This window comes from Bidens hawaiensis, unplaced genomic scaffold, assembly GCF_021521415.1.
Source record: "Bidens hawaiensis isolate Kalapana, Puna unplaced genomic scaffold, B.hawaiensis_p1.1 tig00004412_1, whole genome shotgun sequence".
Lineage (NCBI taxonomy): Eukaryota > Viridiplantae > Streptophyta > Magnoliopsida > Asterales > Asteraceae > Bidens > Bidens hawaiensis.
In genome coordinates, this window is record NW_027491265.1 from 1123315 (window position 1) to 1195144 (window position 71830).

The 71830-nt window shown below is 39.4% G+C and overlaps 5 protein-coding genes across 5 annotated transcripts; 4 read left to right on the forward strand and 1 right to left on the reverse strand.

Moving 5' to 3' along the window:
- Positions 1-22364: 22364 nt before the first annotated feature.
- Positions 22365-25936, forward strand: LOC143626535 (uncharacterized). Its single transcript, XM_077096599.1, has 3 exons — positions 22365-22589; positions 24434-24564; positions 25150-25936. Exons 1-3 carry the CDS (start codon positions 22365-22367, stop codon positions 25934-25936), a joined length of 1143 nt encoding a protein of 380 aa, XP_076952714.1.
- Positions 25937-27577: 1641 nt separating this feature from the next.
- LOC143626484 (ATP-dependent Clp protease proteolytic subunit 2, mitochondrial-like) lies at positions 27578-30623 on the forward strand. The gene is made up of 2 exons (XM_077096565.1): positions 27578-27896; positions 30220-30623. Exons 1-2 carry the CDS (start codon positions 27578-27580, stop codon positions 30621-30623), a joined length of 723 nt encoding a protein of 240 aa, XP_076952680.1.
- A 795-nt stretch (positions 30624-31418) lies between these two features.
- LOC143626503 (protein VACUOLELESS1-like) lies at positions 31419-38032 on the reverse strand. Its single transcript, XM_077096578.1, has 15 exons — positions 37241-38032; positions 36200-36490; positions 35973-36112; positions 35111-35216; positions 34944-35036; positions 34785-34874; positions 34580-34693; positions 33242-33349; positions 33084-33157; positions 32944-32998; positions 32681-32862; positions 32470-32599; positions 32282-32384; positions 31795-31892; positions 31419-31729 (listed from the first exon to the last, which is right to left on the reverse strand). The coding sequence occupies exons 1-15, from the start codon at positions 38015-38017 to the stop codon at positions 31565-31567; spliced, it is 2526 nt and encodes an 841-aa protein (XP_076952693.1). The 5' UTR covers positions 38018-38032; the 3' UTR covers positions 31419-31564.
- Positions 38033-41369: 3337 nt separating this feature from the next.
- LOC143626486 (4,5-DOPA dioxygenase extradiol-like) lies at positions 41370-42642 on the forward strand. Its single transcript, XM_077096566.1, has 2 exons — positions 41370-41633; positions 42046-42642. The coding sequence occupies exons 1-2, from the start codon at positions 41382-41384 to the stop codon at positions 42601-42603; spliced, it is 810 nt and encodes a 269-aa protein (XP_076952681.1). The 5' UTR covers positions 41370-41381; the 3' UTR covers positions 42604-42642.
- A 2145-nt stretch (positions 42643-44787) lies between these two features.
- LOC143626487 (uracil-DNA glycosylase, mitochondrial-like) lies at positions 44788-47638 on the forward strand. Its single transcript, XM_077096567.1, has 7 exons — positions 44788-45037; positions 45942-46162; positions 46240-46398; positions 46484-46514; positions 46644-46779; positions 46937-47020; positions 47503-47638. Exons 1-7 carry the CDS (start codon positions 44797-44799, stop codon positions 47567-47569), a joined length of 939 nt encoding a protein of 312 aa, XP_076952682.1. The 5' UTR covers positions 44788-44796; the 3' UTR covers positions 47570-47638.
- Positions 47639-71830: the final 24192 nt, after the last annotated feature.

The window sequence follows — 71830 nt, forward strand, 5'->3', positions numbered from 1 at the left end:
ACTTGTTGGCCCATTAGGTTTATAACTAACTAAGTTGGATAAATCTAATGACAGGTTATAAAAACACATGATGTTTTATTAACCCTAAGCCAATTAACAAGTCCTTATTCCTTCCTCCTCCCAAGCCGTCGCCGGCCACCTGACCACCACCGCTGCCCAGCCATGACCGGCTGCTGCTCACCGCCGCTGCTCACCGCCGCATCCAGCCGCTGCTCACTGCCGCTGCTGCCGCCGCCGCCCCTGCTGTCCGCACACCACCATCGCTGCCGGGTTGTCGTCGTGCACCACACCGTTAGTCGTTGGATCTCGTTGTGTCACCTAGCTCGGTTCGTTAGCCTTCGGTGTCTCAACTGGTTAATTATTAACCGAGGTAAACTTAAATATGTCATTAGTTTAATTATATATTTAATGTTTTGACTCGTACTCATATAGTCTGTAACCAGATCCTGTCGGGTTTAGTTTTCGGTGCTGATTAATGATATATTCCGCTGCGTATAATTATTAATTAATGTGATTAATTATTATTTGACACGTTTATTGAACCGGATTTAATAAATAAAATTTTAATTGATCACCACTGAATCCCAACAGTGGTATCAGAGCCTTGGTTACAACATACGAGTCGAATCTGGTATTTTCACCGGTTCTACATCATAAACTTCAAGGTAGTTGACGTTTATGATCTAGATAAAATATTAGGGCAATTTTAGTTTGGTCAAAATTTTATTTATTTTATTTAACCAAAATATTGTCCGACTTATTTTTCATTGAATATGTAAATCTGGCCCGACCTTGTTTGTTTGGTTGAATGATTTTATTTTGGCCATATGGATGGTTCAAAAGTTGTATTTAGTTTTCGGTTTTATTTTATGGTTTTTGGCCACTTTGATGGTTCAAAATTGTAATAGATAGGGTTTAGTTTTTCATTACTTGTATTAGTGTAATTTGTAATGAGGAAGACCTTAAGAAAACCGAGGACGAGGACGAGCTCATGGAGTTCTTGAAGTCAGTGGGAATTACCAAAGATAACGTGATGCACCAAGAGTCCATCCTTGTGGTTGTTTTTTGTTGTGACCCCGTGACCAGATTGATCTTGCTAATAGGCTCTAGCAAGATCAATCATTAATCTTGGCCATTTAATATTTACATATTCTGTTTGCTATTTTGGTTGCTTGCTTGATTATAATAGGATTATAATACCACCAACCTAATACCAAATATATTAAATTAAATTAACCAATCAAGTTTTGCAAAATTAAACTAAATTTAATTTTCCATAACTAATAACTTAATAGGTAAAACTATTAACTTAAAATTGGTTGGTATTATCGCGACAAACTTAGTTTTAATAGGTTATATAAAACTAAGTGTCCTGAGAGATGAAAGGGTTCATCAAGTTGTCTCGATCAATATAGTAAAACTGGACTTTTACTCTGTTCGGTAATATTTAAAATTAATCATAATTTAAATCAATAGTCTATGTCATCCTACTACAAGTCACACTTGAGGCATACTGCGAAACTTCAAGTGTTTGGAGCTACAGCACCGCACTTGATTTCTAGCCTATCCCTTCAAGGTGAAAGAGTTTCGTTGACACATCCGGCTCTTTCACAAGTGACTATACTAGGGCGACTATTACTTTACTCTCTTGTTACGTGCTACAGCTGTCTGGAGACTAAGGTGGGCATAGATGAGGCTAAACGTATCTACTTAGGCAAACGTTGTCTTAATGGGCCTCATAAACGAGAGTTGTGCTCTATCCACAATTGGCAATCGTTGTCTATCTGCCTAACCACTTACTAATGTTGTGTGCTATAGCTGCCATTAGTAACTGGAAGCCAGATTCTCAAATTCCTATTTACTAATGTCATTGGGTCATTAATAATAGGATTAAAAACATCGAAAATACTAATAAAATTTACTTTTGCTTAATTGAACAGATGTCTACTGATAATAACTCCTCATTCACCCTCAAGGCTATCTTTGAGAAAGAAAAGTTGAATGGCACCAACTGTCTTGAGTGGCACTGCAACTTGGGACTTGTTCTCAAGATGGCAAAGAAGCACTATGTTCTCGATGGACCTGTTCTAACCGCGCCTGAAAACAATACTGCTGATGCCAGGAGGGTTCTTGACAAACATATGTGTTGGGCCTAGTTATTTGGTTTGTACTTGGTATGTTTGTTTTGTTTGGGCTGTGTATGTAAACCGAGATCCATTTGGTTCTCGGTGGGCTTTTGGTTAGTATTGGGCTTGAGTGGTTAGTTCCCTATATATATAGAATGCATTGTATAGGGTTAGGGGTTCGTTCACGTGTTTTTGGCCGTCTAAGGGTTATCATAGACGAGTATTGTATTAATAGCGCTTAAGCACCCAACGTTAACGTGTGTTTTGAAGCCATTCTTGTGTTCGACGTGTTTGTGTTTTATTTGTGTTCTTGAATCATCTAATGTTGGAATTCCGCACCAACACCTAGATTGTTGATATATAATTGTAGTGATCCAGATTCGGGACTTACAATTGGTATCAGAGCCTTAGACCTTTTCAGGCTCGTCATTGTGATATCAAGAATTCAAGATTTTGATCTTTGGTGGTTGTGGTTTGATTTTCCGGTGTGGTTTGCTTGTATTTTTGGTGAACAAGTGTTTGGAGAAGAAGGAGAATCACTTTTGGGAAAAGATTGGTTTTGGTTTGGAAACAAATCAAAATCCCAACTTTCTCGGAAGTTTGTTATGCTTCAGATTCACTTTTGGCGAGAATCTGTGTTCTCGGCTACAACTAGTACTCGGCCACAACAGTTCTCGGCTAACAACTAGTTTTCGGCCACAATCAGTTCTCGGTTACACTTAGTTATCGGCTACTACCAGTTTTCGGCTAGGGCAGTTCTCTGTTGACTTGAGTTTTCAGTCAATAATTATTGTTCTCGGTCAATATAGGTGTTCTCTGTTGACTGAAGGTGTTCGGTCAACCTTTAGTTCTCGGCTTAGTAAACTGCAGGCTCTATTTGGACCTGATTAGTTGATTTGGACCCGATACTTGGACTAGGAATATAAAAATCTTCTGGACCAAAATCAATTTTTAAATTAATTTAAAAAATGGAACAGTTAACCAACAGCAATGTATCATCAAGTGCTCTACTTCATCAAGAACTAGATTCAATAATGGGGACAACAACTCGTGTACCTCGCCTATTGTCTCATGAGGGGTTTAGTGAGTGGAAATTTCGATTTGAAAAGTATGTTAAAATGAAAGATGCTAAGATCTGGAGAAGCATTGTTAGAGGACCCCAAATCATCACGTATCAACGTGAAGATTCAAATGAGGTTGTTGTGAAGCCGGTTGCACAGTATGATGACGATGATTTTGCCAAAGTTGAAGAGGATGAAAGGGCCCTATCAACTATAACCATGGCTCTTTCACCTGAGATTGCCCTTGGTTTTAGAGAACTTCAATCTGCCAAGGAACTATGGAAGGCACTAATCGAGGTGTATGAGGGAAATGAAGATATGAAAAGGAGTCGCCAAGACTTGCTGCGACAAAAGTTCAACATGTTTAACCATGTTCTGGGGGAGTCGTTGGAAACTCAACTCCAAAGGTTTATATCTCTAGTGACTGAAATGAGCTAGTATTTATCTAGCAACTTCAGAGATAAACAACAAACTGGTGAACTCATTGCCAAAGAGTTGGGATATGAATGTTGCTGTTATCAAGAAGACTAAAGATCTCAACAGAATGTCTATCTCTGAGATGATGGCTACTATCAAGGCATGTGATATGGACGACAAGCAACGTGAAATAAATCATGCGAATACTTACAGTGCAGCTGGTTACAACGTTGCCTCCAACAATGCTCTTATTTCTCAAGATAGTTTCTCTATGTTCAAGGCCACTCAGCAACCTTCAACCCAAAGAAACTTTTAGATGTTTAAATCCACTCAAGGCCATTCATCTTCTATTCCACCTCAACCAGCTCCAGTTATCTTCACTAAGTCTGCTCAATCTTCATCAGCTCAACTTTCATCTGCTGGTGCTGCTCAAGGTCAGAACTCAAGCCAGCTTCCCTTCATTCCGAAAGAGACTCAGGAGAACATAGCTCTAATGGCAGGGTTCATGAACTTCTATAATGCATTTCTAGCTGGAGACTTGGTTCAACCAGTTGTGGCTGCTGAACTCGATCAGATTCACCCTGATGATGTTGAGAAAATGGATATCGCTTGGCAAATCGCCATGGCAGTGTTTCGTGCCAAGAAATTCACTAAGAGGACTGGTAGAAACAATTGGAACATGCCTAACAATCAGAAAGTGGGTTTTAACATGAACACTCTGAGATGTTATAACTGTCACGAGCCAGGTCATTTTTCTCATGAATGTACTAACCCAGCGAAGGAATGTAACACAGAAAGGGCGCTGGTTCCAATGGGTAATGCTAGGGGAGATGTTGGTGAGAGTTCGAGAAATGGTGAAAGGGGATTGATTGCTCAACAGTTCTCTTGGGAGGATCAGATGACTGCTCTCAACATTGGAAGTCAGACCGTAAATTTTGCAAATGTTGAAGACATTGAAGAGGAAAACGCTGCTGAGGAGCAAGTCAAGGAACTTCAATTCGCATTCATGGCGTTCACTCCCTCCAGCTCATCTGAGGTAAGCTTTCAACCATGCTCTCTAGATTGTGTTGATAAAACCAGCTTATATAAACTTCATAATTATAACTTAATCAGAGACATGGAAAGAGTAAAATCAGAAAATTTTAAACTTAAGAAAAATGAAAAATCTTTCGTAGATAAAATAGAAGCATATAAAAAGGATCTCTCTAAGCTTAAGTCTGAATTCCGTATAAAGTGTTGTCACCACCTAGATGCCAAGTAGGAAATTTTTGAATTAACTGCTAAACTGGAAGCCTCCAAATTGGAAATTTTGAACTTAAATGCTAATTTGAAAGAGCTGAACTTGATTTTAAAAATTCGAGGGTTCCAGTAAGGTAGTTAATTCAATGATTGACAATCAATTATGGTGGAAGAAGAAGGAAGGTGAGGGATTAGGATACAGCAAGGTACCTCCACCTTATAATGACAACTATGTTCAACTTCCTGTCACCAATGAACAGGAAGAAAAGGTACAGGACATGAAGTACGGTAAACATGATAAGAATGACGTATCTGATCATGTGAGTGCATCCACCTCAGGAGTGAACGATACTAACGTGTTTACTTCATGTGCAGAGAAAGTAATTGTTGAGGATTGGACTGATGAGGATGATGAAGCTTGTTTTTCGTTTAATAAAGACTTTAATTCTGATGTTACTTTGAAACTACCTGACTTGAATTATGTTATTCCGACTGTTTGTGTGGGCTCTGTTTAAAAGAGCAACGATTCTTGTGTGGTTGATTCAGTTGAAACTTTAAATTCTGAAAATGTGGTTTCAAATAAAACTGAAAAATCTAAAAAAATCAACAAGTATCTGCCACCTAAATTTGATAAAGAGGGATGCTCTAATGACAAACAAGGTGATAAGTTTGGCAGTGTGAAACATGGTTCTCGCAAGTTTAAACAAACTGGTCCACACAACCAGTCCAGACAAGGAGTTGCCCAAAATGATTTTTACATAAAGCGACAAACGTGTTTTAACTGTGGCACTCCCGGTCATATTGCCAGAAATTGTCCACATCGTCCATCTGTTCCATATTATGGATTTTATCATAGGAATATGCCCTATATGCCTCACAATTCATACAGGCAAAGATTTAGGCATCATACGGCTAATCCCTCTGCCGGTGATTGGAACCGACATTCAAACTTTTAATGGTGGGTATGTGTCCTTTGTGGGTGAAGAAAAGGGAAAGATCACACATAAGGGTACTGTAAGTAACGCTGTTCTAAAATTTGAAAATGTAAATTTTGTTCCAGAACTGAAGCACAGTTTGCTGAGCGTGTCACAAATCTGTGACAAAGGGTTTTCAACTCATTTTACTAAAAAGGAGTGTTTGATTTTGAAACCTGGTATCATTATACCAGAAGACTGGATTCTTGTTCGATCACAATGAAAAGATAATGTTTACGTGATCGACATGAACAAAAATGTTACTGATGAAATAACATGCTTGTTTTCAAAAGTGTCGGAACACAATGCTATGCTTTGGCATCGTCGTCTTGGTCATGCAAATATGAAAAATCTAAACCTACTTGCTAAAAATGATTTGGTTCGTGAATTACCCGTTAAGGATTTTGTTATCATTGAAAAGTGTGTGGCTTGTGTTTCGTTTCGAGGATTGAGTCTTTTTGAGTGTAAACTAGTACATATCTTCTTAATTTGTACAATTTTAGGGGGAGAAAAATCAAAAAGCCAAAAATAGTGTGTGCGTGAATATTTAAATATATATATATATATATATATATATATATTGTGTGTGTAAGGTTTCATTTTCGCTTAAAATTATGTCGGTTGCTTAAGTTTGAAGAACATATACGTGTATATGTTTGATCCGGTGATCTACTTGTAGAGTCACAGAGGATAGCCATTTGTCTAAAGACTGAAAGCATCTGGGGCGATTGTGATATGTTTTGTGTTTTGAATTCTTTCACTTAAAATTATGTCGGTAACTCTAAGTTGGAAGGACATGTAATTTCATATGTGTTTGGTCATGTTCACCACTTGTGGACATACGGGATAGCCATTTACCTGAAACCTAAGAGTGGCCGGGTTGATCGAGTCTCAAAACTCTTATTTGGGAAATGATATTACTATTCAGTTAACAGCTTTTGGGAAGCTTCAAATATTTTCAAACAAAAATTGATCCAACCTTTGAAAAATGATAGATATATTGTTTCTGTGTGCCTAACGGGTGAAGTTATTAAGCTCAAAAGGCTCTAGAAAGGTCATTGATTTGTATGGTAGCTTTCCATGATGCGTAAATTTGAAGTGATATAAACTAAATCTGCTAAACTTATTGTGGAGAGTCATTTTGAAAATTTTTGCATGTCCCTAGACACATCTTTCCGAATGATAGGCAGAAAAACAATTACACAGTCATACACGAGCCCGTTAGTATCTTGATTGCCAAAAAGGTTATATTTCATATTAAAAAAAATTATTATATTTATCATTAAATTGTTTTCTAAAAGCTTAAAGGGGTCTCAGGGAACTACAGGGGTGGGGCACTCAAATAAGTCCTAAACACCCTGAATGTAAGGCTTGTAAGTCCGAATGGCATATAAGTCCAACGTTCAACCTTAAAACTTAATAATCATTTTGTATAGAGAAAAATATTTTGATCAAGTACTAAGGGGTTGAAGTCAAATTGGGGTGATCTGGGGAAAGCCAAATACGCCTTGAGAATAGATAAGGGGCATCAGAGGTCCATAAGTGATGTCCATGTAAGATTTATACCGAACTAAACCTAATTCATATCACTGATGCGATGAAAGTCATGCTAAGTTTTGTTTTACCTGCTATCAACCTGTCTCTTTATGTCATAATAACGCTGAACATAAATCCTTGTGACAGCATCTTAAACAATATGATTTCATGTTCGGATCTTTTCGTAAAAGACGGCGATTTTACAAAACTGAAATTTGATCCCATCATTCAAACAAATATGAGTATTTTTGAGGTTTAAATTGTGTATATAAATTTTTTTTTTTTGTGTCATAATTTCTGTATAAATTTAGGGGGAGAAAAAGAAAAATACAAAAAGAGTGTGCGTGTGTGTGTGTGCGCTTATCGTGTGCTTATTTTAAAAAAAATGTATTCTTGTTTTCTTTATGTTTTATGTTTTTTTATGTGCTTTATATCGAAATCACTCTCCTCGAAACATGTGATTTAATTGGGTCGTTTTCAATGTGTTTGTATTAGTTTGGGCTTTAGACTGGATTGCCAGGTATGAGATTACATGTCTTTGGGCTGAAACAAAGGGTTGGGCTTGTTTGTGGGTTCTCGGCCCATCTCTTTTTGGTATAAATAATATTTATTCCAGATTTTGTTCTCATTCACTCAATAACACTTTCAAATTCTCTCAGCTGAAAATCCCACAAACATAAGCTAATCACACTCTATTGTATGTGGTGCTCTTTTGATCGTATTACAGGTAATGAGTGATCTCTAAATTGCTTACTCTTGTGAGATGCAAGGATTTAAGTCGTCATCGACTTGGAGAATTGTTTTAGGGTTAATTGTAGGAAGTTAAAGGGGTTGCGTTGCAGGATTAATGGAGATTTCGGTGATTTGGAGAAGACGACACACGTTCCAAGAAGAAACCCAAAGGGTTCTCTGTCCCCAGCTGTCAAGGAGTTTTCGGTTGACTTTCGTTGACCGAGATCTCCCAGCCTTGACCGAGAACTTATGTTCTCGGTTGACTTTTGTTGACTGAAAATGCTGGGATTAACCGAGAACTCATGTTCTCGGTCAATCTGGACAGAAAACGCTTGTTTTTGATTGAAAACCTTATTAGACCGAAATCTCTTGTTGACAGAAAGCTGATTGTGGACCGAGATCAATTGTGACACTATTATTATATTTTTCTATTGGCCCACCAAATGTGATCTTGTCATCATTGGCCCCTCATGTTTTTAAAAAAAATTGACTAATTTGCTTTCAAATATAACTATAGTCAAGTTTGTATTTACTAACTTGATTTGTTTGGTGCATAAATGGCTAATCAAGCTCCGTTAAAGTTTGTAGACACACATAACATAGTTGGACATTTGTTTGATCCACCACTGGCCCACAAGGAATTCAAGTCTATGATTGTCGGCCTCAACACTTGCAGGATCTCTCACGCATTACAAGAAAACCCTGTCATTTGCAGAAAGATGATCACCGATTTTTGGAATAATGCCTCAATCAATCCACGAGGAGCAGATGGAGTTGTGTCGATAGACTCCAAAGTGCAGAATAAGTCGGTCGTCATCACAGAGACTATTATAAGGGATGTGCTTTTGTTTGGTGATCAACCTGATCACCCGACAAAATACTCTGCTACTGCCATCTCTGAGATTCTTACCATGATGGGTTATGAGGGTGCTTTATCCTCCAGCAATCAAGAAACTATTTCACCCATACTAGAGGTTTTTGATACACACGTTCTTCACATGCGTGTTAGGAAGAAAGGGGGGATCTGACGAGATCAGTCATACTAAGATGTCTGCTATTGTTGCTCTGATCATGAATTGGAATTACAACTATTCCAAGTTCGTTTTTAATGAAATGATGAGCAATCTGAAAGGGAAGAAGAAAGAGATGTTCCTCATGTATCCTAGATTTCTACAAATGATTTTTGACTCTCACTACACCGACCTCGTCAAATCTGTTGACACATTAGATATGAACTCAATGGGACCCAACACCTTTGGGTTAATGAAGCAGTCCAGGAAAGGCTCCAAGATTGTCTATCAGGGCCTCAATGCTCTTGAAAAGTTTGGTAAATTTGCTGAGACTGAAGCTGTACCAGTTACAGCTCAAATTGTAGATGAACATGTGACACCGGTTCAAAGGCAGTCTGCTGCATTCGAGATCAGTTTAGATGAAGAAGAAGAGACAGAACACCGTGAAAAGAATACTGCTCTGACTGATGAGCAATTAAGAGATTTTGAAGCTTTCAAAGAATTATTACAGTCAACCGCTCTGAATCCTCCTCAGGCAGTTGTTGTAAATGAAGAAGTTGATATCCCTGAGGAACCAGTCGCTGATCTCATTCCACGACAGCGCAGAAAGAAAGATCCGAGATCGGGCGTGTTGGTTCGTGAAACTGAAACAACAACCACAACACCAGCAACAATCACAACCACTAGCCTACAGCAACAATCACAACCTGAGTCACAAGCTCCAGAGACTCAAGTTGAACCATGTTCATCCACTGCAGAGCCACTGACTCAAGATCAGATGCTTGATGACATTGCTCATGATTTTGATTTTGAGTCAGATATTCCATACACTGATGAGGCTACTATGCCATACACTGATGTTGCTTCTGGATCTTCTGGCCCGTCCAATCTGGGTCAGTCAAGCTCAAATGTTTCCGAAAAGGTTGCTCAGATTCTGGCTATGCAAGAAAGATATTTGCAAGATAAAGGCAAGGGGGTGGTGCTTGAAGATGCTCCCGTTGATGTGCAAGCTCTTCAACGTAGAGTCTTTGAACTTGAACAAGATTCTGTCGTGAAAGATGTGCGTATTCAAGAGCTGGAAGCCAGCAATTCTGATAAAGACTCCAAGATCAAAGAGCTTCAGTCCAACATGGGAGAGTTAACTACCGTTTATCTAGAACTCCAACAAAAGCTTGTTCAAAAGTTTGGAGATGAATTCAAGAGTAGTAATGATAAAACCTCAAAGATGTCAGACGTTGATCAAGGTGGTAGCTCTACTGTTCGTCTTTCTGAAAGTATAGATGAATCTGAGACGCTGAAACAGTATCTATCTGAACCTCCACTCACCAAAGAAAAGTCGGATAGACTTCAGAAGAAGCTGCTGGTGATGAAAAACTCCAATCAGAATGTTGAATCATCCGATCATCCAGACAGATTCGTTGTTACTCTTCAAAAGGGTTTTTCGGATAAGTATGGAGATCGTTCTGGAGTTGTGTCATGGGGTTTTGATGCTGAAAAGAACATGTGGTGGGTTAAACGAAAGTCTGGGACCACTGAGTACTATAATAAGATGAAAGACTTTGGCTCTTGGACTAAAGTGGATCTCAGTGATTTGATAAACTCCCCATTCCACAATCCGACAAATGACAAACATGGTAGGGATTTCTGGAACTTTCTAAGAAATCAAGTTGATCAAGGCTTTCCAAAAATGCCAACTGCAGACTCGTTCTTGAAGAAAGCGAAGGGGGTCGTGGATCCAAAGACACGAAAGACAATGGTCAATGTCATGTGGCCTGCTACAAAGAAAGTCACTCGTATTCCTATGCCTAAAGTTATTCCAGATGGTACTCTGGATAATATGAGATTCTTGATGTATGACAGTGAAACTGCTACCGTGGTTGTTCATCTGCAGAAAGGCAAAGGGCAGTATAGATTTGTTGACCCACGAGATCTGCTGAAGCTTGGAGAGAAAGACATCAAGACACTCAGTGCATTTCAGATAATTGCCGACCCGATTTTTGAACCAGCTGCAAAAGAATATACAAGCATGGTGGCTTCTATTATCAGATGCAAGTTTTAGGCAGGTGGTTTGAAAGACGCTGACGTCGATTATATGGAGCATGATTGAGAACCAAGCTACAAACCAAGGGGGAGATTGTTGGGCCTAGTTATTTGGTTTGTACTTGGTATGTTTGTTTTGTTTGGGCCGTGTATGTAAACCGAGATCCATTTGGTTCTCGGTGGACTTTTGGTTAGTATTGGGCTTGAGTGGTTAGTTCCCTATATATATAGAATGCATTGTATAGGGTTAGGGGTTCGTTCACATGTTTTTGGCCGTCTAAGGGTTATCATAGACGAGTATTGTATTAATAGTGCTTAAGCACCCGACGTTAACATTAACGTGTGTTTTGAAGCCATTCTTGTGTTTGACGTGTTTGTGTTTTATTTGTGTTCTTGAATCATCTAGTGTTGGAATTCCGCACCAACACCTAGATTGTTGATATCATAATTGTAGTGATCCAGATTCAGGACTTACAATATGGACGACTCTGCTGAAGTCGCCTGTATCATGCTAGCCACCATGTCTTACGAGCTTGCTAAAGGCTTAGAAGATTTTGGTGCCTATGAGATGCTTGAGCAACTCAAGGGAATGTTCCAGAAACAAGCCCGTCAAGAACGCATGACACCATGAAGCAGCTCATAAGTTGCAGAATGGAACAGGGATCACCTGTTAATGCACGTGTCTTCAAGATGAAAGGGTACATCGAACAACTAAGGAACCTTGATTATCCCCTGTCAGATGAAATGGCAGCGGATTTCATCCTGAACTCTCTTCCCAACTCTTACGACCAGTTCGTAATGAATTTCAACATGAATGGCTGGGTGAAGACAGTGTCGGAGCTTCATGGAATGCTCAAGACGGCTGAGATGAACATTCCCGCTAAAAACAATCAAGTTCTTATGGTTCGATCTGTTGGTGTCGTCAAGCCTACACCCAAAAACAGGGGTCATAACGGTAAAGGCAAGAAGAAGGTTACTGTTGCTGTCAGGAATGCCACCAACACTAACAAAGGTGTTGCAAAGGTACCACTGCCGCCTCCTGAGGAGCGCTAGTGCTACAAGTGCAACAAAATGGGACACTAGAAACGTAACTGTCCTTACTACCTTGCTGAGCTGAAAAGGCAGAGGACCAATGGTGAAAGCTCCTCTAAAGGTATTTCTATATATGTTATTGAACTTTTAACTGTCTCTAGCAACACATGGGTATTTGATACCGGATGTGGTTACCACATCGTTAATGTCTTGCAGGAGTCTGAAAACTGGAAGAAGCTGAAACAAGGCAGCATGGAACTCATCGCTGGTGATGGGAAGAGAGTCCCAGTTCTTGCAACTGGCACATATCGTTTTGCTTGTCCGTCTGGCTCTGTAGTTACTTTGGATAATTGTTTGTTTGCACCTAGTTTGACCAGAAATATTATTTCAGTTTCTTTACCATTTGAACAAGGATTTAAGTACGTTTTTAATAGTAATGTTATTTCTGCCTACTTGAATGATATCTTTTATTTTGAGGCTAAACCTCGAAATGGTATTTATGAGGTTGATGTTCAAATAAACAAGAATGTATATAATCTTTCTAAACGTATCAGATCTGGCATCAATGATACATTTCTATGGCATTGCCGACTTGGCCACATAAGCAAAGCACGAGTTAAGAGACTCCAATTCGAAGGGATTCTTGAATCCATAGGACCGGACTCTTTTGATTACTGTGAATCCTACTTAGCTGGCAAACTCACCAAAGGCTCCTTCACTCATAAGAATGAACGAGCAAAGGATCTGCTTGGCATCATACATACTGATGTATGCGGTCCCTTCAGAACCATGTCTAGGAATCATGAAAGATACTTCGTTTCTTTTATTGACGATTGCAGTCGATATGCCTATGTGTATCTCATGAAACACAAGCATGAAACCTTTGAAAAGTTTAAAGAGTTTCAAAATGAAGTGGAAACCAACTTGGGAAAACCATAAAAATGCTTCGATTAGATCGAGGCGGAGAGTATCTCAGCTCAGAATTCATACATCATTTGAAAGAGCGTGGAATTGTTTCACCGCTCACTCCACCCGGCACACCCAACACAATGGCGTGAGCGAGAGGAGAACTTGAACCTTGCTAAACATGGTCCGATCAATGATGTGTAGAACTAACTTGCCTCACTCCTTTTAGAGCTTTGCCCTTTTGACCGCCGCCCGCATTGTCAATCTGGCTCCAACTAAAAAGGTAAGCAAAACCCCATATGAGATATGGCATGGGCGAAAACCCAATTGGTCTTTCCTTAGAGTATGGGGATGTGATGCTTATGTCACTAGTGATTCTGACGATAAGCTCGATCCTCTCGGCGTAAAAGTTGTTTTCGTCGGATACTATAAACAAAGCGGATATTATTTCTTCCATCCTGATACAAATGTGATTTCTATCAAAAGGAAGGGCCACTTTCTCGAGAAGGAAATTCTCGATCGAGGAACTGGAGGTAATATTGTCGATCTTGAAAAAATTCAAGAAATACAAACTACCGCTGAGGAAGTTGGAACGTCTGATCAACAAGTTGTTGTTGCTGATACATCGGACATGAACACAAGCATTCGCAGAAGTAATAGGACTCGCGTACCAAACTCTAAATACCTATGGCATCTAGATGGTCCCGAGGTCCTCTTAGTAGCCGAGTCAAGCGACGAACCTACTAATTACAAATCTGCTATCTTAGATCCGGAATCTGAGAAATGGCAAGATGCCATGAACGCCGAGATGCAATCTATGCATGACAATCAAGTCTGGAACTTGGTTGAGCTACCCCCCGAGTGTCGGGCAGTAGGGAGCAAGTGGATTTTCAAGAAGAAAACCAACATGCATGGAAATGTGCAGACTTATAAAGCACGGCTAGTCGCGAAAGGTTTTACTCAAACTCAGGGTATTGACTATGATGAAACCTTCTCGCCCGTTGCTATGACTAAGTCGATAAGGATATTACTTGCCATAACCGCGTACTATGACTACGAGATATGGCAAATGGATGTCAAAATTGCTTTTCTTAATGGACATCTTTCTGAAGATGTCTATATGGTTCAGCCTGAAGGTTTTGTCGATCCTAAATATCCTAACACGGTGTGCAAACTGAATAAGTCTATTTATGGACTTAAACAGGCATCTCGCAGCTGGAATCTTCATTTTGATGAGAAAATCAAAGAGTTTGGTTTTATCAAAAATGAAGATGAGCCTTGTGTTTATAGAAAGGCAAGTGGGAGCACTATATCATTTCTCATCCTGTATGTGGATGATATACTGATCATTGGAAACAACATCCCTATGCTTAAGAAAATTAAGAATTGGTTGGGCTCTTGTTTCGCAATGAAAGATCTTGGTGAAGCTGCTTATATTCTAGGAATTAAGATCTACCGAGATAGGTCTAAGAGGCTTCTAGGGCTGAGTCAAAGTACATACATAGATAAAGTAATGGCACGCTTCTCTATGGACAACTCCAAGAAATGAGCTCTCCCCATGGCTAAAGGAACCGTGTTGAACAAATCGCAGTCTCCGGCAACGGACATTGAAACTAAGCACATGCAAGCAATTCCATATGCTTCAGCGATTGGTTCTATCATGTATGCTATGTTATGTACTAGACCTGACGTCTCGTATGCACTGAGCATGACTAGTCGTTTTCAGCAGAACCCTGGCATTGCTCACTGGACTGCTGTGAATAACATTCTGAGGTACCTGAAAAGGACGAAAGACATGTTCTTGGTGTTTGGAGGAGTGGAAGAAGAACTCACTGTAAGGTGTTACACTGATGCTAGCTTCCAGACTGACCGAGATGATTCTCGCTCGCAATCAGTATATGTATTCACTCTCAATGGAGGAGTTGTTTACTGGAAAAGCTCCAAGCAGAGTGTGGTGGCGGATTCTACCACCGAATCAGAATACATAGCTGCATCAGATGCTGCTAAAGAGGCTGCTTGGATGAAGAAGTTCATCGCTGATCTCGATGTGGTTCCGAGTATTCATAAAACAATCGAGGTGTTCTGTGATAACACAGGTGCTATTGCTTAGGCTAAAGAGCCCAGGTCTCATCACAGAGCCAAGCACATTCTAAGGAAGTTCCATCTCATTTGGGAAATAATGGAACGAGGAGACATCATAATAAGCAAAGTAGACACAGATCAAAACCTAGCTGACCCGTTCACTAAACCGATGACTCAGGACAAGCATGATCATCATAGAGATGCTATCGGTCTTAGATTAGCTAGTAGTTTGTTTTGATTTAGTATTTGGATGTGTGAACATTTAAACAGTTATACTTTTGAGTTCTCTTTTGATTTAATGGTTAAATGCAAATGTTGAATAATATAACTATGTTCGATTTTAATACGTTTAATCCATGAATATTGTATTCTAAATTATCCGTAGTCGGTCAGACTCATGGGAACGACTTTGAATTAAGACTATTCTGACTTTGGACTCAAGGAGTTGACTTCCAAACTCACAGACCTCATTATGAATGACGTTGGATGTAACTCGCATCAAATCATCTTTATGGATCTTAGTCATAAGATGTTTTGATACTGGTATACTCATTTAGTATCCTTAGACCTGAGATACATATTAGAACTTTCGTTTACTAAAGACTATTCTTTGATCAATGTCAACCGTTGTCGCGTAACTGCCAGCTATAAAGGCATTGGTTGGGAATAATTTGAAGTTCAGTGGGAGTTGTATGTAATCAAGATGGGATTCTGTACTCTTACATGATATGTAACAGTTAGACATCTTGGCGCCCTCGTTGATTCAAACTGGTAAAGTGTGAGCCTCACCCAAACTAACTGTGTGTTTGATTGGACCACTTTGACTCTTGATCGAGAAATATAATGATTGAACGCCATATGAGATTGAACCTGATCCATGTCTCATTGTTCAATTGATGTCTTATACAGAAAGGATAGATGACAACGATTACCATAAATTCGTTATCTTACAATAGTGTATTCCAAGATTATTTAGGTTAATGAATTTAAAATGTTATAACCTGTTGGGGGCAGCTATGTGTAGCTAGAGCACCGCTGGCTGTCAGTATTGAGTTACTTAACCAGAAACCGTCCAATTGGGAGACCGTTGGAATTATGGACCGGTTCGGGTTAATCAATACGGCCAACCGAGTTATGACCCGTGAGAGTTACACCGTGAGGTAACGAGCCATTGACCCGCTTAAGTTAGTTAACCGGGTTAGATACTTTAACGAGATGAAATTACATGGAGCGGGCTTTGAAACAAGAAGTGGACTTGTTGGCCCATTAGGTTTATAACTAACTAAGTTGGTTAAACCTAATGACAGGTTATAAAAACACATGATGTTTTATTAACCCTAAGCCAATTAACAAGTCCTTATTCCTTCCTCCTCCCAAGCCGTCGCCGGCCACTTGACCACCACCGCTGCCCAGCCGTGACCGGCTGCTACTCACCGCCGCATCCAGCCGCTGCTCACTGCCGCTGCCGGGTTTCCGTCGTGCACCACACCGTTGGTCGTTGAATCTTGTTGTGTCACCTAGCTCGGTTCGTTAGCCTTCGATGTCTCAACCGGTTAATTATTAACCGAGGTAAACTTAAATATGTCATTAGTTTAATTATATATTTAATATTTTGACTCGTACTCGTATTGTCTGTAATCGGATCCTGTCAGGTTTAGTTTTCGGTGCTGATTAATGATATATTCCGCTGCGTATAATTATTAATTAATGTGATTAATTATTATTTGACACGTTTATTGAACCGGATTTAATAAACAAAATTTAACTGATCACCACTAAATCCCAACAACTAGTAAGGAAATCAATTAGTGGATCGTGGAATAATATTTTAAGAATGCTATTGAAGTCAATAAGTTAAACATCTATTCTTTTTGTTTCTTGAAAGTAAAATTGGAAACGTTGAATACACAATGTTTTTGGCTTGGCAGGTGGCCGGGAGAGGATCTGTTAATGAAACTTTTATCAAACTTATTCTAATTAGAAATGTACAAAATAGTAAAGTTGTTGCGGGGATTCAAGAACATGAAATTGGCTTTATCAGATATTGGAATTAGAAGAGGAATCCGACTAAGGAAGATGAAATCAGAGAGTTACATGAGTGTATGATCTTTTAAGTTCTGGCAAGTTATCAGATGCATTAGATGAATCTGTTTGGTCCGGAGACAATCCATATCAGTTCTTGGTTCACTCAACTTTGTCGACCGAATCTATACGCGGCAAAAGAAAATCCACGATATTGGTGTCCTTGATGAGGTTTATTAATTTGCAAGGGGAGAAATGATCGAATTTTCAAAGAAAACAACCCATTTATACAAGGTAGTAGAGGAACTAAAAGCAAGCTTGTTTCTTCGGATTAAGAATAGAGCTAAGTTGCATTTATTGGAGTGAATGACCGATGTAATTTCAATATTTGCTTTTAATTATCTCTTGTTCTCGTGTTATTCTAGCTTCCGACTAGCTTTTTTTTAAAAACTTAGTAGTTAAAAAACTAAATGTTAATTATTTAATAAAAATTAAATGAATGGATAATTGTTGGTATTTCCGTTGCTGAAAGATACTGAATGAAATATGGTACGACACTCATTAGACAAAACAAATAATGGATCATGAGTAACACAACAAATGATCTTAAGATACTACATACTGTTTTTTTGGCATGTCGCTAGATAGATCTTCCTCCTTGCTCACGTGTTGCGAGCAAATGGCGTACTCAGTTTTTTTATTTTCTTTTCAATTTTCAACTCCAAATCGTGCTCCGATCTTCCCAAGACTTCATCCCGTGCTTGTATAAGTCCCAAATTCACATCTTTATCAATCAATGGTTTGTAACACATAAGCACACATTAAGTATCATTGTTCGCACAATAAACTAACTAAAACTAATAAAACAATACAAAATATACATGATTTATACACAACCATCAACCACCATCATCATTGTCATCACCACCATCACAATCACTACTACTGTTGCCACCATCGTCTTCATTGCCTTTTCTTGTTTTGGAAAATTTTTCTTTATTTTGAGGTAAGGGTATTTTTGTCAGTGTTTTTCATTTATACGTCTTTTAACTCTTTTTTGTCTTGCAAACAACATAAAATAATATTAATTTCATTCCTAAAGAGTAACCAAACATCACAAATGAATAATAATGATCTATTTTATTACATTCTCTCTTCCATTAAATTATCCAATACCAAATAGACCACCCACGTAACACCAAAGACATCTTGTTATACTAGATCAACATACAATTTCCATCCATTGAGGGGATACCATGCGTCATGTGACACCAAATCAAAGGCAACTTCCATCAATTGAAGGGATTTGAGGCATCTTTTAACACCAAATCGGTCCATGTAGTTATTCATTTCCTAATAACACGGCCCATGTATGACCCCTACATAAGTTTTTAGTCAACAATAAAGGGTGCTAGGGACACCCAGACACCCCTTATACGCCCCCGTATAGGGTTATACGGGGGGGGGGGGGGTATTGGGTCCCCTATACGGCCCATATAGGACTATACCCGGGGAGGTATACGGAGACCCAATACGTTCCGCAAAGCCCTATACAAGATGTATTGATGGGTGTTTTAACAAAAAGGAAGTGTCTTGAGAATTCCCCTTCATAAACCCTCAAACTTAATAATTGGTGTAGGCCAACATTCAAATGATCAAACAAAAACACAACCACTTATGTTACCTCAAATATCAAATCATCAATTAAAGTCTTTTAATCACAACTCTCTACCATAATTGCTTTGAATCTTTGACAACGAAGTGGATTGAACATCATACATAAGTAACCCTTGATTACTTCAACCTAGCTAAGTTTGTTTGCAATTTTGCATGTACCTTTTATAACATGTGCATTTTATATAAGATATAAAAAAGATGTTTTGAAAGTGAAATGTTAAAAAAGATGGTGTTGATGTCTCATTTTATGTGTCCGGTATTTTAACCAATCATATCATACAAGTACACCTTATTCTAAACTTTTACCTTTTAATATTATTATATTAAATAATATAAACATATTAATATTAAAAACACCATGTCTCAAACTCATATATGAGATGAGTATATGACAAAGGGAAAGAAAACTCATGGGTGGGCCAAATAGGGAGCCACCGACAGAGTAGGACCACGAGTAGAGATGGTGTACTTGTATGATATATGTCATTATGTCAATGATGTAATAGCACGTAGACTTTGTATCACCAATTAGTAGTTGAAAAAAAATAGTGGGGAAATTCTGAAAATGATTCAAAATATGAGAGAGAAACCTAAAATGATTATTGAAAATTGCAACTTCTAAAAATAGGTCTCTTAAATCTATCGGATCCGATGTTTTGGGAATCCATGTAATTGATTTTAATACCCACTCAGAAATTACCAAGTGTCGGTGGAGTAGTGGTGGTGGGTTTTTGCCGGCGGGTGGAGTGGTGGTGGTTTTTGAGCTGTGTTTTTGCCGGCGGTGGAGTGACGGTGGTGGTGCCGGTTGCCGGAAAGTGGGTTTTACGTTCATGGCCGGAAGATGAAGACGAAGAAGATGAAGATGAAGATAGGTTTTATGTCAAAAGACCAAATTCACTTGAAATTCATTTGAGAAGATGAATTTCAAAAAACAAAAAATTCAACTTTTTTAAAATCTCATGTAAGAGATAAAAACATAAAAGGTATCTGGGAAGATGGTTTTAGAGGAGATGGTTTTCATCCAAACATTATCTGGACCAATTAATTTGAAGGAAAAATCAACTGGGTAGATGAGTAGTGGGACACTTGGAAATTTCTGAGTGGGTATTGAAATCCATCAGATGGATTCCCAAAGCATCGGATCCGATAGATTTGAGGGGCCTATTTTTAAAAGTTGCAATTATCAATGATCATTTTGGGTTTCTCTCTTCTATTTTGAATCATTTTCGGAATTTTTCCAAAAATAAAACATAAATTCAAATAATGTTTATAAGTTCCATAAAAAAGTTACCTTTGATCTTTACCTTAACTTATCAAACAAAGTTTTAATTTGAATTCGATTTAAATGTTTTTGATGGCCAATATATATAAAAGTTGGGTTTTGCATTCTTTTTTGTAAGAACAATTTTAAGAGTTATAGCTTTTTTGTCATGTATATGTATTAGACGTTTTCTTTTCATAACCAGTTTTATGTTAAATTAAAAAAAACCACATAAACCATTTTTACATAGTATATTTATGATTTAATAAGATAGTGGGGTGGACGATTATATAACCGTTTTTGTATTACACACACTTTTTTCACATGGTTAAGCACATATTTTAGAGAAATAATCAATATATCATTCTCAACATGTTATTTAAATTAATGACATGTTTCTATAAAATTTCAAATAAATATCACCTACTTCCACACACAGTTAAAAAAAGTCAAAATATTTTCACAAAGTTTTTTAGGCGACAAAAAAATCAAACCAACCGCTTGAAAAGTAAACATAAACAAACACACCACATTCCCTAATGAGCCCATGTGCCCGAGGCACGTGTATGACATGTTATGAGCAATCTTAATTGTGCTGAATGCGGTCATATCATATCTTTTATTGTATCTTATTTCTGCCTAACTACTTATGTAATCAAGGATACATAAGTGTTATGTTTGACGAAACAAACATGATGTCCTCCGATGTCAATCCACATGATGTTATGCTATAAGGCTTTTAAACATTACACATAAAATATCAAATCAAATGAAACAAAAACACATTTTCCTCATCCATGACCAAAACAAGCCCGTCAAACAAAGTTCTTGGACATTAGTCAGCCTATCTAGTCTCTTAAGTGTCACACTTATATGAGCCTTTAATGTCAACAAGGACTCATATGTAATTAAATCTTAAACCCAGGTATATGCCATGCTAATGCAATTTTATCATCATAACACAGTTTATGTCAATTTGCCATTTTATGACACTAAACACAAACACGAACTTTACCATCCTGTAAAGAATAGCTCACGAAATTAAATGCTTTTTTCACTAAACTTATACCGAGTTACATTTTATTAAAAAAATTTTTTTTTTAAAATCCAATTTTACATACCTTTCCTACATCTTAACCACAAAACTACTATTAATAGCAAGTAACCTTAACAACTTCCAAACAAATAAGTTACAAAAACTGATAACCTTATCACCTTATACCAAAATTAAAAAGAAAAATCCAAAAATCCATTGTTTTACATTATTATTATATACTATACTATTAAAGCAATATCTTTTTTCATAAATAACATGCATTCTTATAATCTACTATATTATTAAAGAAATATCTTTTTCCATAAATAGCATGCATTCTTATAATTTATTGCTAATAAAATAATTCAAAATTAAATTAAAGTATATTCAAATTCTAAAATTTCTCCCCACTTTAACAAATCAAATCTACTATACGTCTATACTATTAAAGCAATATCTTTTTCCATAAATAGCATGCATTATTATAATTTATTGCTAATAAAATAATTCAAATTCTAAAATTTCTTAACAAATCAAAATTAAACATAATCACCTCCATCGATTCGATTAATTTCGCATATACTTTAGACCAATTTGTTTATATATCTACTCTTTGTGTTATTAAATTGTTTTTTATTAGTTGTCATTTTTTTATTCAGACATATTTATGTAAAAAAAATTATAAATTATAAAAACTGATAACCTTATCACCTTAACCCAAAAAAAAAAAGAAAAAAAAACAAAATCCATTGTTTCACAATATTCTTACTCATAACTGATTACAAGACAAAAAGTATTAATTTCTTTTTACCATAAAGTAACTTTAATTAATTTAATCCAACACAATACTCCAAAATAATATAATTTCACTAACATAACATATCTTCTAACGTGCCTTATTTGGAGGCAAAGCAGCAGCAACATTCATCATCCTCTTCTCCCATATTCATTCACTTTCTTTTTTTTTTCTTTTCCTAAAACACGCTTTCTTTCAATTCCATACGCATAATATTAACATCATCAACCAATCAATCAATCAAATCCAATCCAATTCGCCAAATCTTCAAAACCCATTAATCATATTCGATTCCCTTCAAAACCCACTAATCTTTAACCGATTCCATCTCGTTTCCGATTCAATTGGATTTAATCCGTTGGTTATTTGAGTAATGTGGTGAACAAGATTTTGGATTCATGATGCTAATTGGGGGATATGGATATGCAGAAGAAGGCAAACGGTGAGGATAATAGTTATTGGAATTGGCAATCGAATTGGGGGTTTTGTAGGGAATCGGAGTCCTTGAATTCGAATTGTTGTTATTATTATTATTATTTGATGGAACGGTTATCGGCTTCGATTGTCGGTGATGGGTATATTGAACATACGGTCACCAAATTGGATACGCTTGCAGGCGTTGCTATTAAGTATGGCGTTGAGGTAAACATTTGTCACAAACTGAATATCCAAAACCTTTTGATTTTCATGCAATTTTATCTTTTTAAAGAAATTTATATATATATATATATATATATACACACACACACCCCTCCCCCTGGAGAAGTATAAACCCTTGAGAAAACCCGTGAAAACAACACTATGTAGCATTGTATTTTTTTTACATGTAATATATGTTGTTACATTTAATACAAAACATCGGAAATATAAAAAAAAATGTTTTGCTATTTTTTTTACATTTTTTTAGTAATTTTTATATATGTTTTCAGTTGAGAAAATTGTAAACAAACTTTTATATTTTTTATTAAGTTTAATTGTGGACCACAAGATTTAATCTTTAATTAAAAACATGTGTTTAAGAATGAGTTTCTAGAGTTTTCACAACTCAAGTGGGTTTTTATACTAATCCTATATATATATATATATAGGGGAGATTTCAATTAAGAACCCATTTGAGTTTTAAGAACTCAGTGTAACGATTTTTTTTTTTCGAATTTTTTTTACACATGCGTAATATATGTAAGTTACATATACGTAAAAAAATTACAAAATTTTTTACGCACCGAGTCGACTTTTTACACATGTGTAACGGACGTAAAAGCTAGTGTAACCATTTACATATTTATTCTCTCTCCTACTTTGACTTTTTTGCTAGATTTAATCTCAACCACATATTCCAACCCATTTAATTAAATGTGTGGCCTAGAATTGAAGTTCTTAAAACTCAACATGGTTCTCAAAATATTCCTCTCATGTATATATATATATATATTCTAATTTTCATTTCTAAGGTGGTCAAATGATTGGTTAAATTCACTGTTGTAAAAACTAAAAATCGCTAGGCGCTAGTCGGGCGGTGGGTTAGGGACTGATGATTAATCGGGATTTTTAAGGATTAGTCGGATTGGAATTTATATGTAAATTTTCAAATATATATTCCAAATTTTATGTATAAAATTCTCAATTTTGACCGATTTTGGACAAACGGGGACATGTCGGGGACAAGTCGGTGGGGGTGGGCGACTAGCGGGGATTAATCGGCGTCTAGTCGGGATTTTTACAACACTGGTTAAATTTAGTAGGGAAGAGAGCAGAAAAATATCGTGCCGATTTTATCGGTTTGGTACCTACATGTATTGGTTTCATAAAAAATATTGAAACCAAATGGTGTCGGTACCTAAAACATGAAAAACAAATACATGTGCTGCGTGTTGTAGAAGTGTAGAACTCGCTAGGCTTTAGTCGGGCGGTGGGGTAGAGACTAGCGATCAATCGGGATTCAACGGATTGGAATTTGCATGTAATTTTCCAAATATACATATATATGACTTTATACTTAAATTTTTCAGTTTTGACCGATTTTGACTGAATAGTGATTAAACGGCAACTAGTCGGTTGGGATATAGCGACTAGCAATTAATCGAGGATTAATCAGCGCGTAGTCGGGATTTTTACAACCATGGGTACTGGTTGTGTTCAGTCAGCACCGGTTCGGTACGGTACTGGTACTTGGAGCAAAACATGAAAAAACAAATGATGAATTAAAGTGACTTCACTAACCTTGCAGACAAATGAATGATGTGTTAGAAACATAAAACTTTTACTGTAGTTTGGATTTTGTTAGCTATTTTTAGGACAAGGACAAATTGTAAGTTTAGCTGGTTATTCTCGGATGATGACCGGTCTATGTTGTTGGCTGATGACATCAACTAACTTTTAATCACTATATAAGTTGATTATATTCATCATTGGAAAGGAGATCATTTGACTTCATGAAGTCTTTTTTTTTTTAATGTATTTGAAGTTGAATTCTATTGTGTGATCAGGTGGCTGATATTAAAAGGATGAACGGGTTGACAACCGATCTACAAATGTTTTCACGCAAGACGCTTTATATACCTCTACCGGGAAGGCACCCGCCCTCTCCCATCATATCAAATGGATATGATATTCAAGGGTAAACATTACTTCTATTATAATTTATTTTGACTGTCTAATGGATATGAATTTTGTTTTGTATTTATAAGTTGTTAATTATAAATTGTTATCGGAACAAATACAAATGACTTTTATCGTGCGAAACATATGAAGTGAAGAAAAAAGGACACAATGGCATTTTCGTAATTCCTTTATACTGAATAGGGTAATTACACTACAACTTGCATTTTGATGTAGTGTAATAATAATTACGCTACATCTAACAAGTAGCGTAATGTTATTACTATACTTGTATATTTGTTGTAGTGTAGTTACTCTGAATTTGCTTATGTGCAAGTTTTCTTTTCACTTCGTACAATTTGTACGTTAAATCTTATTTATATGTTATTCGGACCCTATATATGTAGATAACGGTTATTAAAATAATTCGGACCCTACCTTTTAATCACAAGGGAATCTTACCTTATATTTAAATGGAAACACGTTGAATGACTATAATAATATACATGTATGCATATGATATATATTCAAGTATTCACATTGATGTGTTTTGACTTATTATCTTTGACTTATTCATTGATGTGTTATTATCTTTGACCCGCAGGCAAAAAAAGTCAACATCACCACCAAACCATAGACATTCGGATTTGTGCGACTCGATAAAATCCTTAAAACTGTCGTCCTCATCCCCGCAAACCGTTTCACCATCGATGAATGCGTTACGAGACTATTACGGCCTTAAACCGACCAGTCAAAATGGTACTAACGGAAGACTCGGGCCCAATCCTTATCAAAAAGCAGGTTCTTTCAACATAGAGAACGGGTCAAAACCGCCCCAAAGTTCCCACCCGCCACTCGGCCTGCACAGAAAATGTAAAAGCTTAGCTAACGGGTTGTCAGAAAACGGTGACGCTAGTAACGGGCCTGTTTCAAACGGGAAAAAGCCGGATTCCAGTACGTGGTACGATAAGTTAATGAGAAGGCGTTTATCAGAAGTCGACCTCCAAACGCACACCCCGGAAATGTTGCTTAAACCCGACACCACCAACACCGCTAGTGCGTTTTCAGCCGCTGCCGGAAAAGGCTTAGCCTTGCGACCAAAAGCCGCTAGCAAAACCGTCAGTGACTCTGATTCCGATGCTTCTGGTGTGAAAAAGTCTTCTAGCTCACCGAGCTTTTACGATTCGTACAATAATAGTAGTAACGGTAATGGTAATAGTAGTAGCAGTAATAATAATAATAATAACGGTTCGTCTATATCATCGATCTGGCCAACTTCGGTTTTGAATCTGACCGTTGACGCGTTGTCTACTGCCGCCATAACGAGGCCGATATTTGACGGGTTGCCGAAGCCGATAAGCGGTCGAAAGAACAAAGCAGCTATTGATTAGTACATATGGTCTTTCGAACAATTGAATTCGTGGGACAAAGAGGAAATAAGAAGAAATGATAATAGAGAAAAATAGGAATAAAGCAAGCCATTGATATCAATATATATTAATTTTTGGGGCTAAAACTAAAAGTATACATCTATTTAGATAGAAAATTGTATATTAAGGATTGTGTGTTGAGAAATGGAGAGATGATGTTTATATGTTTGTTTGTTTGTATTTAATTTTCTAAATTGTTTTTAAACCAAAGATCAATATCATACATTCTTTATTGAAATTGTGTTATTGGTATCATTTATGCAGAATTTGTAGTTCTGGTTCTGTTTGTGTAGGTTGAATTGCTGACATGCTTAGGCAACGCTCCCGTGGTCAGAAATTTCCAGCGGACACATGATCCCTCACGGGTCAAAGACAACTTATCTTACTAATAATAAGAAAGAGTTAGGCGTCTTCAAGACCTATAAATAAAAGCTTCTTTCAATCTATATTTTTGAATAGTGACGGCGCCATCATCCTCTTTTCTCACGAGGTTCGCTTTCATCTTAGACGATAGTCTGTGGCTACGGACTAACTACACTCACTCTCCTCATCCTATCTCTTCAACGTAGGAGTTTTTGGTCGTTGATAGACCTTCGCTGTTGTGCCATTAACCCCTTTGGTTGTGAGCGTGAGTACGAAAAAATTTACAATCAAACATATTTAGTGTTGGACATAAACAAATACTTGCATATAATTATTATTTGCGTGGGTTGTGTTCTACTATGTGAGAGTTACACAACAAACTAAATCGGGTCCAAAATGAAGCTAAATATGACTGAAGTATTGATGGATAAAGTTGTCCTTGGCATGAAATTGTTGGTGGGTTGATGCTAATGGGAGTTACTCCTATGTGAGTTACAGCTAACGAGTTACTCGTGATAGACGATTACTGCTTATGGTAGGTTAGTACTAACCGGTAGAAACTGAAATGTTTTTCGGTTACAATGAGTGAATAACTAACAAATAAACTAATTAAGCTGTTAAAAGACGTATAATACGATTTAACGTTTTGTTTAATCAGTTTAATGCTTAAGAAGTTCTATTTTTGTTTTGAGTGTAAAACCAATAGTTCAATCTTGCTACTTGTTTTAAGTGTGATTCCAGACGCTCTAGACTTTCTCAATAGTATACATCGATTCGATTCTTTTTCAGTGGGAGACGTATGTTTTTCATTCGTTATTATTTATTAGAAAAAATATATTCATTTACTAATTAATTATTTATATAAGTTCCCATAAAAACAAAATGCATGGCCAATGGACTTTAGCTCAATTAGTATCGAAGTGGAAGTAAAAGTTTTGACTGGAGACCGCAATGTATCTATCAAGTTTGAATCTGATTCCAACCGAGTTTTGTTATCTGGAACAGGAGATTGTGGGCTTGAGCTACCCAATGTTGTCTTGATCACAGACGTCTAAGGTCATCTTTTGTCATTAGGTTACGGTATTAATTTATTTACTTTTTCTTAAATAAGAAATCCTAAAAATATTGACATGAGCATGACTATTGTATTGCAATTTCCAGAAGCAACGGAACCTCAATTACAATTACAATTACAATTCTTCCATGTGAAACCCTAAATTAATCCCCAAATTCAAATCAATGCAGAATCCAATCACTCGCAGTTTCACCAAACTCTTGAGAGCCGCAGCTGCTGCAACAAGACCTAATAATTTAAAGCATCATCATCAATGGCGGCCGTACAGTCTGATACCGATGGTGATCGAGCACTCGTCGCGTGGCGAGAGAGCCTACGACATCTTCTCTCGGCTCCTCAAAGAGCGGATTGTGGTCATCAACGGTCCTATTTCCGATGACACGTCACACGTCGTCGTTGCTCAGCTTCTGTTCCTTGAGTCCGAGAATCCCTCGAAACCGATTCATATGTATCTTAATTCCCCTGGCGGAGCTGTCACTGCAGGTCTTTTAAATTCTAATTATAATTGTTTTATGCAAATTAGGATTTATTTTGGCACTTGTGTATTTAGGAATTGCTACTTTTTTAGTTTCAACTAGTCTTAGACGGGGAATTGATCGGTATCGGTTTGGTTTTATTAGTTACTGTACCGATAAGGTGCCTGCATAAGCCATAAGCTATAGCTATGAATAAAGAAAATCGTAAAAATAAAGCAGTAAGATGACCAAAAGGATATCTACACGTGTTAGGTTGTCGCGGTGGCGGATCATTAATTTAATATGTATTAGTAAAGTAATAATGTATGTTAGAAAAAAGAAAATAAAACTTAAAAAAAAAAAAGAATTTCACAAAAACCGACACACTTAGACCACACGTCGTGGCTTGGTTGTGGGAGGAAAACGAGCTCCACAACTAAGGTAGCGCAGCCCCCCCCCCCCTTTTCTAGTTTTCACCTTAGTTTTTCGTTGGATATACACGGTGGTGGGGGAAAACCTTGCCCAATCAATTTTTTAATATTTATATTAAAAAATTAAAAAAAGTAATAATTTGTGTAATGATTGCAAGGGGGGTTTTTTTTTAGGCTTTTTATGACTACACCATTTTTTTTGCAAAACTAGCCATTGCTGACGGGATATCACGTGTCGCACAACCCCCTGCGTGCTTAGTTACCACTGCGCGTGGTCTTATGCTAGTATGTGATATAATTTGATGTTTGTAGGCATGCGATTGTTTGAAAAATTCTGTATGGATATTTGGATCTTCTTACTGTTTGATGAAAGAGATACACTAGATGTTGCTCTACAAGTAGCTTTTGAACCTTTTGCTGTTAGGGGTTTATAGTTTTTTAAGCATGTATTGATGGCTGCATTACGCTTGTTATACATTTAGTAGTTTAGTATTAAATGTGCATAAAATTTATCTTAATTTTGAGTTTCAGAAAGTACTAGCTTTGAAGTACAACTCAAAGTGTCTTTCTTTGTTCGGTTTGCAACTGAAAGCAGTATTACGTTCTTGAAGCTAGTGTTGTTGTGAGTCTTAAGTTTTATCTATAATACGTACTCGATTCCACCTCATTGAGATCACAAATCATTTAAAGAGCATCAATGAGTAACCAATTTTTGGAGGATTGTCACTCAAGGTTTTGTTTTAGTTATTCAACTTAAATCGCTTTAAAATCAGTAATGTGTATTCTGCTCAAATCACATAAATTTAGGAATTCCTCAATTGTTTTAAGGTAATCTTTGTTACTTTGCTATTGAAAATTTGAGTGTTTGACATGAATTGAGCTCAATTTTATCACTAGACACACTTTAGGTTGTGTTTTAGATGATTTTGTAAGGTAGTGGAGATATTTCACTTGATCTTAGTGAAAGAAACGTTGTGACACACTTATTTGGTACCAAAATGGATGATTATGAGCATAAATGTAATTGAGAATGCAATATAGAATTGTAGCTTAGTTTCTAATGGAAGCATATAGAGGAAAAACCTCAAAACCAGACTATACCGTGGGTGAATTGTTCCAGAAAATTTCTTAATTATTAAGAAATTTAACAAATAAAAATCCATTTCATGTAAAATTGGTGTATTATTTTAACAAAGTCAAAATCTTTCTCTTATTTTATCCTTACATTTGTCATGCCTCAGGAGCTTTATCTAGTTCAATTTGATGATATTTATATTATGAATTATGATTTCAGAAAAAAAGTTGTAACTCTTTTGCTATATTTAGTTTTGGCATTTATGCTTTGCTATATTTGTGGATGTTATATCATGTTATAATGTAGTATTTAGATTTTCTTGGGAGGATAGTGGTAGGAAACAAGTTTGGCAATTCTGCAGTTTTTAATGTAAGATATCCATGTTAGCATTGTTTCAAAAAAGTTACCTTTTGATGTATGATGTGCTTGAATATGTTTATGAACACAAATATCCGCTTGATATATAGCATTTCTGCTGTTAAGGCAATACTGGTTAAATGAATGAACTGTTTTAAAGTGCCATTCATCCCATAATTTGGCATTCGGAAAATTTAACATTGAAGATTCTTTAGTTTGCTGTTAGCTTTTTATATGATGGCTTGATGCTCTCTTCATTGAAAATAAATCAGATTCATGACTGCTCTTAAAATAAGTAAGCCAAATACCAACTTATTAAGTATCATGTTTTCATTAAATCTAGTAAGAGAAATATTGATATAAATCTATAGCCTAACTACATATCTGCAACGGTTGAAGCTTATTAATATTAAACATCTTATTATTTTATAATGCTTACACTTGAAGCTTATTAATTTAAAGCAGACATACTCTACTACATTTTGCAGGCCTTGCAATATACGACACAATGCAATACATTCGTTCTCCAGTCAACACAATATGTTTAGGTCAAGCTGCATCAATGGCTTCTCTGCTATTGACGGCTGGTGCCAAGGGTGAAAGGCGATCTCTTCCTAATGCCAGCATCATGATCCACCAACCGTCAGGCGGTTACAGCGGGCAGGCTAAAGACATGACTATTCACACAAAGCAGATCATTAGGATGTGGGATTCATTAAATGCATTGTATGCAAAGCATACTGGACAGCCTGTAGATGTAATTCAGAAGAATATGGATAGAGACTATTTTATGACCCCACAAGAGGCTAAGGAGTTTGGTATTATAGATGAGGTTATCGATGAGAGACCCTTGACTTTGGTCACCGATGCTGTCAACAAAGGTTCAGAGTGAAAACCGAGTGAATTTGAGGTTTTAAAAATGGATTTTTTGGTTGTTTTTATGTTTGTAATTTACTAGAATAAGTGAGGAATTAAGGTATCCTGTTCTCCTTGCTTCTCTTTAATTGGGTTCATAAACTGGTTTCTTTACTGGTATTGTTATAGCATTTAATTAGCATTTGACACGATAATAATAGAATTGGAGTCTGAATTCTAACATGAATTTCGCGGGTTTGCTCTAATCCATTTAGTTAAATGAACTGGTTCGTGGCGCAGACATGTTTAACTTGTTTTAATGATACTTTAAAGTGTGATTACTTATACTGATTTGGTATTGAATTTTAAAATTTAAATGATTTAGAGATGAGAATCAGTCTTTGTAGCTAGACTGTTTATATACATTTGTATTTTTTATTCCCAAATTTGTAACTTTATATTCTTATAAGCATTTATTATATTTTTTTTTAAATATGTAATTGTATAGCGTTACATGCAAAAAAGAAAGGTAAAAATACCAAAGTTCACATTAAATAGATCATGTTCGTGTCAATTCATTAATACGTTTGTCGTGTCATGATTTGCATAGCCGTTTAAAATTTTCAGGTTGATGTCGGGTTTCTGTCTTCCATTATGTGGCATGTAAAATCATTCAAAACCGGAGGAGTGGGACGCAAAGACGCATTGGAACAAAATCAAAATTCAACAAGCCTTTCAAGAACAAGAAACTAAAACCGAAATCCAAAACTTATTCCTTCTATTGAAGAAGTTACAAGCCAAAATGTAAATCAAACACACACACACACACACACACACAAACACACCAATTATGAAGCAGAAAATTCCCGAAATTATAATTTGTCTATACAACAAACTTTTACACGAACACTACTTGTTATTGACAATATAACAACTCGCAAATAAAGATCAAAACACACACTTTTCGTGTCATAAAGACTATGAAACACCCGGAAATGAGAGTCGGTCCCTGAGAGTATCAAATATTGACGAAGCGGTTGTGTTCTGTTGTAACGTGTTTTTAAGACGCTCCAATAACTCTCCATCTTTACTTTGTGATGCAGCTTCTGCTGCTTCTTTTGCCATGCCTATTCGTGCATACGCCTGTTTCATACATGGTGATAATCAGTCAACGGGTCAAATTGATTAAAAGTCAAATATAAAAATACCTCTGCTTTTTCACGAGGATCTGCAAGCTTTGAAATATACTTAACGGCTTCACTTTTTTCATCAGCATCAATGCATGCCTCCACAAACGGTTTAAAACCTATAAACATTCACACCAAAATAAAAACGCATTTCCTTAAACCTTCATTCTACGTCTCCAAGAAGTCCTATCCTCAAATATGTCCTCAGGGAGGTTATTTCTTGTTAATGATATAACTTTTTTTATTTTAATATTATTATAATTTTTATTTATTTTGATTTATTTATTGGCTTAATTTTACCTTAGTTTTGTTTTCGTCTATCTATGAGGAAATGTTGTTTGAATGTTACTAATATTACATCATTTCTTTACTACTATTATCTTTTATGATTTATTTATTATTATTATTATTATTACTAATAATAATGCCTTGCCATTGGCGGGACTTTTGGCCGAGTATGGTTGTTTGTTGTTGTTTACTTTATTATTATTTTAAATAATAACCATACCGGTTGGAGGCCTTTTTTCCTTTGAAAACTTCTCTAAGGCATCCCAGTCTCTAATTGTTGCCAAGGCGAAAACTTTGAGCCAATACCATCGTTTCTCTGAAACCTGAAAATTCGAGTTTTGAATAATATCATTTAAAGTACGTCGAAAATAATATAATTTGAATAATATGAGCCATGAAGAGATTTACCTTGAATTCTGTTTTAACTTTTAGAGCAGCCCGATTGTTGCCCAATACTATGCATGTCCGAATTGTATCACTAATACTCGAATCAACAAATATTGGCTGTTTTGTACTTACTTCCAGCTCATGCTGCATCCTGCATTTAATATAAAAATAACGACACAAGATGTATAAATATATCAATCGAAAACATAATCTTGTCTTTTAAAAACAATACTTTAATAATTTTGTGTGTTCTTCAGCAGCCTTTGACTCAAAAACATGTTCCTTAGTTTCAGCAAAAAGATTTTGGGCTTTTTCAATGATTTTTATTCGTGGGCCATGAAGTGGAGATCCTCTGCTCGCCATTGGATTCTTGGCCATTTCCCATGATTCTTTCCACAATAAAAAGGCAACATCCTATAACATTAAATATAAACTCATTACACAACTATAAATAATGAGAAAGAAAAAAACGTCTAATTATGAATGCAGGCTTACATGAAGTTGACCAGTGGAAAGAAAGAAATCCTTCAAAAACTCATGTTTATAGCATCTGCATTAATAAAGATGTTCAAATTTTCATGTAAAACAAGATCAGAATAAAATAAAACAAGAAATTTTGAGCAATTTTGACTCACCGTGCATAACGTACAAATAAGTCACGTGCAACAGGTCTAGCTTGTATCATTCCGAATAACTCCAATGCTGGCCTCTATATAAGTCAATATCATATTAAATTGATAAATCAACATTATGTGAACTAAAAGATCATAACTGTAAAAATATTAATGAATACCCTTTGCCATATGTGAAACAGAACGAGATAAACAAGATCAGTATCACCGCTTTCAGTTGCCTTTGATAAGGCTGTATCTTCTTCCCCTATACCGAGTAGCAGAGGAACCTGAAAAGTCAGCCGTATTATTATGTGTAGCACACACAAACCTATCGTACTCAGTATATCCCACCAATAGCAAAGCTATAGTAGGGTCTGAGGAGGGTAAGATGTAGACAGCCTTACCTCTACCCCATAAGGATAGAGAGGCTGCTTCCGGTGAGACCCCCGGCTCGATAGTAGTTTTGCATCAAGCCTTGGACATAAGGCACATAGCACTCAATCATCGGGACACCGGCTGATCGGTGCATGTACCCTTGTCTTTCGGCTATCAACGCCACTACATGATGCCTGATTAACCGTCCGTCACTTTTAACGTTATTTTCACGAGATTAGTAAAATAACGTCAAAATTAGTGCAATTTCACTTTTGCCCACCCGAGGGTTCACACATATATACATCATATGTGCGCACCGCAAGCAGGGCTAACACACAAACCTATATATATATATATTAAAAATATTTGAGAACCATTTTGGACAACTAGAAAAAACCCCTCCAAAAAAATATTTAAAAAAATTATAAACCAAAAAATACGAAAAAATAAATAAATAATCTTGGTGTAGCCGTTGGGTTTAGTCTACACATATATGTATATTATCATTTAATCTCCAGTTACATAATGTGCACATATGTACATTATTATTTTCCACTCCATTTACATAATTTGTTAATACGTATGTGGATACAGAAAAAACATGTGTGTACATATATCTACATGCGTGTTTAAAATTGAAAAACAAGTATTATACATATACGTAGAAATTAAAAAAAAGTAACAAATTATGTGATTGGATAGGGAAAGGATAACGTACGTACGTACGTATGTATGTATGTATGTATGTATGTAGAAAAATTAATAAATTATGTAAATTGGGAAGAAAATGATAATGTACATGTGTATAAAGAATAACATCTATCTACATATATCTACATATGTGCTCAAAATTGAAAAATAAGTATTATACATATATTTATAAATTAACTAATTATACATATATGTACATGCTAAAAAAAACCAAGGCTAAACCGAGAAAGATTTTTTTTACTTTTTTCATTTATGCGTTTGTTTTGTTTCATAATTTTTTTTATTTTTTATTTTTTAGGGGTTTTTTAAGTAGTCCAAAATGGTTCTCAAAGTTCTCAATTTCCAAATGGTTCTCTCACGATCCCAATCCTATACACACACACACACAAAGTAAACACTATTTTAAATAAAAACAAACAAAAGCAGATTACCTGCTTGGAGGATAGAGGTTCGTGATCAACTAACATAGCAGCTAATTTCCGGCGACCGATCTGGTCTGCATGAGCAGCAACAGCAGCATACGAAATGCTTTTGGACAACTTTAACTGAAATTCCCAAACAGTTAGTTATTACATTTATATTACAATAGCAAAAACTGCATGTTTAATTGTTTATAAAGCATTGCGGTTTGCACACCTTATCAAGTAAAATTTCAAGAAGGGTAGCATCAGGAATTGCCGATGATACTGTTAACTTTGAACAAGCCCAGTGCATGATAACTACTTCCTGCATAAAACTCGATAAGAAATTAATTTAATTGGTTAAATAAATTACACTTTAAAAGATAGAACTTACTTGATTCATTCCAAGGTAATCTGATATCCTGAGTGCCAGCAGATGTTGGTGAGCATTAACCAGTCGACCAATCAAAACCGATGGTGTAAGCAACTAAAAGTAGAAAACATATTAATTTATATTCAAAATCAATCATGTAACTGAATCATGTTAAGGTGGTTAGAAACCTTGTATTGATGTATACTAAGCGGAATACCGGTCTCTGGGCTGCGTACAGCGTTTAAAACGCGCAATGTTTTGCTCATTTCCTGAATGCTTTCACGCTGAAATTGGCTGCCAAAGCCAACTGGATATCACTACCGTAAACAACAATTAGAGAAAAAAAACTTAAAATCTAATACACAAGCCGGTTAGTTAATACGTAACCTTGCTTATGTATGGTCCTCTAGTTCAAAGCACCTATTATTGAAATTGCTTATGTTTGCAACAATCCTATTATTGAAGTAGTTGTTGCAGATTATATATAGCATTATCAAAGCTTAATCATAGGGATTTTGACTGGTTAGGTCTCTGCGTTGGCTCTTAATTCTAGTTAGTATTCAGTCCAGGGCTGTTCACGAGTCGAGCCAGGGTTGTTTCGAGCTCAGGCTCGAAATTAAGCGAGGCAACTTAGCTAGGCTCTAGCTCGATTTTGAAGTTAAACGGGCTTAAGAGCGAGCCAACAAGCCAAGCTATGACTTGAGTCGAGCCTGGGTCGATTTTGGCTCGGTTACAAAAATGATCCAAATCAGCTCAAATGTTTCAAATCAACTATTTATAGCTAGTTTTATTCAAGCTTTTATCGAGCGAGCCACGAGCCTCGAGCTTTTTGAACAACCCTAGTATTCACTAGTTATATCATTAATGTACCTGTTGGTCCTTACTTTGTTGGACAGTTGCTAATAATAATTCAAATTCTACATCAACTAACATTCCTCAGACAAGTTTTCTACACCAACCGTTTGTTGCTTTCAATACTATACCTTTTTGCTTTGAGTTCCATATCATGCTATATATATATAATCCCAATATATTAACATCAAAACTAACCTAGAAAATGCCTGACCGTAACTTGCAGCTCTAAGTAGTGTCTGTTGAAGCATAGGATCGAATTCATGCCCTGCAGCATCAACACAGGCTTCAACAGCTTCAGGCAGTGATGAGCGTATCAGTCTCAAGTTTTCATCAGCCTGCAATAAATTGACATTAATAAATCTAACTACGATCATGATCATAATTCATAGGTAACATGAATAATTGTTACATAAAGTTCGTACCTTTGCACTCCGTCTGTCAAAATGATCCAACGCATCATACAACAAAGCTGCTGGTTCTGTGCTCCCAATCTTAAAGATCGACTCAGTTGAAGACGGGACCCGTTGCAGAAACTCCATGTTTGAGTTGGACAAGATTCTTGCTCCATCACACTCCGGAATAAGGATAATCGGGTCGTCATAAAGATAACGAACCGGATCTCCATACGGGCCCACCATCAGAAGCATATCATCCCAATACAACAACACACTGTCCATTCCACACCAAACAAGCTGCTCCGGAGCAAGAGCAGACTACACACATATACAGTTAAACAATAGCATTATAGTATTATTCATCAAATCATCACATTCTTTAATATATTCTTGGTTTTAAAAAATACGCCTAAAGCGAAACCCTCATTGTTTTTGGCTACTCAAGACGATCATTGTTCAAAAGGAAGCGAGTGAGGCATGATTTTTAGGCAAAAAGCGTCCTGACACGAAGCTGAGACCGCTTTCTTCCTATGTAGATTATTTATACATTAAATCATATATAATACTTATTTATAGCTAAATGCCGCAGATGCTAAAAACATATGATATGCATAAAAAAAATTATATGAAAACCTTGCGCCTCGCGTACGAAAAGCGTGCACCTTGTGCTTCGCGCTTCGGTTTTAGGCCTCACCTATGCTTTTTAAAACCAAGATCATATTACGCAAATTCACACAACAAACAAAACCACACAAGCATACTCAAAAATGATACTCGAAAACAATATTATACAATAAAAACAAAGTTAGGGCTTGCAAATCGTGTCTTATCATGTTTAACAGGTTAGACACGACGCGATCAATGTATCAAACATGAAAACGACTCGTTTAGCACTTGGCTTGGGTGGTTTGAGTGTGGCAGTTACATGTTTTATGTATCAAGGAGAAATGACAAACCCTAGCCTCCTAATTTTAATTACTTTTAAAAAGTATAAAATTGCACAATGTACTTTTTTGCTAAACAGGTCTTATCGTGTATCAAAGTAACCAGATTAAACAGATTACAAACCTCACAAGCATACTCAAAAATAATACTCGAAAAATCCGTAGGCATGACAAGAAGCTGCCCGTCATGCGTAAACGACGCCATCAGCTTCCCATTACTCGAAACAACCATCTTCTGCAACGGGCCCAACCCCTCGCCAACCTTCTGAACCCCATCTTCCTCCACCACCAACACATGATCCCCAACTCCCAACAACACCTCCACGTTCCCGGACATCGTGTACTGCGGCTCGATCACCGCCATACACAGCGGGAACTCCTCCAACCCGGCACCCGCAAGCTTCAAACTTTTCGGGTTGTTCAAATCGGGCACACAAAACAAATCAAACCCTTCATTCATACACACAACACCGTTCCCCCAAAACACACATTCCACCACATTAAACTCAAAACACTCGACACCCAGATTAATACTCGGCTCAATCAACTTGCAATGCACGTTATATCGATAAACAGTGCCGTCTTGAGTGACACAAACCAAGATTTGATCATGGGTCCAGTGTAAGCCGATTAAGCGGCCACCCGGGTTACGCCAGATGGTTTCGGAGATGGGTTTGCCGGCGGAATTGAATATGCGGAGTTTGCGGACGGCGGATTCGGCGTAGAGTTGGACGATTTTGGAGTCGTCGCGGATGAGGGCAATTGGGCCGCCGAAGGGGGCTGCGGCGACCTTGTTGCGAGCGAGATCGATGTGTTTCCATTGTAATTGGTAGATTTCGGGCTTGCGGTAGTATTTGTCGCCCAGGAGTTGCCATTCGGCGGCGATGTGGACGCCGGCCATGGAGTGAGCGGTGGTGTTGTGGTGGTGGTCACCGGCTACCGGTTTGGTGTTATTATTATTATTATTATTAATTATTAAAATGTTATATTATTTACGCTCAAATAACAATTATTTGAGTCGATTTTCGATTTGGAAAATAATGTATTAGAGTTATCTTTTCGGAAATGAGTAAAAGGATTATTATTGTTATATTTATTATTAATATGTAGCTTTTGGTATGTAAAATTGATATTAGTGATGGAATTGTTCATTATTTGAGAATGAAAAACATGGTGTTTGGTTGTTAAATGAAATAGAATCATTCATTACACATCAAAACAATTTCTTCCTATCCCTTATTTTTTTTCATTTCATTCCTTCTTTACCCTACTTTCTCAACAACACCACCACCTAATAACGACCATCACTACCATTGCTGCCACCACCACCCGACCGCCACCGTCGTCGTTGCCACCACCTCCGTCACCACCTCCCTACCATCGCCATCACTACTAATACTACCACCGATTGACCACCGCCACCCCCACCACCACAACCATCACCCACCACCACCGTCGCCACCGACACCACCATTTTCGTCGCCGGAGCTACCACCACCATCGCCATTGCGGGGGGGGGGGGGGGTTTGTAAAAAAAATATTTTTAGATAAGAGTAATTTTATTATTTTTATTTCATTCCTACAATTTTTTTTATACCAAACAATATAAAGTAATAATTCATTTGATTCCCATAGGTTAACCAAACAAGACAAAAAAAATTGTAATGATCCATTTCATTCCCTTGTCCATTCCATTCATTCTCCCATCTTCATTTCAGTACATCCAACCAAATCGGGTACTTTTAGAAACTAGAACCGGGAAGAAACCGATTCTAGATATGGTCAACAAAAGTTAAAACTAGATCGGGTAAGAACCGGTTCCGGGTATAGTCAGGTATTTGACCGGGTTTTTCGGGTATGGTCGGGTCCGGTTTTAACCAGGTAAAGTTAGAACCAGTTCCGGATACAGGTTTATGGAGAAACCGGTTCCAGTATCATTGTCAAGATTGTGGCTAATAGCAAAGGCATGCTTCTTTTGATTATCAGACAACTGTATTTGAGATTTAACTCATCTCAAATCGGGCATTTCAATTAATTTTGATTTGCTTCAATTCCTAGGGTATGTTAGGTTGGAGGTAATGAAATGAAGGGGGAATAGAATGGACAAAGGAATGAAATGGATCATTACATTCTTTTACCTTGTTTGGTTAACCTATGGGAATAAAATAAATTATTACTTTATGTTATTTGCTATTAAAAAAAATTGTATAAATGAAATAGAAATAATATTAACACTCCTATCTCAAAATACTTTTTACAAAAAAAAATAAAAATAAAACTATAATGACGACGGTGGTAGCTCCGACGAAGAAAATGGTGGTGGCGGTGGTCATGCGATGGTAGCATTAGTAGTGATGGCAATCGTACGGTGGTGGTGGCGGTGATGGTCAGGAAACGGCGGTGACAACGATTGCGGTGGTTACGGCGACGTTGTTGGCAGCGGCGGTGGTAACGCTGGTGGTGCTGGCGGCGGCGACTGTGGAAGTGGTGGTGGTGCCGATGGTAGTTGTGGTGGTGGTTGTTAGGTGGTGGTGTTGTTGATAAAGTAGGGTGAAGGAGGTATGGAATGAAAAAAAAGATGGAGGGGGGGAAGGTGGGAAGGAATGGTTTTGATGGAATGGGATTCCATGTGTAATGGATGATTACATTCCATTAGGCAACCAAATACCAATTTTTTCATTCCCACGCAATAAGTCATTCCATTCCCCATGTCATTCATGCATATCAAACGCTACCCTAGAATATATCAATATGTTAGGAATCAAGTGATGCGCTATGGAAGCAAAAAATACACACGCACAAACGCTTATCACACCTAACCGAAAAAATAAACGAACACAACAATATAACGTGATTTGGTCACAATGCATAACCTATGTCCGCGGCTGCAACTAGGGACTAGGGTTTCTATGTATTAGCTCAACTGCAAAGATTATAATTACGTTTCTAGGTATTTATAAGATAAAAACTAGTCTAGGGTTAATACCTTGGGTTGCAAGACACATAAAACACGGGCTTAAATAACTTATTAAAAAAACCGGCCCCTGTTGTGTTTCTACCTATCGACCTTCCATGAGCCTAAATCGGTCCAAAGTCTTCATAGCCCAACAACATGTAGTTCATGTTTATATGTCATTCCATCTGAATTATCGGGTTTTAAAGACTTGTATCTGACTTTGGAAGTTAGGTTTAGTTTATATGTTTTTGGCATTTTGCCATGCTAATGCACGTATATTACAAAATGATGTTAAAGACTCATTCGTTTTTCATAATTATATAATTTTGATGACGTTGGGGTTGTATTAAGGTGACCCACGTTTCAAAGACTATCATGGTATCAAATACAATCAGTTCAAAATAACTGGTGTCATGTGACTTGCATCACCTATAAGTTATAAGCTATTTACCGGAAGATAATGAATTATATGTTTTTACAACTAATGCTTGGTTTGACATAAACATTTGTATACTTAACTAATTGCACTATTAAAATCCCACGAAAAAAAAAGTTAGAAAATGAGATCAATTATCAAACCGGTCACATTACTAGTTCACTGGTTAATTATACATATTGACCCGTTTGATTAGAACTCAAAAAACCGGATAATGTCATAACGTATTTATAGAAAAATACTTATATAAAAAGAAAACTACTTGTATAGATTATGAAACTTAAAAAGTATATTGTTATGTTTTTATATTTACAATAATAAAATAAATATATATTAGTTTTTATATAAAAACAAACTAATAAAATACTTTTTTAAGGGGAGAATATTTGAGTCACAATCTTCTTAATTTAAAAGGGAAAAATTGTTATTTGTTTTACTTGAAACATTTGAGTTCAACCGTCATTTCTAAAAAACGGCCTACAGATGTCTCTAACCAGTGTCAGATCAGCACATGCCAACGCACCGATTACAGTCTGGGTCCCAATCCACCTAGTTTGATCAGTCGATCCGGTCCAACTCTTAACAACATTGCCCACAAACAATTGAGTTGAATCAAGTTTAATCTTCCATCTTCTACATGACGTACATCTTAATTTTTTTCTTAGTTTATTTAACACGAGGATCATGAAGTAACTAAAATATTGCATGACACTTTTCTTAACCGTAAAGACTTTGATTTTTAACAAAATAATAATAAAAAAGATATGATCTACATGTGCTAATGAACTTCATTTTCTCTATAAATCTTCATATGCAGTTGACTTCCATGCATGTACACTTCCATAATTTGTTCTTGTAATCAAGAATACATTCATGGCAATGAAAAAGATTGAAGACACATTTTACATATCACATGGACCCCCTACTTTATCCATTGAAGAAACATGTATCCCTTTGAAGCATTTTCTCCAATCCTTTTCACAAAAGGTGTACCCTCATCGACCTTCGTCCATTCTTCTGATCTCCGCCCACTGGGAGACTGAACATCCCACCGTCAACATCGTCTCTAGTGGCCCTTCCGATACCATATATGATTTTCAGGGTTTCCCTGAACCTATATATCAGGTAACTAGCTAGTTAAACAAATGTATGCAATAATTATATCAATGCATTATATAAAAATATCTTTAGTCATGTTGACTAAAGACCCATGTTTTTATTCGTGTCAAAAATATTAACAATGTAAACACTTAGATTGTGTAACTGGAAAATAACTCGATAACCCATTTAGCTAAATGGGTTTGTGGGTTGTAAAAATGGGGTTAAATGGGTTGGAGGGGGGTTGACATGTTAACGGGATAAACAATTTAACATGGACACAACTCATATTTTAAATGGGTTAAGTATCTTAACCCAAAACCTGACTATTATAGATGTCATGTTCAAGAAGTGTTTCGGCTCTTGTTGAAAATTGCAACGCTCTGGCTAATTTGGGTGATATGGTCAAAATTGTTTTTCATTTTTCAAAATGTACCAGCTCAAGTATCCAGTACCAGGAGCTCCAAAACTGGCAAAGAGAGTCAAGGAACTGCTCTCGTCTTCCGGGTTCAAGAGGGTCGACGAAGAGAAGAATCGGGGACTAGACCATGGTGCATGGGCCCCACTAATGCTTATGTATCCAGAGGCTGATATTCCAGTCTGTCAGTTGTCCATCCAGACTAAAAAAGACGCCACTCACCATTACAATATGGGTAAGGCGTTGGCTCCCCTTAAGAGCGAAGGGGTGCTCGTTGTGGGTTCAGGTGGCACCACCCACAACCTAGAAATGTTCCGCGAAACCACTTTGGTGCAACCCTGGGCTCAAGAGTTTGATGCATGGCTTAAAGACGCTCTAATGGATGGAAGGTATGAAGATGTGAACAAACACAAGAAGGCTCCACATGCAACCTTAGCACACCCATCACCTGCCCATTTCTACCCGTTGCATGTTGCGATGGGCGCTGGGGGTGCGAATTCGAAAGCCCAACTTATCCATCGTAGCTGGGGTTGGTCTTGCTTTTCATATTCTTCGTATAAATTCACCGTCCCGTCTTAAGTGTCTTGTGTCTTGTTGATTTGGTTAAATTTGTGAATTCTTGAAATAAGCTTGTGAAAGAGTTGAATGTATAAATAAAGTTCTACGTACAAATTCTATAAAAGCAATCACAACCACCTGCGTACAAATTATATATATGTTAATGGATTATATATTTTATTCGATTATGCAATATCATTTTTATTTATTTATTTTTAAAATTTGGTATCGAACTTTTAGGCCCAAATTACATTGTTTTGGTTATGATTAACCGATTCTCTATAATATTCAAAAACGATTAATTGAAACTGCCATAATCAATCATTTATAGTTATGGTTATTCATTAACCAACTTATCAGTTATAGTAAAGGGTTTAAGCCAAAACCGTCCCAAACCAACCCATACACACTGCTACCTTCCATCCCAAGACCACGCACAGTGGCTCGTTTTAGGGGTGAACGAGCCAGAAAACGCAGTGAACACCGCCTCCTCATTTTCCAGCTCGTTTTGGGGTTCCTCGTTGTATATGCAACGGGTGTTTGGCACAATGTTCCACAATAGCAGTTTAGAACGGCTAAATTATAAAAAAATAAAAATAATTAATTTATTATTTTTAACCAAATACATATTTAAACATAATCATTTCTCAATTTTTAAACAAAACTCCATCTCATTCTCCTTTATCTCACTCTCTATAAAAATTCTTCTCAATCTTTAAAAAAAACCCTAACAAATATACATTCATTCAATCCGTCAAGGTTTGGTTTTGGCTAATTTTCAAACCAACAAACCGACTCTTCCAAAGAAACCCGAACACCACCTAACCGGCCCAAAATCGACCGGTCAGTGTTAACTTCGATCAAAACATGTTAAACTACTTTCAAATGTTAAGGGGGACGCCTAACTACCTAATCGATTATTATAACCAGCCCAGTTTTATTTATGAAAACGAGACAGTGTCGAAGACACAACAAGATCCGGTGGCACAACCCGGTCCGAGCAAGAAGAAAGGCAGCCGTTTGAGATCACACAAGAAGAAAGACGCGAGCCACAATCCTCAAAAAAGAACGTTATACCGTGGACACAACCCGATGATGAGTTACTCGCACAAGCGTGGCTCGCTGTCTTCGAAGATCCCGATGCTTGTAAGCGTTAATAATATTTGTTTTCTTTTATTATTTTTTCTTTTAATAGTAATATTAAATATTTAGTAATATTTTTTTCTAACTATATTTGTAGCCAATTATCAAAAACCCAACGTTTTTTGGAAAAAAGTTACTGAACTTTTTCACGGATTATTGAGCAAAGGAGATGACTACCGAGCAAAGGATTTTATAATGTCAATATGGACCGATATAAACAATAAATGCCAACTTTTTAAGGGGTTTACGGACGAGTGAAAGGCGGATGGGGTAGCCGGGCTAGTGACGCGAACATCGTTGAAAAGGCGTTAACAGAGTATGTAAGTGTCGACAGGTCTTCAATTACTTGAGTTGTTGGATGCTTATCACCCTAAATAAAGCCTCATACTTCCCGTCACGTATATATGTGTGAACCCTCGGGTGGGCAAAAGTGAAATTGCACTAATTTTGACGTTATTTTACTAATCTCGTGAAAATAACGTTAAAAGTGACGGACGGTAATCAGGCATCATGTAGTGGCGTTGATAGCTGAAAGATAAGGGTACATGCACCGATCAGCCGGTGTCCCGATGATTGAGTGCTATGTGCCTTATGTCCAAGGCTTGATGCAAAACTACTATCGAGCCGGGGGTCTCACCGGAAGCAGCCTCTCTATCCCTATGGGGTAGAGGTAAGGCTGCCTACATCTTACCCTCCTCAGACCCTACCATAGCTTTGCTATTGGTGGGATATACTGAGTACGATGATGATATATATGACTTCACGTCACGTCCAAAAGTAGCTGGTCCTCAAAAAAAGTCAAAAAACCTTGTCTTCACGCGATCCAGATACGCCTACCGGCCTACGTATGATGCTCAAAACATTGGCCTATGTGCTTAGTTACCAATACCTGTCGGCTAATATTATTTAAGACCAAAACCAAGAGAGTAGAGACCCAACCCAACTCCATGAACTCGTTGATCATAAAGTGTAACCAGCACCCCGCCACTTTCAAGATTTCCCGCCATAATAATAACACTCCACCAACACTCTCTGTTACCTCCAACTTCCGGCAGAAACCCTAGTCACAAAATGGCTTCATCTAAATCCATAACCGACTTCTTCCCGCCATCAAAACGCTCTAAACTAGCACCGGCAGCGGCAGCTTCGTCCGCCGTACCGGAATCGATTGACGATGACGGAACCACCACCGTTCAGCCATCGTCGAATCTCACTGCGGAACAGAAACGTAGGATTCAGCTTAATCAGTCGTTAGCTAAAGCTAAACGTAATCTTAAAATATGTGCTGAAAGAGTATCCAATTCGACTTCAGGTTAGTTTAATTAAACCTAGGGTTTCTTGATATCTAGCTGATTTATAATTTGGGGGGCTTTTGGTATGGGTGTGCACGGTTCGGTTTGGAATAGTTTTTGGGAACCAAAAACCAAAACTTTGGTATTTGAGATTTTTTAAACCGTTCGGTTTTGGGTTTTTTGGTTTTTGATTTGGGTTCGGTTTTGGGTTTTTGTCATTTGAGCTTGAAAATTTTGTGCTGGAAATGAATTTGGTCCAAAATAATGAATTTGAGCTTAAATTATTCGGTTAAGTAATAACTAATTGATTATTTTTATTATACGTTTGGGCTAAAATATTTGAGTTACATGTATATTAAGTTTAAGTTACTTAAAATAGAAAACGAAAATCTATAAATTTGTTTTTTTTTTATTACATGAAAAGACAAAACCGAACTGTAAGTTCATTTTTCACAATATTTTTTTTGGTATTTTATTGATCTTTTTGGGTTTGGATCGCCGCTCATAAGCCTAAACGAGTCTATTATTTATCTAACTTTTTAATCTTATTTATCTAATAATACTTATTGTTATTTTATATAAAAGTGATGATAAAAATAACTAAATAATAAACCTTATGTTAGCTAAAAAAAATATAATTAAAAAATGTACATAAAAATAATCATAAATATATATTAATTAATTAAAAAATAATAAACGAGCAGGGCTCGAGCTTAAAATCTACCCATGAGCCAAGCTCGAGTTCAAATTCTCTTTGAGTTAATGAGCTGAGCTTGAGCCTAGTCAGGCTCAGCTCGGCTCGTGTACATCCCTAGTCAGTATTTGCACCATAAGAAGACGATAATCACAAAATCACTCTCAAAACAAAATGAAGAACAGTCAAACAGTATAATTTAATTTCCTTGATTTTTCTTTATTGTTTAGGTAAGGGTTTAGGATCTTTAAAACTAGAAGAACTATTGGTAGACGAAACGTGGTTGGAAGCCATTCCTGGTGAATTTGATAAACCCTATGCCAAGATATTGAGTGAATATGTTGAAAGTGAAATACAAAGTTCTATTCCAATTTACCCTCCACAGCATTTGATCTTTAATGCTTTGAATTCTACTCCATTTGACCAAGTCAAAGCTGTCATCATTGGCCAGGTGCTTACTTGAATCCTAAATCTATATATTTGAACATGAATAATCATCGCGTATGGATACTAACAGTGTTGTATTAGGATCCATATCATGGACCGGGCCAAGCTATGGGCCTTTCTTTCTCTGTTCCACAAGGAATAAAAATACCTTCAAGTTTGTTAAACGTATATAAAGAACTTCAACAGGATTTGGGATGTTCAATTCCGTCTCACGGGAATTTGGAACGATGGGCCATACAGGTGAAATTTGCATTTTTTTAAAAATACGTAGGTTTTTTTTTTTGGCGAACTATGTATTATCTAATGGTATTTTTATTACATGCAGGGCGTTTTGTTGCTCAATGCTGTTCTTACTGGTAAGATGCTTTAATCAGCAAATCAATTGAGTATAAGTTTAACCTGAATTGATTTGTTTTATATATAATTGGCTGATATTGTATGCTAATAAGATTACTGTATTTTTATTTTTTTATATTGTTTTTTAGTTAGGCAGCATCAAGCAAATTCTCACGCGAAGAAAGGGTGGGAACAGTTCACTGATTCTGTAATAGAGACGATTTCTAAAAAGAAAACGGGGATTGTTTTTCTTCTTTGGGGAAACTATGCACAAGCAAAATCTAGGTAATAACGGTATTTAGCATTGTAGGTTATGGTAGTTATCATTTTCTTTTTACTAAATTAAAGATTTAATATCAGTTTGACGGTGAAAATTTAGCATGTGTGGCCCGAGACTCTAAATTTACATCTTTATAATGTATGCTGTGGAAACATTTTACAGGTTAATTGATGAAAAGAAGCATCATATTCTCAAGGCTGCGCATCCTTCCGGTTTATCTGCTCATAGGGGATTCTTCGGCTGCAGGTTTTGTTTTCTGTAGTCTATTCTATTTTATAAAGCCATATAATGCAACATAATTACTATTTCTTACCTAAATTTGCACATCTTGATGCATCTAACGCAACATACTTACCATATGTTTTTACCATTTAATGCAACAAATTGTGTGCTTTGCCGAATGGTTTGTTACGGTTCATAATATGACCACGATACCCTTCTCTTTTATTTTACGCTCCAAATTTCATATCATATTGCAAGTCTTAAGAGAAAGGTTTAAATGCCATAATTTTGTAAATGATAATGTTTTTGTTAAATAGGATTTTGTACCAAGTTTTGAGATGGATATATGTATCATTAAATTGAATGCTGTCCTTGAACCATGCTATTTTTTTTGGAACAAGTTATTTATTTCAGTTATATGATATTATGATATATGTAAGCCTATTTGTATAATGTTATTACTGATAAAGAAAATACCAATAAGAGGGTGAAATATTAATTTGCAGGCATTTTTCTCGAACCAATCGGATCTTGGAGGATGCAAAGGCGACTCCTATTGACTGGCAAATTTAATCTGAACCTAAATCATTGTAATGCTGATGCTTTTTGTGACTAAATTATCGTGTTCTAACACATGATGGCAGTTAAAAAAACTTCTATGATTTTGGTCTCATTATTCAAAATGTTTTTTTTTTTTTGGTGTAGTCAAGTTTAAATTTGCTCATCTTTCCACCATACAATTTCAAAAATATTTCTAAGCTTTTATCATTATAAGTCATGTATGTACAATTAACATTATATGGGTAGCAGGGTCAGCAGCATGTTATTTATGGGTACATGCAAACTAACACACCGACACTCCGACAGTATGGTCCATGCCTCACTCTTGTGCACTTCACCTTGTTGGGGAAAAAAAAGGAAGACAGTGTCGGTATGAGACGGGTATTTGTAATTCGAGATGCATGATTAGAAAAGCTTGCATACATGTTTGTGGTCGTATGCGGCTGCATTTACTCATTGGGATGCTTATTGCCGGAATTAATCTTAACTTTCTACGAATCGAATTGAAATATCGAATACTCGACCCATGTGTTTTTAAAAATTCAATAATTCTAATAAATTCAAGTTCCTAACAATTTAAACATATTTGGTTTCAATACGGGTAAACAAACCAGGTGTATCTAATACTATTCCCATCCAGTCATCCAGATCAACAAAAAACTATGGAAGTTATATCATGCCGGGTTCATACATGTTCTCGAATGTATCGGGTTTTTCTATTAGATTTAGATTATTTTAATTTTAATCAAGCCTGGTTGTATTATAAAGTAACATATTTTATTTTATTTTGTATAGTGTTTACTATTTATCTTACGTGCTCTCGTTAAAGTAATTGCATAAAATAAAACAATTTAGGGGTTTTCATGTTTTTCTAATTATTATAACATAAATTTATAAACTTCATATGGCTATAATATTGCAAGTTTTGTAATTTTTATATGGTAAGATGTTTTGTTTTTCATAAAATATTAATAAAAAATCCATAGATTTATATTGTACTTAAATACAAATGTTAAATGTTATATAATACTTTTGTAGTAGTTTAATATTTAATAAAACCTAAAACTTTAACCAAAATATGTAACAATGAATATTTGAGCATTTCGGAGATTTTTTTTTATAAATATTGAATGTAACTACCACTTGCACTATTATAATTGAAAGGCATACTTGTTTTTATCTTATAAAACTTACGAAACTCTTGTTAGAAATTCTGAATTAGAAATGAGTGTAAAATTAATTTCAGGGTTGGTAACTCGTATATAGCCTAAAATGGCGGCCATAAATTTGAAAACAAACATTATATTTTGTTATTTGTATTTAAAATATAATCTAAGTATAGTTTGATATCTACTTATTCTAATAAAGTAAAATAATTGTGGACATGTATCAGTTTGTGGTTAAAGCTCATAACTTTTTTCCCTCCAAACTAATAACTATGTCATAGATTAATAATTATTCACTTTCCTTTTACATTACATTTACTAGTTTTAGAGTCCGTGTCACACACGGGATAATTCAAATTATAAAATTATAAGTAAAACAAATAATTACATAGCGTATATGAAAAAAATGTATTACATCTATGCTTATATCTATACAATGTGTACATGAATTGATTTTATTTATATCACAAAATTATTTTTTTAAATGAACTTAATAAAAAAATGCTGGTGCAAAAACATATCCGAGAATATTTCTTCTATTGAAAATTCATTCTCGGTGCTATATATGTATAATTAAAAGAGTTTTGGTTATGAACCAATTTCGGAAATAAAGTTTCTTATACAATAGTAGTTCTAACCACTCGTCTAAATACAAAAAGGAGCGTTACCTTATTGATATATTTATCAATTTACCATTCATTAAAGGAAAGTAGAACATTATATTGTAACAATGGATGTTCTTTAAGAGCTATGTTTTTCTGAGCTACACCATGAAAAAGATTTTGATAAGTTTCAGCGGGCTTCTCGACTTTGTCATAATGACAACATAAAAAACAACATGTTAACCCATCTAATTTTGTGAATATTTTGTTTCATTTGAGCATAATTTTTCATGACATGCTTCCCATACAACGTATTGATCACCATTGAAGGAAAAATTAATGTTGACATAAGTATTTCAACATTGATAAAAGTTAGAAGCATTAATAGGCATGGGGGTGGTATGTCGAAAGTGTTCGCAATCTTTTCTTACATTTTAATAGTTAAGGGAAAAATAGTCAGTTTGTCAAATCCCGAACCTTTTGATTATTTTAAAAAATGTCCTTAAAAATAAATTTGAAACCCGAATCATGTTTAAAATTCTAACTTTTATACTTTTGACATTTTAAAGTCAACACTTTGAACCCATAACAAATTTGACGATAAATATATTTTGCATCTCAAACTTTTAAAAATACTTAAAATTTTAATTTTTGACCCGTAACAAATTTTGACCTGAGCATTCTTATTCAATTCTCCATCCTCATCTTTATAATTACACTAAAAACATTATCTTTTCTCTCTCATTTTCAATAAAATAATACTTTTCTATACTTTTATCATTACCTTTTCTCTCTCATTCACTCAGAACCACTTTCAAAGACATTAAAAAATTATAGAGATGAACAATTTGTTTCTCAAAATTTAACCACGAACAGTAACATTTTCTCTCTCATCCTCTCACAACTATTTTTAACCATCTCTAAAAAATGGAGAACCCTCTCACATAATTTAGAGAATCCATTGGGAATGCTCTTTGTACTTAACTTGTACCAAATAATCTATTTACCAACTTTTGACCCATAATATCAAATTTAAGTTCCATAAAAAACCCGAAACAATTTTCATTTGAGAAACATGATTTGTTATTGAATTTTGAAATTCACCAAGTATTTTGAACTACGTAGTAAATCAATATGTTAATATTTATATTTATAAAAATATATAGAGATTATATAAATATAGTGTAAATGGCAAAATATAAGGATGTTAAGACTATGTGTAGTGGTTCTAGTTAATTGTTTAGTTAAAATGTCAACTATGTGCCATCTAGGCAAAAATGAATTCAATAAAGCCAAATTTAAATCAAATGTATTGGTTTTACCTAATTGTAATTATTACTTAAATCATTTTTTTATATTTAACAAACATAATAATTTATTTAATAACATTAATTAACAAAATAGTAAAAAAAACGAAAGTTATTTTTACATGCAGAGAGAATGATAGCAATAACAAAACCTTTAAAGTTACTTTTTGGATCCCCACTCAGATGAAATAGAAAAAGTAAAATAGTAAAAATAAGGGAGAATGATTAGGTCTACTAATCTACTACTTTTCCCTATGTTATCATATTAATTTAGTCTCTTCTTCTCAAAAGAAGAAATCTGAAAACCGCTTCTTTTCCATCGCAAAAACGATACCCGACGAGAACAAAGTATTGGTCTCTGCTTTCATAATACAACACAGTGGATAAAGCATCAAAAAGAGTCTCATGTTTGGTAACAAAAGTCTTTTCCTCACCAACTAATGGCTTGGCGGACTGTGGCTATGGCGCTCAAATTGAAGCTTGCGTAATGGTTTTAGCGAGCAGATGGCCAGCCACATCACCATGTTGGAGCCCCTATTTCTTCCACTACGTCCAGTCTAAGCACCAGATTCTATTTCTTTTGGAAATTCTGGGCCCGTTTCTTGATCCAGCTTTAACGCCTTTAAAGAGCACGATCGCGTTTGGAAACGTATCTCCAATATTCCATGATAATCAAGAACAAAATTGCACCATGTCATTAAATATTATCAAAACAGCAGTAACAAAATCTGCCATCTTTGGAATTTGAGTGGAGACGTGGTTCAGTTGCCCCAATGTAAGCCTCACCTTTTATTATACATACATTACATATACGGGAGTATTCAAATCAGAACCAAAATGTATGATTGTATGTTGTGAACTGCGAAAACTGCATAATGCATCTGTACCATAAATGTGGCACATCTGGCCATTATGTAACCGCCCATATTTCTTTATCCCGTAATATCTAATTATATTTTATGCATGATTGAAGAAACACTAAATGACCCCGGGCAGATTACAGATAATCTGGGGGTTAAATAGATGTTTCGCACGAGGGGTTAGACCCGGCAAAGATGGTTCTTCTGATAACCTGCAAAACAGACACCGTGAGCTCGTCACTGAGAAGGGGGGGTACCTCCTTGTGACCACCCTCCGGCGTGAGAATCAGACTAGATTGCTCTTGAATATAAGTGTATATTAAGAGATTGCTAGAGCAGATATCAGGTATAAGATATAAGATAAGATAAGATGAGATGATCATACCATTTGGGGTATTTATAGCCGAAGGTAGGTTTCCAGGAAGGTGTAGCCGGCTGAATAGTATTCCTGTTCTACCAACTGTGGCCTACGCACGTGCCATGCTGGTAGTTGGTGGGTAGGCAGCGGCTAACAGTGACCAGGCCTGCTGTGTACTTATTTCTTTTCCACCAACTGCAGGCTATGCACGTGGTATGACAGGAGTTGGTGAGTAGGCAGCGGCTAATAGTGACATACAGTACAAGAGCATGCTGCTCGCCATACTGTTGTCAATGAGCTGTCGTATCTCTGGTCAGATCTTTTGTCCATACCTCGTCAGGTACAGTATAAAAGATCCTCTAGTATCGTACGGACTGGCTCATTTGGGCGGGAGTATTCCCCCTCCCGCCTTTGTACGGGATTGCTCCCGGCTTTGCTCATTCCTTCAGGTGACTACTGAATTATTGAGAGCTAAGTGCCTTGTGCGTGTAGCCTTGCTGCGCGGGTGGCCTTCCCTGATGGCTTGTATCCGCAGCTGCGGGAACAGGCGGAGTACTTCACCATTGGGAGGCATTTCCTGCGGGAACAGCTTGCGTACTGCGCGTAAGGACGTCACGTCTCTGAGCATGGTGGGTCCTGCGGATCCAGTTGGTTTCTGCGCAGACGTTTCTCTTCAAGGTGAGTCCTGCGGGTCCAACTGGGCTCTGCTGGGACCTACCTCTTCAAGTCCCCCCAGTCCAATGTTCTTCTCATGAATGTTTAATAAGTGAGGTGAACTTTTGGACTTAAGCAAAGGGTTTTTGAAAAGGGTTTAGTTTTAAGGTTTTCCATGGGGATTCTTCCCGCGGAAGTCCTAATGTCACTTGCAGAAATTCCCGACTTTCCTGCTTGATCTTTGGGTATGATGCGGGTAGGTCTGTAACCTCCTCGCAAGTCAGGAGCGTTGAGTCCCACTTGTGTGGATTCTCCATGAGGTTTTGGTAGTTTTGAACATAGTGATCAATTATGTTAAAACCACCAATTCCATCTTGGAGCTTCAAACAATATAGTTCTCGACGTTCCCGCTATGCGGGGATGTTATTCTTGTTTCCGCAAGCATGGCCCAGAAGATCCTTCTTGGTTTCAATTCCCTGCGGAGCGCTAGGTATGTGAAGGGTTTTGCCTTGACACTGTACCCGCACTCGTCTTACGGTTACTTTACTTCCAAGGTATTCCTGGCGTCAATTCCCTGCGGGTGCTAAGTATGTGAAGGGTTTTGCCTTAACACTGTACCCGCACCCGTCTTATAGTTACTTGGTCGCCGAGGTATTCTTGGCTTCAATTCCCTGCAGGTGCTAAGTATGTGAAAGGTTTTGCCTTAACACTGTACTCGCACCTGTCTTATAGTTTCTTGGTTGCCAAGGTAAGTGGTATTTTCCCGCTTACTTTTGAATCTTTTTGAAATTTTGAAATTCGAAGAGTTGGTGAAAGGATAAGAACAGTCCAAACTGTTGAAACGTCGTCCGACGGTTTCTTCTGACTGTGTCAGGACGTGCAGAAAGTTATGGCGACGTGACAGTACATGGTCATTCCAGACGCTTTTTCAGGCGCGTGGGCGCGATTTTTCGGGCGCGTGGCCGCGAAATTAATGGCACGCGTCCTTTCAACAGCTGTTGCCAGCTTGCACTTTGCCACGTGTCATAGTTTCATTGCACCTGTGATTTCTCTCTCTTCCGCATTAAATTCATCGCATTAATTGCGATGAGTATATAAAGGGGGAGAGTGTCCTTTGTAATTCACACTTTCACTCCTCTTCTTGTAAACGATTTCCGGCGAATACTTTCTGCCAAGCATTCTCCTGAAATCATTCCTTTACCTCCAAACCATGTCTTCTACTCACGATTTCGAAGCTGCTGCCGAGGAATCTGACGTGCACGTCGAGATCCCGACGTCTACGTCTGATAAAGACGATAAGAGCACTGCTGGCGAATGCCAGTGTGCTCTTCCCACTGAGCTTTTTCAGTACATCGTCCGGAAGTTCATGCTCGAGCCGTTCGAGCCTGAGTTTCCGGAGCCACACCAGACGGTGTACGATGCCCCCAAGGGCAAGATAGGGGTGTACGCTGCATTCTTCGTTTATGGGAATCTCAGGTTCCCATTAACGAAGTTTGTATACCGTGTCTTGGAGAGGCACGGGGTGCATTTGACGGAGGTACACCCGATGGCGATCGCCAAGATCCGCCACTTTAAGTGGGTGTGCCTCATTCTGGGCGTGGAGCCCCATGTTGACCGGTTGATGACCTTCTATTCTTGGAGGTGCATCCAGGGGTGGTACACCTTGGTCAACCGGATCAAGGGGCTGAAGATCTGCGCAACCGAGCGCAGTCTTCGGTCGTGGAAGAGGGAGTTTTTTTATATCTCCGCTCGCGTCATCCCGATAGCGATGACGTTTAAGAATGGGATAGCACTCCCCGCCCTTCACGCCCCAAACTACCAGGAGGCGGAATGGTTCGCCAAGATCTCCCGAATCCAGACACCGGTGTACCGCTTTGCGGAGTCTGGGATGGTGATGCTTGGGATGAGCCGGGTGTGGAAGGAGGCGTCACAGGTTCCCATCGTCCTCGAATACGGTTTGAACTCTGTCCCTTACGGTATGCTTTGTCTTTTTTGTTTATATAGGTTTGTCTTCTAACTGTTTCTTTTATTTCAGAGGGGAACGACTTGCAGTCTCTCCTGCAGCCGCGGGAGAGTGATGGTCCCGCTCGGATGGGTACTCGTGCTCTCGATGAGAACGAGTTGCCCATCTTGGAGCAAACGAGGGATCGGTTTGTGGAGGTCTACCCGCCAGGCCACCCTATTCTGAGCGTCACGCGGCCAGGTAAGGCGTTATTCAACCCTCGACCTCTCAATGCTGAAACCTCTGCTAGAATTCCTCTAATCTTGTCATCTTCTGATGAGGAATCCGCAGATGGTCCTCCGTTGGTGCGGAAGAAGAAGGCTGCCGGCGGGAAGGGGAAGGCGAAGGTTGCCTCCACTGCCGATCCGGTGCATTGGTCTGATTCAGAGACCGAAAGCGAGGAGGTGGCGGGGAACCCTGGTGGTGCTAAGACCACTGCTCCGGAGGCTGAGACGACCGTCACCTCCGAGCAGCCCAGGACAACGACGGTGAGCGGCGTGAAGAGGCCGGCTCCATCGGGTTCGTCCCCGCCTATTCGCACTTTTAGGCTTAAGAAAACCCGTAAGTACAAACTTCCTTTACTTTTTAACTTCATATCTTTCCGCCATTATACTTATATCTTCTTTGTGCAGGCGTGGATGCTACCGCATTCCAGGGTGGAGCGGGGAGGAGCACCTCCGGACCCATGACGGTAGGCTTGGTCAACCTACCTGAGGCGATGACCCAGGCGGCTGCGCCTGCTTCAGTTGGTTCAGTTGCTCACCCAGTTGAGCCAACTGTTCCAACTGTGATGACATCTCCGCCGGCTGTCAGTGCCATATTTACTGAATCTTTCACTGAGCCGGCGGTGACTATTTCTGCGGGTACTTCCGCAGCGGCGACCACGGTTGTGAGTTCACCTCCGGTGAGTTCACCTCCGTTGGTTTCTACCGCGGCGGCCTCTATGCCTCCTCCGACGTCGGCAGCTACGGCCGATCCTTCAGGTATGCTTGGGGCTTCTCGCCAACCTCTGCCTCCTTCCCATCTGCCTGACCTCTTGGATGGATTTCCCTTGGGTTCAGGTGATGGGTTTGGCGGCTATCGGCCTGTTGTCGACCCTACAGGTGCGTAGGGTTCTTTTAGCCTTTTTTTTTTTTTATATATATCATCTTTTCCTAACTGCTTTTTGTTTTTTGCAGTGTCGGATTCCAATGAAGTGTATGTTCCACGATGGAACATCCGCCGAGGAACAACCCTTCGCACGCCTGTGGAGTGCGTGGAGTGGGCTCGTCACGCAGCTCCCAGTGGTGCGTTGGGGGAAGCAATGGCTAGCTACCAGGAGGGTAGGCTAACCAACGAGCTTCGGATTCTCCTGGCCCGGATGCAGCCGCGCGTCGAGCTGCTCTGTCGTGAAAACGACAAGTTAAAAGCAGCTCGTATTCAAGAAGTAGCTAAGGCGCGGGCTGTCCGGGAGGAGAACAAGAGGCTTACCGCAGTGGCTGCGGAAAAGGAGAAGGCCTTCAAGGCCCTCGAGGTTGAAGTTCAGGCCCGGCTCGAGGCCCGTTCCAAGGCTGCCCAAGCTGTTAACGAACAGCTTCGGCTGGCTAAGGAAACTGCACGGAACGCAACTGAGAGGGCCACCAAGGCTGAAGCTGTTGCTGAGCCTCTACGCCTCGAGAATGAGGAACTTAAAGTCAAACTAGAGGCGCTCCAACAGGCTCATGATGCCTTGGCGATGGAAGACGCCAATAAGCTCCAAGAGATCTTGGACCAGAGGGGGGTGCTTGACCACACTGAGCGGAAGCTAAAGGGCGTTGAAGAGGCTGCGGCTAAAGAAGTGTTGCTTGCCAACCTCAACAAAAGTGAAGCCGAACGCGCCCGTAACCATGCTCAAGCCGCCCTCCAGGAGGCTCTGGTTGCCAAGGAATGGCTTCTTCGAGAAGCGTTGTCTCAGGTATGTTTAATTTCATTATATCTTTACGCTTTTCTTTGTAAATAGAAAAGGTTTTGATACTTGTATTTTTTCTTTTTGTAGGTTGTGCATCGGGTCTTCACGGATACATCTTATGACGATGCTATGAGCGCAGCCCTCAACGCTTCTCATGAGGATGGGGAAAAGGCCGGCTTCCTGCTTGGTCTAGGGTTCGTTGAGAAAGACATCCCGCCTTCCAACTTCCCTTTATATGACGTTGATACTGAAGCTGTATATGACCAAGCAGTGAATCAGTATGCCGCCTTCCCGCATCCGATGGTGGAGAAGGTGAACGAAGTTGCTGTTGCTGATGATGGGCTAGCTATCCTTAAAGCTTTCCTTGAACCGCCACGCTCTACTGATGGTGCGGGTCCAAGTGGAAGTGGTCCTGAAGCTTGATCCTGAAGATCCCTTTCCACCATTATAGATTTTTATTTTTGTATAGCTTCTTTTGTATGCGGGTATGTACCCAGCAATCTGTAATATTTGAATTTCGATGGAATAAAGATTATTTGCCAATTCCTTGCCTTGTTTATTTCACGCATATTTTGTTTTAACTTAGCAATTTCTTTAGTACTTAGATAAGTTAACTTTTCAACGTGGCAGATAATAAGTTAAAGTTTTGCGTCCTCTTTCGTGATTGTGTGGATAAGACCGTCACTTGCACTTAGTAGGATGGCTAAGCTTTACCTATATCTGACCTGCATGGAAGTTTTCCTCATCTTTTCCTTTGAAATTTTCTAAGTGTTTAGAATAAGTTAACCTTTGAACGTGGTAGATAATAGGCTGAAGTTTTGCTTCCTCGTTCGTGATTGTGCGGGTAAGACCGTCACTTGCACTTAGTAGGATGGCTAACCTTTACCTACATCTGACCTGCGTGTAGGTTTTCCTCATCGTTCTGTTAGAAATTTTCTAAGTATTTTGAATAAGTTAACCGTTCGACGCGTGGTTGTCAATAGGTTAGTTCGGTTTCTTCTATCATGATTTGTGCGGTTAGGACCGGCACTTTCATTTAGTGGGATCACCAAACTTTACCTGACTGACCTGCGTGAAGGTTTGTCGTTTTTTGTGTTTATGCGGGTTTTGCCGCCTTCCACAAGCAACAATTTCTTTATACTTATTTATGCGGTGAAAGCCGGCATCAGTGTTGAATAAATTAACCGTTCGACGCGCGGTTGTCAATGGGTTCAGTTTATCATGATTTGTGCGGTTAGGACCGGCACTTTCACTTAGTGGGATCACCAAACTTTACCTATGACTGACCTGCGTGAAGGTTTGTCGTTTTTTGTGTTTATGCGGGTTTTGCCGCCTTCCACAAGTAACGACTTCTTTCCCACTTATGTATGTGGTTAAGACTGGCATATCAGTGTGGAAAGTTCATAAGTATAAATGTAAGATTATCAGCATCAATGTTCTAAGGAGAATCATTTCCATTAGAAGTGGCTCTGGGCCTTTTCTTTACAAGTTTGGAATTGATCTACATGCAAACTGTGTAATTGAGCTCCCTTCCATGTTTTTGGGATGGGAGTGCCATCGAGCCGATATGCACCTGGTTCGGGATCTCGTTGTTTACGCAGTATGTAGTCTCCAACATTGAAGCTGCAATTTCATTCGTGTTTTCCCCAGCTGGGGTTCTACACGCATCAGCCTGCTCAGCGTTCGTTACGCCACGAGGTGCGCGAGCGTCCCATCTCTGACAAATGCTTCGACGATGTCCTTCACGTCTGTGCGTTCTTCAGTGTTGTGGCCTTTTGTCCTGTGAAAGTCACAGTATTTGCTCCGATCAGCATTGTGACGATGTCGGATTATTGGAGCCTTTGGCCATGGGAGCTCCTCAGTGGCGAATATCCCGGTGACGCTTTTGGTGAGTGGCGTCCATCTGGAGTTCTGGTTCGACTGTACGTTATCCCTTCCGCCTAACCGATGTTGCAAGCCGGATGAGGTGTCAAAGTTTACCCTTGACTGCCAAATGCCTAGCTTCCGCTTTTTGTTTAGTCGGGCGGTAAGGATGTTGTCTTCTCTTGTTTTCTGGGTGTAGAGGTTTGTGCTCTGGGGGAGATCTCTACCCAGTTGCTTTTCCGTTTCCGCAAAGCGTTTAGCTGCTGTCATGATGGCATCCCATGTGGATGGCATGCCATCTCTACCCGTTAAGGTGCGGATGAGCTCTGGGTCGTTCGCGCCCTGGATGAAAGCAGCGCGAACAAGATCTTCGCTGATATTACCCAGACTTAGCTTCTTTGAGTTGAAGCGAGTGATGAAGTCTGGCAAAGATTCATCTTTTTCTCGAATGCAATTGAGGATTGTCCATTGCTCCTCAGTATACTTTCTTTGTTGGCTGAAGTGTTGGCTAAACTTCTGCTGGAAGTCGTCCCAATCGTAGATGTGGTGGACCGGTAGACGATCGAACCACGCTCCAGCTGCCCCGACAAGCGTCATTTGGAACATGTAACACCACGTAGGTTCCGTCCAACTACTGACGGTTGCCCCCGCTATGTACCTGTTCAAATGATCGTCTGGATCAGATATACCATCGTAAGTGCCGATGTTGGACATCTGTTTGGCACTTTTCGGGACGATTGCTTCCGCAATGTCCCTTGCAAATTTGGACGTTCCCGCCTTTGCAGCAGTTGGTGTAAATGTTTTGGAGAAGTCACATGGGTTTCCACCCGCGTTTTTTGGTTTGAAGGTTTCTCCAAAACGCCTTCTCGGTTGGGAGTCCGTTTCCTTACGCTTCCCTTTCGCCCTATGACGAGGGTTTGCGTCACTATCGGATTCCTCCGAATCATCGTCCAAGTACTCTCCGAATTCCTCAGGCTGTTGGAGTGAACGTAAGCGTTCATCCAACTCAGCTTGGAATTCTTTTTGACGTGCTTCCGCCCACGCTTTAACTTCATCGAGTGTTTGGCGGGGGAGCCTCGTTCTTTGTCTCTCTAACTGGGTATCGGTGAATCCTAGTGAGAGATTATTTACTGCACTTGCCCCAGCTTGGGTAACTGGGGTAGTGTTCGTAAAAACTGTGTAGTCGCCGGTATTCCCCCCAGTAGATGGGGTTGTGGTTACCGGAGTTTCCTTAACCATCTTTCCAGAAGTTTGAAAAAACTGAAAAGAAATGAAGTTCTAGCTTTTGTCCCACGGATGGCGCCAATGAAGAAACACTAAATGACCCCGGGCAGATTACGGATAATCTGGGGGTGAAATAGATGTTCCCACTAGGGGTTAGACCCGGCAAAGATGGTTCTTCTGATAACCTGCAAAACAGATACCGTGAGCTCGTCACTGAGAAGGGGGGGGGTACCTCCTTGTGACCACCCTCCGGCGTGAGAATCAGACTAGATTGCTCTTGAATATAAGTGTATATTAAGAGATTGCTAGAGCAGATATCAGGTATAGGATATAAGATAAGATAAGATGAGATGATCATACCATTTGGGGTATTTATAGCCGAAGGTAGGTTTCCAAGAAGGTGTAGCCGGCTGAATAGTATTCCTGTTCTACCAACTGTGGCCTACGCACGTGCCATGCTGGTAGTTGGTGGGTAGGCAGGGGCTGACAGTGACCAGGCCTGCTGTGTACTTATTCCTTTTCCACCAACTGCAGGCTATGCACGTGGTATGACAGGAGTTGGTGAGTAGGCAGCGGCTAATAGTGACATACAGTACAAGAGCATGCTGCTCGCCATACTGTTGTCAATGAGCTGTCGTATCTCTGGTCAGATCTTTTGCCCATACCTCGTCAGGTACAGTACAAAAGATCCTCCAGTATCGTACGGACTGGCTCATTTGGGCGGGAGTATTCCCCCTCCCGCCTTTGTGCGGGATTGCTCCCGGCTTTGCTCATTCCTTCAGGTGACTACTGAATTATTGAGAGCTAAGTGCCTTGTGCGTGTAGCCTTGCTGCGCGGGTGGCCTTCCCTGATGGCTTGTATCCGCAGCTGCGGGAACAGGCGGAGTACTTCACCATTGGGAGGCATTTCCTGCGGGAACAGCTTGCGTACTGCGCGTAAGGACGTCACGTCTCTGAGCATGGTGGGTCCTGCGGATCCAGTTGGTTTCTGCGCAGACGTTTCTCTTCAAGGTGAGTCCTGCGGGTCCAACTGGGCTCTGCTGGGACCTACCTCTTCAACGATGTACAAGTGCATTAAGTGGTTCTCGTAGTTTTTAACATTATACTGGTTCTGAAAAGATTGTATCCCTATGTATATATATACACTCACCTGCGAAAGGGATCATTAGAAAACCACTTTTAAACAAAATTTTTTTTTCATTCCTTTTTATATCTTATTATTCTTTACCAAAGAATGAAAAAAAGCTGTATGTTGTTAGCATAGTTATCAAATGCGTTAGGCGCATACAAGGCGCAAAGGCCTCTCCGAGGGCCTAGTCGCTAGGCATAGAAAAAGCGCGGGCCTCGAATAAAAAGCGCATTTAAATAAAAAAATTTCAAAAATATTTTGTAGAGGAAATTTGGGAGTTTATTCTTACTATTTCAATACATCTATATAGTATTATCATTATTATTACTAAGTGTTAATTATTAATTATATTACTGTTGAACTTGGATTGCCTTTATATCCTGCAATACATAAGATCTTTAGAGCTAAGGGTCTCTCTGGAAGCCATCTTTCTATTCTATTGGATAGAGGTACGGTGTGCCTACATCCCACCCTCCCCATACCCTACTTATAGATTTGCTATTAGCGGGATCCACTGGGTATGATTGATTGATTGATTAGGGTATATTAGTTTTGAAGGGAAAAAATTGTGAGAATTAACCAAAATATGACAAGTGTCCACATTTATTTTACTTTATTAGAACAGGTAGATATTATATCTATAACATAATTAAATTATTCATTTTCCTTTAAACTCTAGTTTATTATTATACATTTTTATAAAAATAAATATCTAGTTCTTGTTTCGCTTAAAAAAATATATTCTTATAAATTATAAATATATGTTATAAATCTATCCATTTATTTTTTCAGTTAATTTACTAAACTATATATATGTTAAAATGCAATAATATATATCATCCACTTTCATATATAATAAAGTTTATCATAGTTAGTTTCTCGGTTTTTTTTATCAATGTTATTTCAGATTTTTTGTGAAACTTAAATTTGATTGTTACGGGCAAAAAGTTGGTAAATAGATTGTACAAGTTTACTACATTTGACTCAAAATTTGTTACGGGTCAAAAATGAATAATATGAGTATATTTAAATGTTTGAGAATGCATGTAGATTTATTATCAAATTTGTTACGGGTTCAAAATTTTGACTTGAAAATGTCAAACAAATGAAAGTTATAATTTTAAACTTGATTTAGGTTTCAAATTTATTTTCAATAAAATTTTTGAAAATAATGAAAAGATTCGGGATTTAGCTAATTGACTACTTTTCCCACAACTATTAAAATTTAAGAAAAGACGGCGAACACTTTCGATATGTTACCTCCAAGCCTATCAATGCATCTAACTTTTATCAAATTTAAAACATTTGTGTCACGTGAAAATGTAGCGTGCTAAGCGTATCATAAAAAAATATAAAATTACGCTCATGTGAAGCAAATACGGCAAAGTCGAGAATTCCCATTTAGGGTTTCGAAGAAGCTCATCTCCTCTTTGTAATCAGAGGGGATTTTGTTTGTCATCGGAGCTTCAATTAGGGTTGCTGTTAATGTTGATCTTCTTCTCTGAGGTAACAAGCTTTAGGTAATTTCTTAAATTAGGTTTTTAATTTCGCTGCCATGGTGATTGTCTTGACTGTGTTAGGTAATTTTTCTATAGATTTTGTTAGTTTTGTTGTTATTCGTTTCTTCCAACAGCTGGTGATTATTACCCATTCTGAACTGATTTGTATCATTGATGAATGAAATTGAATTATGAAGGTTTCATGTTTTCGTAAAAGCTGAGTTTTTGGTTCAGTTTCGGTTTTACATGAATTCCTCAACCGGAATGATTTGTGTACTGAAGAAACGCTAAGTGACCCCGGGCAGATTATGGGTAATCTGGGGGCTAAGTAATGTTTCCCTCGAAGGTTAGGTCCAGCAGAGTAAGTTGTACTTCAGGGAACCTGCAAAACAGACACCGTGAGCTCGTCACTGAGAAGGGGGGGGGGGTTCCTCCTTGTGACCACCCTCCGGCGTGAGAATCAGTCTATATTGCTCTTTAAATATAAAAGTATATGAATACTATTAGAGCAATTATCAAGTAAGTTATACGAGATAGTAGATGATGAAATGATAATACCATTTGCTGTCTTTTACAGCCGAAGGTGGGTTTCCAAGGGGTTTAGCCGGCCCAACACGCTACCAACTGTAACCTATGCACGTGCCCTACCTGTGAGTGGTGGATAGGTAGCGGCTGACACAGAGCAGGCGTGCCGTGCACTCTTCGTCTTCTACCAACTGCAGGCTAGGCACGTGGTCTGGCAGGAGTTGGTGGGCAGGCGGCGGCTATTGGTCACAGTGCTGTGGCGTGCTGTCTGCCACGCTGCTGTCAGTGAGCTGTCGCATTCTTGGTCAGATCTTTTGTCTTTACCTCGTCAGGTATCACGCAAAAGATCCTCCATACGGACTGGCCCATTTTGGCGGGAGTTTTCCCCCTCCCGCCTTTGCTCATTCTTTCAGGTGACACTGAATATTTGTAAGTGTTAAGCCTTATGCGTGTAGCTATGCTGTGCGGGTAGCCTTCCCTGATGGCTTGTATCCGCAACTGCGGGAACAGGCGGGTTACTTTACCATTGGGAGGCTTTTCCCTGCGTATGCAGCTTGCATACTGCGCGTAGGCTTCTCTGAGCATGGTGGGTCCTGCGGGAGTAGATGGTCTTTGCGCAGACATCCCTGTTCAAGGTGAGTCATGCGGGACCAACTGAGCCCTGCTGGGACCTACCTCTTCAAGTCCCCCCAGTCCAATGTTCTTCTCACGAATGTCTAATAAAGTGAGGTGAACTTTTGGACTTAAGCAAAGGGTTTTGAAAAGGGGTTTTTGTAAGGTTTTCCATGGGGGTTCTTCCCGCGGAAGTCCTTGTCACTTGCAGAAATTCCCGAGTTTCCTGCTTGGTCTTTGGGTATGATGCGGGTAGGTCTGTAACCTCCTCGCAAGTCAGGAGCATTGAGTCTTAGTTGTGCGGATTCTCCCTGTGGTTCTGGTAGTTTTTGAACATAGTGATCAATTATGTTTAAACCACCAATTCCATCTTGGAGCCTCAAACAACGTAGTACTCGATGTTCCCGCTATGCGGGGATATTATTTCCGTTTTCACAAGCATTGCCCAGAAGATCCTTCCTGGTTTCAATTCTCAGCGGGTGCTAGGTATGTGAAGGGTTTTGCCTTTACACTGTACCTGCATCCGTCTTACGGTTACTTTACTTCCAAGGTATTCCTGGCGTCCATTCCCTGCGGGTGCTAGGTATGTGAAGGGTTTTGCCTTTACACTGTACCCGCACCCGTCTTATGGTTACTTGGTTGCCAAATATTTTGGCTTCAATTCCCTGCGGGTGTTAGGTATGTGAAGGGTTTTGCCTTTACACTGTACCCACACCCGGCTTATGGTTACTTGTTTGCCAAGGTAAGGGGTATTTTCCCGCTTACTTTTTTGAACCTTAGTCTTCAAATTTTTAAATTTTGAAATTTGAAGAGTTGGTGGATGGATAACAACCCAATACCTCAAACGTCGTGCGACGGTTTCTTCTGACTGTGTCAGGACGTGCCAGAAGTTATGGCGACATGACATTATGTGGTCATTCCAGTTGCTTTTTCAGGCGCGTGGGCACGGGATTTCGGGCGCGTAGCCGCGAAATCTCTGGCACACGTCCTTTTGACAGCTGTTGCCAGCTTGCCTTTGCCACGCGTCATAGTTTCATTGCACCTTTGATTTCTCTCTCTTCCGTATTAAATTCATCGCATTAATTGCGATTACTATATAAAGGGGGAGAGGGTTATTTGCAATTCACACTTTCCACTTTCATCTCTTCTTCTCCAGTAATTTCCGGCGAATTTCTCTTTTTCGGTAAAGCATTACTCTGAAATCTCTTCTTTCTTCCACCATGTCTTCTCACGATGCTGATGATCAGAAGACTGCTGGCGAATGCCAGTGTTCTCTTCCTGTCGAGCTGTACCAGTATATCGTCAGGAAGTTCATGCTCGAGTCTCTCGAGCCTGAGTTTCCTGAACCCCACCATACTGTGTACGATGCCCCTAGTGGCAAGATCGGGGTTTATGCTGCATTCTTTGTCTACGGGAACCTTAGGTTTCCGTTGACAAAGTTTGTGTACCGTGTCCTAGAGAGGCACGGTGTGCACCTGACAGAGGTGCACCCCATGGCCATTGCCAAGGTCCGGCACTTTGAGTGGGTGTGCCGGATACTGGGCCTTGAGCCCCTCGTTGACCGCCTGATGACCTTCTATACTTGGAGGTGCATCCAAGGGTGGTACACTCTTACAACCCGTATCAAGGGTTTAAAGATTTGTACCACCGAGCGGAGTCTTCGCTCATGGAGAAGAGAGTTCTTCTTCATATCCGCTCGAGCCATCCCCATTGCCATGAAGTTCAAGAATGGCCAGACGCTTCCGAACCTTCCCGCCATCAACTATGAGGAGGCGGAATGGTTCGCGAAGATATCCCGGGTCCAGTCCCCGGTTTTCCGTTTTCCGGAGTCGGCGATGGTGATGCTGGGGATGAGCCGGGTGTGGAAGGCGGCGAATGCGGATAAGGTTCCGATCGTCCTCGAATATGGTTCGAACTCTGTCCCTTATGGTATGTCTTGTTTCTTTTTGCTGACTTCGATTTTTTCTAACTTTCTTGTTGATTTCAGAGGGTAACGATCTTCAGTCGCTCCTGAATCCGCGGGAGGAAGATGGTCCTGCGCGGATGGGTACTCGTGCTCTGGACGAGAACGAGTTGCCCATCTTAGAGCAGACCGCGGGTCGGTTCGTGGAGGTTTACCCGCCGGGCCAAGAGATCTTGAGCCACCGACGGCCAGGTAAGCCTATCTTCTATCCTGAACCCCTCAATGCTGTGCCTGCTGCTGGAGTTAACATGTCTTCTTCTGTGGAATCCGCAGAAGGTCCTCCGCTGGTGCGGAAGAAGAAGGCTGCCGTCGGGAAAGGCAAGGAGAAGGTCGCCTCTACGGCCGACCCGGTAGTCCTATCTGACTCAGAATCAGATAGTGCAGAAGTGGCGGGGAAACCCGGTGGTGAGGAGACCACCGCTCCGGAGGCTAAAGCTGTTACCTCCGGGGAGGAAACGACGACGACGGTTACCGGTGTCAAGAGGCCGGTTCCCTCGGGTTCGCCCCCGCTCGTCCGTACGTTCAAGCTCAAGAGACCCCGTAAGTACCATCATGATTCTTGTCTAAATTTATTTCAAATAAATTTAACACTTTTGTTTGTGCAGGTGTGGATGTTAACGCATTCCAGGGTGGATTTGGAGCGAGTATTCCCCCGCCAATGACGGTAGGCTCGGTCAGCCTTCCCGAGGCGTCGACCCAGGCGCCTGCGCCTGCTTCCGCTGGTTCCAGCCTTCCTGAGGCTGTTCCGGCTGAGAAGATGTCTCCGCCGGCTGTGAGTGCAATTTTTACAGCATCTCTCACGGAGCCGGCGGTTACTGCTGCTGAGGAGGCGGCGCCAACAATGGCAACCACAGCGGCTGCCGCTATGCCTGCGCCCCCGGCACCGACGGCCGAACCATCAGGTATGCGCCGGGCTTCCCGCCGATCTATGCCACCTTCCCGTCTGCCTGACCTGTTGGATGGATTTCCTTTAGGTTCAGGTGATGGGTCTGGCGGCTATCGGCCTGTTATTGACCCTACAGGTACGTAGGGTTCTTTTTCCCTTATATATTTTTATCATCTTTTCCTAACTGCCTTTGTTTCTTTTGCAGTGTCGGATTCCAATGAAGTGTATGTTCCAAGATGGAACATACGCCGAGGAACAACCCTTCGCACCCCTGTGGAGTGCGTGGACTGGGCTCGCCACGCTGCTCCTCATGGTGCGTTGGGGGAAGCCATGGCTAGCTACCAAGAGGGTAGGCTAACCAATGAGCTTCGGGTTCTCCAGGCCCGGACGCAGCCCCGCGTCGAGCTGCTTTGTCGTGAAAACGACAAGTTAAAAGCAGCGCGCGCCAAAGATGTATCTGAAGCGCGGGCTCTTCGGGAGGAGAACCGGCAGTTGGCCGCTGCCGCAGCCGAGAAGGAGAAGGCATTCAAGGCCCTCGAGGTTGAAGTCCAGGCGCGACTCGAGGCCCGCTCCAAGGCTGCCCAAGCTGTGAATGAACAGCTTCGGCTGGCCAAGGAGACTGCGCGAAACTCAACTGAGAGGGCTGCCAAGGCTGAAGCTGTTGCTGAGCCACTTCGCGAAGAGAATGAGCAGCTTAAATGTAAATTAAAGGCTCTTCAGCATGCTCATGACGCCTTGGCAATGGAAGATGCCAAGAAGCTGCAGGAGATCCTTGACCAGAGGGGGGTGCTTGACCGCACTGAAAGGAAACTCAAAAGCGTCGAAGAAGCTGCCGCCAAGGAAGTTCAACTTGCCAACCTTGATAAAAGCGGAGCCGAACGTGCTTACAAAGAAAGTCAAGCTACCCTCCAATGGCTGCTTCGAGAAGCGTTGCCTCAGGTATCCTCTTTTTTTTTTCTTCTCTTTCTACTTGTAATTAGAAAATGTTCTAACTTGTAATTTTCTTTTGTAGGTTGTGCGTCGGGTCCTTTCAGAGACCTCTTACGACGATGCAATGAGCGCAGCCCTCAACGCTTCTCATGAGGATGGGGAGAAGACTGGCTTCCTGCTTGGTCTAGGGTTTGCTGAGAGAGGCTTTCCGCCCTCCAACTTCCCTTTATTCAATGTTAACACTGCAGCTGCTTATGACCAAGCAGTGAACCAGTACGCTGCCTTCCCGCATCCGGTGGTGGAGAAGGTGAATGAAGCTGCTGCTGCTGATGATGGGCTAAACATCCTTAAGACTTTCCTTGGACAGCCGCGCTCTGACGGTGCTGGTCCAAGCGGAGGTGGTCCTGAAGCCTGATCCTGAAGATCCCTTCCCACTGCTAGGATAGACTTAGCTTTGTATAGATTTCTTTTAGGCGGGTAGTTACCCGGCCACTGTTGTAATATATCATTGAAATATACGATTGTTATTCCTTTCATTGGATTCTTTGCTTTATAAACTTATGACTTGCATACTTAGTTTAAATTAGCAATTTTCCAAGTGTTTAGAATAAGTTAACCTGTGAACGTGGTTGATGATGGGTTAGAGTTTTGCTTCCTCCTTCGTGATTGTGCGGGTATAACCGTCACTTGCACTTGGTAGGATGGCTGAACTTTTGCCTTCATCTGACCGCGTGTAGGTTTTTCTTATCCTTTTTTAAGTGTTCATAAGTTAACCTTTTAACGTGGTAGATGGTAAGTTAAGTTTGGCTTCCTTGTTTGTGATTGTGCGGGTAAGACCGTCACTTGCACTTACAAGGATGGCTAAACTTTACCTACATCTGACCTGCGTGTAGGTTTTCCTTAGAACTTTTTAACATTTTGGCGTTGTGTTTATGCGGGTATTGCCGCCTTCCACACGCAACTACTTCTTCCCGTAAGGGAAGTTCATAGGTTACAAGCTATCAATACATCATGAAAGGAGAATCATTTCCATTAGAAGTGGCTCTAGGCCTTTTCTTTACAAGTTGGAATTGATCTACATATAACATTTGCGTAATTGAGCTCCATTCCATGTTCTAGGGATGGGAGTGCCATCGAGCCTTTCGAGCCGGTATGCGCCCTTTCCCAGAACTTCTTTGATAACGTATGGCCCTTCCCAAGTCAGGGCCAACTTTCCTGGGCGTTGTTGGTTCGAAGCCTCGTTGTTACGCAGTATGTAGTCTCCTTCATTGAAATTGCAGAGTTTTACCCGCGTGTTGTAGTATTTTTGCATTTGTCGTTTGTAGTTTTCTTCACGCACGGCGGCTAAGTCTCTGCGCTCTTCGGTTAGCATAAGGTCTAACCGTCTTTCCGCATCATTGTCTTCTGGTTGGATTAAGACCCTTGGTGAGGGTAAACCGATTTCGACTGGGATCATGGCTTCAGTGCCATAAGTGAGACTGAACGGGGTTTCTCCCGTACTGGTCTTCTTCAGCGTTCTGTTTGCCCAAAGGACGTGTGGAAGCTCGTCCACCCAACCGGATCTATGTTCCAAGAGTCTTCTCTTTATGCCTTCGACGATGCTCTTATTTGCTCTTTCCACCTCACCGTTACCTTGCGGGTGTGCCACTGAGGTAAAGGTGTGGGTGATTTGAAGTTCTTTCAGCCACTGCTGTAGCTTCTTGTCAGCAAAGTTGGTGCCATTATCGCTTACCAAATTCTGTGGAAGTCCAAAACGACAAATAATAAATTCCCAAATGAATTTTTTGATATGCTTTGCGGTTGTTTGGGCTAAAGGTTTCGCTTCTATCCATTTGGTGAAGTAGTCAATGGCTACCACTAGGAACTGAACATTCCCAGCTGCTGTAGGAAATGGGCCTGTCACGTCAATGGCCCACTTCTGAAATGGCCACGAGGAAGTGACAGGAACAAGTTCATTTTTCGGGCGATGCGTGTTGGGTGCGTAAAGCTGGCAAGATCTGCATTTTCTGATGTATGCCAACGCGTCCATATGCATCCCCGGCCAGAAGTATCCCGCGTTGTTTAGCTTGGCTACCACAGCGCGGGGGCCTGCGTGTACTCCACAGATGCCTTCGTGAACCTCCCTTAGGAGGTAGTCAGCATCTTGGTTGTCCACGCATCTTAACAATGGGCCAAGAAAGTTACGTCTGTAAAGGGTGTCATTGACCAGCTGATAATTCAGTGCTTTACAGCGTAGTTTTCTTGCCTGTGACTTTGACTCTGGTAACGTTCCTGCTTCAAGGTATTTTATTATTGGGGTCATCCATGTTTCTGTACCGGTTTGGATGACACAAATTTCCTTGTGCGGGACTGATGGTGTTTCGAGGAGTTCAACGCGGATGTCCTTTCCCAAGTGGGTGAAGGCCAGTGATGCAAGCTTGCTTAACGCATCCGCAGATTTGTTTTCGCTGCGCTTGACGTGTATCACTTTACAATCATTAAAATCGCGCATGATGGCTTTGGCCTGGGCAAGGTACAGGGCCATTGTGTCGTTCACAGCCGTGTACGTCCCGTTTATTTGGTTTGCCACTAGCATGGAATCTACATGGGCTTCCAAATTTTTTACACCCATTTTACGCGCAATCCTCAATCCGGCCAGGAATGCTTCATATTCAGCTTCGTTATTCGTACTTGGAAAATCCAGCCGAATAGCATAAGTATATTCCTGGCCTGCTGGATTTGTTAATTTTAACCCTGCGCCTGAACCCTCGTTACTAGCTGCTCCATCAGTGTAGAGTCGCCAGACCTCATTGATTTCGTGTGCTGGGGAGGGTTGAACCTCCTCCTGACACTCTTTCTCCCGTGAAGCGGGGACTTCTGCAATAAAATCAGCCAGGACCTGGCCTTTAATGGCTGGTCTCGGCTTGTATTGAATCGCATATTCTCCCAATTCAATTGCCCATTTGGCTAGACGTCCCGATAACTCGGGTTTGCCTAGAACATTTGAGAGTTTGAAGTTGGTGAGAATAGTGATTGGGTGACCCTGGAAATATCGTCTCAACCTGCGTGAAGCGTGTATAAGTGCCAAGACTAGTTTTTCCAGGGTAGAGTACCGGGTTTCCGCGTCTGCCAGCACGCGGCTAACATAATAGATTGGCATCTGGATGCCTTTTCGTTCTACAAGCAGGACTGCCCCGGTTGCTCTATCTGTTGCGGAGAGGTATAGGATTAACTCCTCCCCCGCTTGTGGTGCTGTGAGTGTTGGGAGTTCGATCAGGCGTGATCGAATCTCCTGAAAAGCTGCTTCCGCTTCTGGTGTCCAGCGGAAGTGCGTTTTCTTTAAACAATTTCTTAGCGTTGACACAAAAGGGAACGACCTATCCGCATGGTTTGCCAAAAAGCGGTTAAGCGCGACTAGTCGTCCATTCAGTGTTTGAGCCTGTTTTATGGTGGTAGGTGATTCCATTTTGACAATGGCTTCGACCTTTTCAGGGTTCGCTCTGAAGCCATCTTTAGTAATAATGACTCCCAAGAACTTCCCTTCTTCCACCCCAAATGAACACTTGCTCGGGTTGAGCTTCATGTTTATCTTTCTGAGCGTGTTGAAAGTTTCGTCAATGTCTTTCAACATCGCCTCTGGCTCGGGGCTTTTGATGACCAAATCATCCATATAGACTTCCAAGTTTCTCCCAATTTGGGCGTGAAACTCTTTGTCCATTAGTCGTTGGTACGTGGACCCCGCGTTCTTAAGTCCGAATGGCATCATTTTATAACAAAATGTGCCATCGGGCGTCCGAAAGGCGGTTTTGTCCTGGTCATCTACAGCCATGTGGATTTGATGGTACCCCTTATACGCATCCAAGAAGCATTTAAGGCGAAATGGTGCCACCGAATCCACCTTGAGATCAATTTCTGGCAACGGATAACAATCTTTGGGGCATGCTTTATTCAAATCTTTGAAATCTATGCACATGCGCCATTGTTTGTTATTCTTCGGTACCATTACGGGATTTGCAACCCATGTTTGATATTTGCTAACGCGCACGATGCCCGCGTCAAGGAGTTCCTTGACTTGGGTTCTGCACGCGTTGGTTTGCTCGGGCCCCATTACTCTGCGCTTTTGTACGATCGGCGCAACGGCCGGATCGCATTTGAGCTTATGCTCTGCCTTACTCCGGGGTACACCAGTCATGTCGGCTGGTGTCCACGCGAAGATGTCTGCGTTTCGCTGCAGTAAGCGCTTGAGTAAGGTGCGTGTTGGATCAACAATTGTCGGGCCAATGGTAACGGCCTGATCGGGATATTTCCCATTGAATGCCCACTTTTCAGGTTCAGTGATGGTTTGTTTGGCCATCTTCGGTTTGGGTTTAGAGGAGACAGATGCGATGCATACCTGGGGAATGCCCGTGATCATCGCTACGCCTTCAGTTGTTGGCCATCCCATCATGCCGTGGACTGAGGATACCACGGCGTTGAATCTTGCCATCCCGTCTCTCCCGAATAGGATGTCATACGTATGATGTGGTTTTTTCATTACAACAAAATCCACATCCTCCGTGCGTGAATAATTCCCATCGGTGAGAGTGACGGGGAAAGATAGGGTGCCCAAGGGAGTGTTCATGCTGCCGTCAAACCCTTCCATTGAAGCGTAGACCGTCTCCAGGCGTTCCTTGTCTTCATCGTCTAGCTTGTCGAAGAACTGCCTGTACATCACTGTCGACGATGCGCCATTGTCAACGAGGGTGCGGGAGGTGATGTAGTGCCCCAGCTGGCTTTTAATGACAATG

Bases quoted from the DNA above. Each gene is read 5' to 3' on its own strand.
- LOC143626486 (XM_077096566.1), top strand. From the start codon at position 41,382: ATGGCAATGAAAAAGATTGAAGACACATTTTACATATCACATGGACCC. The intron at 41,634-42,045 runs GTAACTAGCTAG...AAAATGTACCAG, and splicing joins TCCCTGAACCTATATATCAG to CTCAAGTATCCAGTACCAGG.
- LOC143626487 (XM_077096567.1), top strand. From the start codon at position 44,797: ATGGCTTCATCTAAATCCATAACCGACTTCTTCCCGCCATCAAAACGC. The intron at 46,780-46,936 runs GTAATAACGGTA...AACATTTTACAG, and splicing joins TATGCACAAGCAAAATCTAG to GTTAATTGATGAAAAGAAGC. The intron at 47,021-47,502 runs GTTTTGTTTTCT...ATTAATTTGCAG, and splicing joins AGGGGATTCTTCGGCTGCAG to GCATTTTTCTCGAACCAATC.
- LOC143626503 (XM_077096578.1), bottom strand. From the start codon at position 38,017: ATGGCCGGCGTCCACATCGCCGCCGAATGGCAACTCCTGGGCGACAAA. The intron at 32,863-32,943 runs GTAAGCCTGCAT...TTAATGTTATAG, and splicing joins TTTCCACTGGTCAACTTCAT to GATGTTGCCTTTTTATTGTG. The intron at 31,893-32,281 runs GTATGGTTATTA...GAATGTTTATAG, and splicing joins GGAAAAAAGGCCTCCAACCG to GTTTTAAACCGTTTGTGGAG.
- LOC143626484 (XM_077096565.1), top strand. From the start codon at position 27,578: ATGCAGAATCCAATCACTCGCAGTTTCACCAAACTCTTGAGAGCCGCA. The intron at 27,897-30,219 runs GTCTTTTAAATT...TACATTTTGCAG, and splicing joins TGGCGGAGCTGTCACTGCAG to GCCTTGCAATATACGACACA.
- LOC143626535 (XM_077096599.1), top strand. From the start codon at position 22,365: ATGGATATGCAGAAGAAGGCAAACGGTGAGGATAATAGTTATTGGAAT. The intron at 22,590-24,433 runs GTAAACATTTGT...TTGTGTGATCAG, and splicing joins CTATTAAGTATGGCGTTGAG to GTGGCTGATATTAAAAGGAT. The intron at 24,565-25,149 runs GTAAACATTACT...TTTGACCCGCAG, and splicing joins AATGGATATGATATTCAAGG to GCAAAAAAAGTCAACATCAC.